The sequence below is a fragment of the Oryctolagus cuniculus genome, chromosome 15 (assembly GCF_964237555.1).
Source record: "Oryctolagus cuniculus chromosome 15, mOryCun1.1, whole genome shotgun sequence".
NCBI lineage: Eukaryota > Metazoa > Chordata > Mammalia > Lagomorpha > Leporidae > Oryctolagus > Oryctolagus cuniculus.
In genome coordinates, this window is record NC_091446.1 from 49,471,124 (window position 1) to 49,543,212 (window position 72,089).

Genomic DNA, 72,089 nt, shown 5'->3' on the forward strand with positions numbered 1-72,089 from the left:
TTGCTAATACTTCTATGTGTCCTTCTTAGATAATTTCCAAATTTCCTGAAGAGACAGTGTAACATAACCACAGGAACTCATACAGTAGACACAGCTGACTATTCAGAAGTGTGTGTTTGATCCAAAACAAGGGTATTTACTGTCTCATCTGCAATCAAGGAAAGCATGCTCCTCAGAAATAAATTAGATGTATCTCAACTGTACTCAGTGGTTGGAAGGTGCTTCAGATGAAAGACTAGACAGAATCTAATATTTCCATGCATCTGGTACATTCAGACAACTAAGTAACAGAAGTCAATCTTCTCATGAAGAGAATGGAGCAGAACTACCAGAGTGGGTTCTAAAAAGCGTGACAGAGACACAGAAAGTCTCTCTGCCTTGGTAACACAACTTACCTGGTTTGAGGCACAGTTTGTATAAAACCTCCCTACCATACTGTGTTCAGGAAATTCTCCACATCTTTACTTGAAATCCACTTCGCTTAAACTGGCATCCAGAATGAACTTCTATCTCCTGTGGCCAAAAAGACTGCTTGGAAATACCAATTATTAGAATAATTCCTACACACAATGTCTACTATTAACTGACAACTCAGAGTGGGTGAAGGGGTGAACTAAAGAGAAAGGTAGATGGACAAAGAGTACACAAAAGGGACTAACCAAGGTATTAAGGACAAACTTTGCCAACAATAATATTTTCATATGAGTTTTGCCTTTGTACTCTGAAATGTTTGCATCTGAGCATATGCACATTTGCATTACAATGGTATATAACATCATAGATTCATCATTTGACATAACATTATTGTACTTGTTGTTAAGCTTAGAGTTAACTTTGCTCACAGCTTGAAATGATTGTTCAAAATGATTTCTTATATATATATTCCTTTCCCTTACAATCCTTATTCTTCAAATTAACAATGACTATTCTATTCAAGGGGAAACTGGGATAGCTATTTGTTCAGGCCTCAAGATAAATGCTAGTTCAATTATGAGAAAAGTTGAGCAAGTAAAGTGAAAAAGGACAGATTCCTTATTTTCATAATGAAAAAGAGAAAATGCAATGATTTTAGGTGAACGAGGTCCAAAGAGAAAATGTTCTGCCTAAGGGAAAACAGATTTTACTAACGTCATTTACTGCAGCATGCTAAATCACAAATAAGAAAGAATAACCAGAGATTCTAGTTTATCAGACAGGTATTTCCAAGGTGGATGATAAACTATGGAAGTCTTTTGAAGTTCTTTGGTTCTATGCTGTTTATGTCTTTGTTAGTTTAATTATATGTGTGTGTTTTATTTTGTTTTGTTTCAGGATATGAAGATAGCTCTTTGTTACCTTGTTAAATGTCTTACATGGTTATAGAAATGTTTAGTTTTGTCAGTTGAGGTAATTATGTTTGTTTATATTTTCTTTAAAAGCTTCTCTTTTATTCAGTCTTCCAAAGTTATTGTCTTTTAATTTTCTTAGCATCTATTGTTAGGCACTGTTTTTTCTCACAGGTCTTGTGCTTTTTCCCTTTTTATACTCCTGAGTAGGTGAGTCAGTGAATTTTATATTTCAGTGTTTCATTAAAAATATTAGGTCTTACATTTATGTATCATTTTTTGTCTTCTAAAGCTTCCCTCCTTCCCTCCCTCCCTCCTTCCCTCCCTTTCTTTCTTCCTCTCTTCCTCCCTTTCTTCCTTCTTCCTTCTTGTTTCTTGTTGTGGAAGGAATGTGATCTTGCTGAGCCACTGGTAAACTGGAGAAAGATTATTGTTTAGAACATCTAGACACTGACTACCTGCCTAACTCCAATTGTGTAAGGATAGGGTTTTGCTTCTGCTCAGTATGGTACAAAAATCAGAATATTCAATATCTGTAAAAATATCAACAAGGAAAAGATCTACACTGATGATAGAATAATTATGTATAAACAAAGAGGATTTCAATTTTTCTCCAAATGATTTTAGAGTTCTATGTGTAGACAGTATATGAAACAGTCTTATTCTTATAGGCAAACCAAGGGCAAGGAAAAGGAAATGTACCATAGTAAGTTGCATGTATCCATATTCCGTATGAGTCATTAACTCAAGCCTTTCATGTAAAATATCTTGGCTAAATATATCACCAACCTATAAAATATACAAATGTACGGTTACTCATATGGTTTTACAATCTGTTAAATATCAAATTAAAACTCTTATTCCTTTTCCAGCATCTGTAATTGAAATTTTAAAATTATATTTATTTATTTGCTTATATATTTATTTATTTCAGAGGCAGAGGAATGTATAGAGATAGAGGAAGGGAGGGAGAGAGAGAGGGAAGAAGGGAAGGAGAGAGAGAAATGGAGGGAGGGAAGGAGGGAGACAGAGAGAGAGAGAGAGAGAGAGAGAGCAAGCGAGCAAGGGAAGGGAAGGGAAAGAAGAACACTAGTTCCTATTCACCACTTCATTCCATACATACCCACAATGGCTGGGGCAGGGCCAAAGCTTGGAGCTTAGAACTCAATCTAAGTCTTCCCTGTGGGTAGTAGGAACCTAATTACATGAGTTATCACTGCTGTCTCCCAAAGTCTGTACTGGCAGGAAGCTTGGGTCAGCTCAGCAGCCAGGATTCATAGCCAAGTATTCTGATATGAGACAAAATCATCTCAATTGCTAGGCTAAACCCTGTTCCCTGTAAACTAATTTTAATTTTTTTCTTTATTAATAATGTGTTTAAAACATTGGTATTTTCTCTATGTACAGCTTTAACTAATACTCTTGGAATCTGATTATGAGCACATCATTACTTTTATTTCCAGATATTTTGCTGTTTTCTTAAGCCAAATGAGAGTTAAGACATAGATACAGCAGATGATAGATATATACAAAGATAGATAATCAACAGACTAGTTTTGGATTTTTGTAACATATTTTAATTATTGGTTTCAAATTGTATTGAAACATGGATAAAAAATAATGCAAACTCTTCATATTAGCCTCTTCAGAAATAGTGTACATTAACTACAAGCATATTAACTCAGTTTTTTAAGGAAAAGCAGAAGCCATGTCCATCATTTTAATGACTCATAATACCAAGTAATTGACGCCTTTCTCCACAGTCTCCCAGAACTCCCACCCCTGCTTTCTGGCACAAGTGGGCAGATAAAACACCATGTAATATTTAGACCTTCCACTGAAAGTCATGAGGAAAATGAATAGCTCTTTGATAAAGCAGGAAAGGAATCAAGTCACTTGTTGTTTAAACAGTAACCAAAATAAAGCTGGAATGGTTATATTAATATCTGATAAGGTCAAGCCAAAAATCAAGGGAGAAAATGATAGGGATAGGAAGGCCATTTAGTTCTGATTAAGGAGAAAATCCATAAATCATATTCTACCAATAACAGATCACCACTAAAACAATAAATTTTAGTCCCATAAAGAAAAACACAACATTGTGGAATATCAAAATTTATCAAATGGTATGTTATAGCTCCAGTGGATAAAAAATTAAGTAAATATATAGAGAAATTAGCTGTTTGCCTAGCTGTTTACCATGATGTACAGGAACTTCCATCTTAATTCTTCACTACTACGCCCATCTCCCACCATTCTTTATCTCTACCTAATTTCATACACATGTCGAGTACTCCAGGTTCCTTGAATAAAGTGTCACTGTGTCCAAATTACTTACCCATCATCTGCCCTGGCATATGCTTTTCCTTCCTTTTGGAATGAACTTATTATCTCCATCTTCCACTTAAGCTAATCCCACATGAAAATCATTCCAATGTTCGGCAGGTAGTATTTTGGGGCTAATAAAATGTGTTACGGGATCAGAGCTGCTTAAGATCTTGGTTACTGTACAGCAGTGGAAATGCTACTTAACCTCTGTTTCAGCGTCCTCATTTTTTCACTAGGAATAGTATAATCTAACACAAGGCCATTATATTGATAATTAAATGAGGTATTTCTCTACAGTAGCAAAACATGCTATTAAGTTGGCAAAATTATTGTTGTTTTGAAAACCCATATTGTAGATCATTTGTTTTAGCTTCTTTTATGATCATCTTGATATACAATTGAAAGATGAAATTAATGATGTCAACATCTGACTTACATTCATGAACTATTTGTGGAGTGTTTGTTAATATTTGTATGATCTTTTCCCTTTCTATTTACAAAGCCCTTGTATACTTTGAATAATAACCATTTACCATTTATTGAAACTTTACTATGTTCACATTTTAAATTTCTGGATTAAAATTTTAAGATACACAAATACAATTATGTTTCCATTTATAATTCCTATTCTTTTATTCCTAGAACCTCCTCCCCCTACCATCAAGAGAAAATTACTCACCTGTTTTCTTACAGGTTATGTCTATTCACTTGTATAATTTCCCTTTTCTTGGCACTTTAATCTATCTGAAATTTATTTTAATGTTCTCTATGAAGCCAGTACTATTTATATAAGATAATATTCCTTTCTGTACTGATTTGTGTACATCAATGGTACAGTTAGTGATTCTCTATCTAAATGAATCCTGTGCAACCCAGTTGAGTCATCTGTTAAGACGCTTTTTCAAATGCATGTATATTTTCTTCTAATTGCTAGTTATTTTATTAATGTCCCCTCTCTTAATTTTCTGTTGTTGTATTTCTCCAACAGAACATGAACTCTGTTACAAAAGAACCATATCAGCCTCTCCCCAAAATCTGTATCAACAATCTAGCAATGGGCCTGGCAGACAGTAAAGATTTCCTATGTATTTATTGAACTAAACTTTCACAATGTGTCATCACCATACACAACAACTTAAAAATAACTGTTCAAAAATTGAAACTGATTCTAATAAATTTTTGGTGGATCCAGCCTTTCTAACAAAAAATAATGTGACATATTTAAAATATATGTAATAACATGAAAAATTTATAACTTAGTGAAGGAAAAATAAGTTATAAAAGTACATGTGTGGGCGGCGCCGCGGCTCACTAGGCTAATCCTCTGCCTTGTGGCGCCGGCACACCGGGTTCTAGTCCCGGTCGGGGCGCCGGATTCTGTCCCAGTTGCCCCTCTTCCAGGCCAGCTCTCTGCTGTGGCCAGGGAGTGCAGTGGAGGATGGCCCAAGTGCTTGGGCCCTGCACCCCATGGGAGACCAGGATAAGTACCTGGCTCCTGGCTTCGGATAGGCGCGGTGCACTGGCTGCAGTGCGCCAGCCGCGGCGGCCATTGGAGGGTGAACCAACGGCAAAGGACGACCTTTCTCTCTGTCTCTGTCTCTCACTGTCCACTCTGCCTGTCAAAAAAAAAAAAAAAAAGTACATGTGTATGAGAAGACCAAGCTCCCATCTTTAGTATATAACAATATATCCTGAGAGTTATGCATTGAAATGTCTAGAAAGATTAACAAATTATTATTATTATTATTTCCTTGTAACCTCTATTTTCTGAATGCTCACAGAAGATACATGTTACTATTGTAAATTGTCATCCTTAAGAAATATAAATTAAATTTTGTTCAAGCAGAAATACTTCTGCTAAGTCCCTGGTTTATCTGATATTATTCCAATTACCAGTGAGAAATATTTTTAAAAACTATTTTGCTCAAAAAATAGGAAAATTAAATTTTTAAATAAAAAATACTCTATTGAAAAGGAATTAGCTAGTTTTCTTGTTCTTGTTTCTTTGTTTTTTTTTTTTAAAGATTTATTTTTTATTTATTTGAAAGTCAGATTTACACAGAAAGGAGAGACAGAGAGAAAGAAAGAGAGAGGTCTTCCATTTGTTGGTTCACTCCCTAGATGGCCACAACGGCTGGAGCTGTGCTGATCTGAAGCCAGGATCCAGGAGCTTCTTCCAGGTCTCCCACATGGGTGCAGGGGCCCAATGACTAGGGCCATCTTCTGCTGCTATCCCAAGCCATAGCGGAGAGCTGGATCGGAAGAGGAGCAGCTGGGACACGATCCGGCACCCATATGGGATGCCGGCGCTTCAGGCCAGGGCATTAGCCCACTATGCCACAGTACCAGCCCCTGTTATTTGTTTTTAAAGCAATTTCATGTTTACTAGACAATAAATCACCATCCTGGAAAAGTATCTCTTATATTACCATTGTAACAATCTCCATATCTGGGTACAAATGGGTTCTTATTTTTATTCATGCATTTCCTCCAATAGATACAAAAAAGTCTTTGTAATAAAATAATTTCAATAGCAAAATGGAAAACGATTTTGGTTGCTTTTTTATGCATCTATATCTATATGTATATATCTATATTTACTCAGCTTTTAATACTATTCAGGAGTTTGAATATCCTTAACTAATGGAGGTGATCTTTTCTATTTCTATTTGTTTATCTACTCCTCTGTAATGTGCTGACAAGAGATACAACAAGGCACCAAATTACAAGAGCAGAATCATAAATATTATGGCTAAAAATCATCTCAGGAATCCTGTTAGCCACCACCTCATTTTGTATATGAGAACACCAATGAGCAGAGAGCTGATGCTAGTCAGAGTCCACCAGGCTAGTTAATGTCTGCCTTACAGGATTGTTGCAATCATAAGTTCCTATTAGCAATAAAAATTATTAATTTGGAATCTACATACCTTGGAAAATTAAGATAAATGCTAAGATCTTTTAAAGATGATTTTGGCAATGTCACCTTTACATGATGTCCTTGCAAAACCAAAAGCAAAGATGCTGTCATCATTCAGCAGTAGAAGGCAAAGGTCATCTCTAGGAGTGCAATGGACTATGACATTCGGTGTGAGATCTAATCATAGCATCTTAGGGAAACTGGGTAGAACTTGGGAGCTGATATGATGACTTCTAAGCTATTCACTCATTGATTCAAATCCAAGGAGCACCTTCCCTAGATGAGTTACCATGAGACCATAAGGGACAGATAGATGGTAACTACAGAAGTTACACTCTCATTACCGGGGTACAGCAGCCTCATAGCCAGGAAATGACCTAAGAATAATTAGTAAAAGTTCATTTATTTTTCCATCACAATTAAAGACATGTCATCTGTAAATACATTTCAAAAGCTCAGAAAATCAGCTTGATTGTCATGTACATTCTGTCTTCTAAGGAAGACATGCCTGTTGAAATTTATCAACTAATTTTCAATAGCCCCTGTCATTCAAGTAGTTTTTCCATCTCCAGTTGATGCATAAAGCCAGGGAATTACCATAGAGATGGAACTGCTTGGTGAAGACTAAGCATGTTTTCTCTTTGAAAGCTTTTCCCAAGGAGTTTCACTGAAACAATCAATTATTCTAAGAGTAAATGTGAATATTGACATTCAGACAATGAATAGCTCTCTGCCTCTGTTCCTTGTTGTCTAGTATAAAAGAATGTCTGAACCCCTCCCTGCCAAAAACAAACAAACAAAAAAAAACGAATAAAAAAAGAAGAAAAGAAGAGCGATTTTTTCAGGAGCCTCAGGAAAGTGACTTAAGTTCCTTATGCTCTGGAAAAGGGAATCAATGAAAATGTTAAAGATGATATTTTAAAAAATCTCATTCTGATACTTTTTCTTTTTGACCATAATAAGGAAGCCTTGAGTTATTCCATACTAAGGGAAATTTTAAAAAGCATTAATAAAGTCATTTTCATGAACATGTATAATTACATTAAATCATCATCCAAACAAACTGACAGAGCCCCAACCAAGAGCAGAATCCTAGCTGCAAGAGATATTTTGTATTTAACAGCAGATAAGGCAGCATCTCACAGTAAGTGAAATGCAGTTTCATCCTGAGGCTCATACAGTAATAAAGCTGTGTATACTGATTAACACACTAATGCATGACATCTCCATTTCTGTGTATCTGTTGGGTACCTGAAATTACCTCACAATCCTTAAACTCTATCAACAGGCACAACTTCATTTAGCCATGTTCCTTGCTACTATTATAAAATAGAGGAGCTACACAATTCTTAGGGGAGTAAATATCAAGCAGCAGGCACTTTTTACTCAAAATGTACTGTGGTAATAAAGCCCTTAGGAAGAAAGCAATTAGGAAAAAATGCAACTTGCCTGTAAAATGATAAATTGAATGAAATTTCAATAGAAAGAGTAAAATGTGCACCTCTGGTTCTGCTTGGCAAGACACTGGGATAAAATGTGATGTTTACTTATTTATGTTAAACCAAAACAACAGCAAAAGCCTGAGCATAAATTTAAGGAAGCACAGAGATAAGACGACAGATGTCTTGGATGCTAAATAGAAAATTCAATTGACATTGGGAATATGCTTTTGAATTTAGCCTTCATGCAAAATATCAAAGTTTCCTTCAGTGCTGGACAGGCTGTTAAATACTCCAGTGCATGATCTTCATTAAGACTGGATTAATACATGTTTCAAAGAAATTCACTGGACTGCAGGAGCTGAGAAGAGCAAACAGAAGAGAAGTAATCCTATTTTATATCTCATCCAAATATGAAGATAAAATCAGAAAACCTGCATAGAGAAAAGTTATGAAATTACTTTCATGGTATATGAACAGCATCATCACTGCCACTCTGTCACAATATTCTTTAAGGGATTTTTGATTCCGGTACTTTAGATGTCAACTTGTGGGGATAATAGCCTATAAAACATATCATGAATTAAACATGAAAAGATCACAGAACCATGAATAGTATAATCAGAAGGTGATTGGGTTCCATATACACACAAATAAAATAAAACAGATAAGAAAATCTTTTCAGAGATAAATAAAATAGCTTCTAAAAGAAATAAATAAAATTTGATAAAAATAAAAGATTGATAAATTTCCTATATGCAATTGATTTTTTTAAATTAATATAAGAAACATGAAAAGTACCTCTAGAGGCAGTGCCTTATCATTTTCAAGGAATATATGTATGTAACACCCTAGGAATTTTACCCCTAGGTTATAAGAGTAAAAAAGATGAACAAGGCAAAGATACTCCACTTTCATGGAACTTACATTGTAGACTGGGGAGGTGGCAGAGCATATGACATTTAAGTTAATGACAAATAAATGTGAGGCCCCGTCCTTTGGGGATTCCCAGCAGAGTTGAAGATGGTAGTGGTGAAACCACTACTCAATATAAGAGGAAGCAAAGACAAGCACTGTAGTCATGGGTGTTCAGAATTGGTTAATCAGCGCCCTATCCTCATATGATGAATCAGTGGTTTCTATAAGTGATAGGTCAAGGCCAATAGGGTCACATTATATTGATGATGTTGTGGTAAAGGTCTCCCCAAGGTTAGAAAGAGAAAATGAATCTTACCCTAGAAGTGAAATATGGTCACTATGCTTGCCTATGAATGCTTCAACAGTAGCTATTATCTGCCCATGTGCAACCATTTCAGGTTCTACTGGCTAGTACAGAGCAATGGTTTTAATCCTTGCCACAAGTACAGCTCAGTACATGTGTGGGGAAAAAAATCATCCGTAACTACATAGGCATGCACAGTATTGTATCAATTCCTGTGGCCACTACAGAATATTAGAATATCCAATTAAATGTATGCATGTAGCCATATAAGGGAGACAAAGAAGCTAAAACCACATATAAAGAAGTACTACTCTTTGTTTTGAGCTCAGTCTTTTTGGATACAAATCCAACTGGGCCTTATGCCAGCATAATAAATTAAGACTGCTTTCTGGCCTTGGTGTCTCATCTCTGTTCATGAATCCTGCTACAACGCCAGTTACATAAAGAACTGAAGGAGAAATCAGTGGGAAAGCATGTCAAACACCTAGGATACCCTAACAATGTCTGTAGCTGTGACAGAGAGCCAGAAACAATCCATTTTTATGGGGCCACAGAAGGAAACGTAGAAAATGCAACACATATAACAAAATTCCACTTTCTGTGCTATAGGGAACTGCTCTGAGAAAAAGGTTTCCACAACACAGCTACAGTGCTTGATTTCTCACCTAACCATTTGCTGCTCTGAAAAGTCTACAGCTAGAACCAACTTCCCTATCATTTACTATCCCGTATCAGTGTAGATTGAGGAAATTTCCAATCCTTCACTTTCATAACTTGTCGATAAATATTTCTTTTGCTGAAAGTCTGATTCAACATTCTTCCTTGGGGTTTGGAGTTTGAATACGTAGATTCATACCTTGAGTGTATTATGTGCTATTAAGGACCTCTGAGTCATTAGTCACACTTAGTTGTAGGGTGGCCACCATCCATAGCTTTGTGATAACCTAAGTAAGGGCAGCAGTTTGCCACCATTCTCCGTAAACTCCCAGGCATTCTGAGTATGCGACTGAGAGTCCATGGAGGAAGGCCATGGGAAAGAAGGAACAACTTCTACTTCTATATAATCTACAGCCTGGCCTTTAGTCGAAGACTTTTTAGCTTTGGAAAGAACTTTAAAAGCCGCTGATGTAGGCACCATTAAAGTGTCTATATAGAAAACACACAGGAAAACATCAGTAACATTGCAGATAACTCATATTAAAAGTTGTTATTTTCTGAAGATATTTCCTGAAATTGTTCCCACCCTCAAATTGACTCCAAAATTTCCTTAAGCAAAGACGTATTTCGGAGGTCATTGATTTTTACTAGAAATTAAGCTCTTTAGTTGGATGTGTTTCCTATATTTTGACACTGTTATATTTTATTTATACTTTTCATAGCTACTTTATTTTGTCCATAATGGCTGGTAAAGAGGATATTTCGGTGTCATATCCATAAAACGGTACTAGAATTGTTATTTTCTTTCAACCCCCATGGCAGAAAGAGTGGCTTCAGTTGCTTTGTGACTAATAAGACATATGCTTAAGTTAACAGATACATAATGGGTGCTTGAATATTTCTGAACTGGCCTTGAGAATGCCAACTGAAGCAAAATAATCTGGCCCAGGTCAGCACGAAGAATTGACTTTATGCCTGCAAGCTGAAAATATTCACTGTGTCTTGTACCAGCCCCCTTTTTCCTGAATTCCCTATAGCTCCCCTTTCTGTCCTTTCAAAAGCTCTCCAACTAATGACTAACTTGAAAATGTGAGATGGCCTTCATAACAGGCAGGTCCACCATCTCCTTGGTTGTCAGCCTCAAATAAACCTGAATTCCTTGCATCAACTCTTGTCCTTTGTCTTTCAACTGGCAAACAGCTCCGACTGTTTTTTGGTTTTTGGGTTTTTTTTTTCCTTTTTCTTTTTCTTTTTCTTTTCTTTTTTGGACAGGCAGAGTTAGACACAGAGAGAGAAAGGTCTTCCTTTTTCCGTTGGTTCACCCCCCAAATGGCAGCTATGGCGGGCAGGCTGTGGCCAGTGCGCTGCGCTGATCCAAAGCCAGGAGCCAGGTGCTTCCTCCTGGTCTCCCATGCATGTGCAGGGCCCAAGCACTTGGGCCATCCTCCAGTGCACTCCCTGGCCACAGCAGAGAGCTGGACTGGAAGAGGAGCAACTAGGACAGAATCCAGCGCCCCAACTGGGACTAGAACCCGGGGTGCCAGGGCCACAGGCAGAGGATTAGCCAAGTGAGCCACTGTGCTGGCCTCTGACTTTGTTTTTAGTAACAATCATACCAGGTAGCAATAATCTACAGGGCTGGAGAGAGAAAGGAAATGTGGCACTAGTTTGGCTCTTGACATCAAAGTGCCATCATTTCTTTTCTTTCTTTCTTTTTTTTTTTTTTTCTTTTTTTGCTGGAACTTGAGAAGTGATTCAGAAATACTCTGTAAGAATTCATACCAAAACACAATGGAAAACTGAGAGGATCACTCATGGCCAGATGAATACTTTTCTCCTCTCCTCTACCCCTGACCATTTAGTTTGTGTTAATTTACATATAATAAGCTCCTATATGCTTTCCTTTTCTCTCCTTTCCTCTTCCTTTCTCTGTTGTCCTTTGCCTATCTTCTCAATATGCACTTTTGTCTAATTTCCTCTCAATGATTAGTCATGTGCAGATAATGAAAGCATTGGCATCAAAGTCAGCAAATCATGGACTCCAATCATATCATTTCACAGTTATGTGCCCATGAGGAACTTACTTAATTTCTCTGATTTTATCCCTTCCGTTCTAAAATAGATAAAAATGCCTATATCAAAGGTTGTTGAGAAAATTAAATAATAGTTTTACATACCTCACTATTATTGAAGTTATGGTAAATGTTTGATATGTGAGATTTTTTTCTTACTTATTATTTTCATCAATAAGTATAATACCATGTATTTCCCAAGCAGTTTCCTTCCTTTCTCATACTATTATAGAAAACTGTTTCTTACCACTTTGCACAAAGGGTAAGAATGTTAAGAAGAATGGGGACAGGAAGAAGTGAAAAGGAAGGTGGTAAGCATACTGCTGAAAGGGGCACTTGCATTGATTTTGCTAGTTCTCACTTTATCTGTAAATTCCTTTTTCCATTTTTTTACTCAAAAACTTAAAGAAGTTGGTCCCATTTTATCATCTACCCCTTTCTGTGTTGGGAAATGAGAGGTCATTTAATCTGAAGTTTTCACAACTGTGTGTTAGTCTGAGTTCTTGAGTAAGTAGATCCTAAGAGGGAATTAGATATTCAAGAGATTTATTAGGGGAGGAGGGAACAGGGTTGGGCAGAAAGATCCCCCAAGGCAGTATGGAGCATAGCATACTTGGAGGGAGAGAGAGGGGGAAAGGGAGGGAGCAGGGTGGAGAGTGAAAGGAGAGTAAATAAATATTGGGTAGGAAGGGCCAAAGATTTTGAGAAAAATCTGAGATTCTGAGAAAAATCTTGGCCAAGTTGATGGGGTTTCACTGAGACAAAACCATCCCTGAGAACAGTCCAGTGTCAAGCAGGAATGGACAGACACCAGTGTCCCTGTTACCCTCAACAGTTGACTATAAGCAATTTAAGGAAGGGATGATGATGGGCAGCCAAGCCAGTGAATCTAGACACCGCAGCTCATAATGGGCAGTGCTGGATTTGAAACTAGAACATATGAACTTAACCCTATACAAATTGGCTTTAAACATTTCTCTGCAGTGGTATCATGAACCTTTTAGGAACACAATTTTCTATAAGATAGGGTTAAAATTCTCAAAATTTGGGAAGTAAACATTTTTATGACAATGAGTAAGGTCTCTAACTGAAATCTCCTATGAATCTAGAGAAAGCTTTAGATCTATAGTGATTTTTCATCTCAGTGACTATATTATGCAACAGAGGAATTTAGGAAACCTTTAGTTTCTCGCTCTTTCTGTCCCTTCCTACCTACTTTATTGAAAGGAAAAAAAAAAAGCTGAGGAATGTTGCTATGAATTTGTTGGGTTCCTAGACAACAATGACAACAGGTAGATTTTTCAAAAAGATTGAGTTAAGAAAGACAGTCTCTTCAAATGCACTTTCTTCCAAGAAGTTAATAATGTTAAAATGTCTCCGGGATTTTGTTTCCTTCTGGAAGAAATCTTTCTCATTTTTGTAAACTCAGAGTAGTCACATGCAGCCTTACCTGCAAGATTTTGAAGATTTAAGATCTGGTGAACTTCAAGAAAGAACTTACAACAATGTTTAGATTAGAAGAAATGGGAAAACAGTGTATTATTTAGTAGAAATCAGTTTAAGGCTCTCCTGCTGGAAGAAGTAATTTAAGATTTAAGTAATTCCAGAGAACTCAGTATCAAGAAGCATTTAAAGGCCTGTCAGATATGACCATGAATTTATTCTGGAACAACTATAGCTACAATATAGACCACATTGCCACACACACACAAAAGAGTTAAAGTGGTATCCTTACAAAGATTACCACCTGATTCAACAATGGGGTGTCAGGAACATGTAGGGACAAATAAAAGAAGAAAAGAATGGAATTTTTGCATGCACAGAAAGTATGCTAAAGGGAAAGTCTAATGATTGGTGGGGTTGCTATAGTAGATTATATGGCTTTTTAAAAATATAGTGTGTATTATTTGCCACTTTCAGAAAAGAGAAAGATGTATTAGATATGAATTCTCTACTCTCAGGATATGAGTGACTTTTTGTGATGAAACTCACAATGACAGATTACTCCTAAATGAGTTTAAGGTGACCTGTCCTACACTTTGGAAAATGAGCATAAATTGACCTTACCTAGACAAAACTGATTTGTTCTTTTCTTTTTGCTCTACCTTGTGCCCTTTATATTTTATTTTCTCCTAGATAAATCTGTGTTTTTTTCCTGTGGTTTATAGCAATGATGTTGTTCAAGACTGAAATGTTTGTTATAATATGTGATTAATGCTTCAGGTAGGGTAAACACTGTTAGGAAATTGGTATATAAATTGGCAATTGCTGCAGCAGGTGTAATGAGTACTCTCAAATCTTATGCACCCTGGGTATCCTCTGAGCAAAACAAGATACATAAGAGAGTCAGAGTTGAGTGAATCCAACTTGAGAAGTGCTTAATGGTGCTAAAGGAATAACTTTAATTCCCTAGGAAGACATCTCACACTGTGGCTACTAAAGATAATCAAATATCTATCCAAACACTTATGCATAGGACCTTGTCAATGAAGAAAAGAGAAAAAATTGATGGTGTACTTATTTTAAGATTTTTATTTTTCTGTACTAACAAATAGATAGAAGATTCCTTAATTCTGACCTTAATATCTATGAGGAAATAGCCCTTGTCCTACTAAACTGGTTTGTATTCTGCAAATTTAGAGGTCATTTTATCATATATTAAATCATGCAAAGCATAATTATTATTAATAATATATTATATATAAATAAAACAGTATGAAGTGATTGTTAAGAGTTCAGTCTCCAAACAAACTACATAGGTTGAAATCAAAGGTTCGGGGCCGGCGCTGTGGCTCAGTGGATTAAAGTCCTGGCCTGAAGTGCCAGCATCCCTTATGGGCGCCAGTTCTAGTCCTGGCTGCTCCTCTTCCAATCCAGCTCTCTGCTATCGCCTGGGAAAGCAGTAGAAGATGGCCCAAGTCCTTGGGCCCCTGCACCCGCGTGGGAGACCTGGAGGAAGCTCCTGGATCCTGGCTTCGGATCGGCGCAGCTCCAGCCGTTGCGGCCATCTGGGGAGTGAACCAGCGGATGGAACACTACTCTCTCTCTGTTTCTCTCTATGTAACTCTGTCTTTCATATAAATAAAATAAAATAAATCTTTAAAAAAATCAAAGGTTCATTTTTTTCTTTCAGGTTTCTTAATTGGTAATTTAAAATTTCTGAGTCTAATTTCTCCACCTTTAATACTTGGAATAATGAAATGACATACTTCAGTGTGTTATGGCTAGTCTATGTGTCACCCTGATCAAACATTATTTTAGATGTTTCTAAGAGAATATTTGCTTAAATGAGTTGAACACCTAAATCAGAAGATGTTGAGTAGTGCAGATTATCCTTCATAATCTTGATAGGCCTCAAGGAGTCTGCTGAAGGCCTTAATAGGAAAATATTCACATTCCTGGACACTGACAGCATATATCTTTTGGAGTTGAACAGCAACTCTTCCCTGAGTCTCCAGTCAGCTGGTCTACCCTGGAGATTTTAGACCTGCCAAACCTCCACAATCCCTTAAAATATATTCCTGAAATCCTATCCTGAAATCCTATCCTCTCCTCCTCTCTCTCTCATCTGTTTCTCATTGCTTCTGTTTTGGTGAAAAACTCTAACAAATAGATAGTCATTCTGAAGATTTAATAAAATGATGCCTTAAAAGTAGCTAGCACATAGGAAGTGATCAACAAGTGCTACCTGTCATTTTAGCCATAATTAATACTCATGTTTTACTATTTTCTAGTGAAAATAGCACTATTATCTGGCAATTTGTGTTCCAGTTAGGGTAGGGAAAGTAAAGAACCTGTAGAGTTGATTGAGCTCTTACAATGTGCCAAGCTCTGCTCCGGGCATTGTCATCCAGATTATGTATTTTTTTCCTGTCATTACCTTATTGAAGACACTATGTTTGTACAGAGGAGGAAACTAAGGTCCAGTAAGTATCATATTCTGAGCTTATCTAATAATAAGCTTAGTCCAGTAAATCAACATTCTGAACTTGTGTACTCCATTTCATCACAATAAAACATTCAAAACATTCAAGTCAAACATAGAAAGAGATTAATTTCTCATTTTGTTTTAATGTTGCTTTTAGATTAACCTCAAAAAGATTTTGGGATAGGTGCTGGCTTTGTGGCATAGTGGGTATAGCCAGTGCCTGCAATGTCAGCATCACATGTGTGTGCAGATTCAAGTCTTGGTTGCTCCATTCCTGACCCAGCTCCCTGCTAATGGCCTGGGAAATCAGCAGATGACCCAAGTGCTTGGGCCCATGCGCGCATGTGGGAGATTCCAAGGAAGCTCCTGGCTCCTGGTTTTGGCCTGGCTCCGTGTTAGCTTTCGGGGCCATCTGGGGAGTGAACCAGTGGATAGAATCAATCAATCTCTCTCTCTCTCTCCTTCTCTCCTTTATCTGCAACTGAATTTCAAAATAAATAAATAGATTTTTTTTAAAAAGGCTCTGGGACAACATAAGTGTCATTGACAGAAAGCCCAGGGTACTAAGGCACCCCTCCCACAAGTCAGGCATGCAGAGACAGTTTCAGGCCAGTTGCTCCCTGAACAGCATTAGGACATAGTCTTGTTCTCCTGATCTCACTTGATCACTCTCTTAGGAAGAGGGAGGGGTTCACTGGGAACTGGACCACGGTCTCTGTGTTTGCATCTGCTCCTAAAAGTTAAATAGCATGTTTATTAATGTCCTCAGATTAAAATCTCCACCTTTTATATTCCCATTTTGGTTGTTGGAGAATAAATGGAAATAACTAAGAATTTCAGCTTGGGGAAAAAGAGAGTGGAAGACACAACTGAAAACTAGAGAAACCATCCCATCTCTAACTCTGGCAGTTGCGGCTTGGCTCTACTCAATTGCTTTTATGCAGCACCAGTTTTCCCAAATCTTTCAACTTTTCAGGAGAAATCAGATGAAATACTTGAACTTGTTAAGTGTTGGGAATGACTATTAGCTTAATAAAAATTCAATGACTGGGCCAATACAGCTGAACATATTAAATTCGTGGGATAGTTTTGACCCAGGAAACCCTGATATTCAAATACTAAATATAATTAACACAATAATTAAAATGATAAGACATATAAAGTCTAGGTTAGTTTCATTTCAAAACCACATTACAGATGAATTCTAAGCACACATCAGTGCTGTGATTTAATGGAGACAGAAGAGAAAGACATCTCTTCGCTATCAACTTTTCTAGTTTCCAGTGAAAAGTTAGATTTTCTACTTTTCAGAGTGCCTGTTGGCCTCATTACTACAGCTCAAACAACTGGTGTAATTACCCGGAAAACTCACAATAATCAGGGCATTCACACAGCATTCAGGAAAGTCATTGGGATTTCAATTTCAAATTAGGCAAATTAATGTATTGGTAAACCAGATAGAGACTATTCACACTTATCAAGCAAAACCATAGAGGCAGTATGCAAATATCTCAATGCTTTTTTAAAAAAAAACAAATGAACATAGCATGTCAGTTACTTTATCTTTGAAAGCACCTTTCAGTTAGCAGAGGAGTCTGACTGTGAAGGTTCAAAGCAAAACAAAACTCGTTATCCTATCAATTATTCTGTAAGCCCCACATTATCTTATTTCTTTATATCTGAGTAGTCACAAAAACTAGAAACAAGGGAGAAATATGTTTTGTTTTCTTTCTTGAGTAAAGGTTGAATTTTAAATAGGCATGCACACACACATACATACACACGCACACCTACCTCCCCACTGCATATTGCTTTATTAACCAATCAGTGCTGATCTTTTGGTGATTTCAGACATACAGTATTAAGTCCTAATAGACACAGAGCTGAATGTTACAAATTAAAAGAAGCCAATCCTTCAGAATGGTATGTTGTAGCTTTTATACTATCTGGTGAGCATTTGAGTAAAATTTTCATTCCAATAAAGATAGTAGAAATTCTAAATCCATAAAAGCTTTCAAGGTAAAATGTAAGCAAAACAAAACACATTGTCAAAACTCTCTTTGTGGGGGCTGGTGCTGTGGCATAGTGGGAAAATTCACCGCCATACGGAGGCCGGTTCAAGTCCCGGCTGCTCCACTTCTGATCCAGCTCTCTGCTATGGCCTGAAAAAGCAGTAGAAGATGGCCCAAGACTTGGAAGAAGCTCCTGGCACCTGGTTTCGGATCAGCACAGCCCCAGCCGTTGCCGCCAATTGGGGAGTGAACCAGTGGATGGAAGACCCCTCTCTGCCTCTCCTTTTCTCTCTGTATAACTCTGACTTTCAAGTAAAATAAATAAATCTTTAAAAAAAAACTCTGTTTGCTAAAACTTCAAGAGAATATTTTCTCTCATAGGAATACTCCCATTCATGATAGTTTTCCCTGAAAAATAATTGAAATTTTCATAAATGACTGTTCTTCAGAGGTCTAGTTTGAGACATACAAGGTTTTTTATATTTTTTTCTGATTTTACATAAAATCCAGATCACTGAACATCAGTCAGTGATGAAAGAGCCTTTAGGGTTTATATCTCCAATCAGGTATCATTTGGATGTACCATTTGAAAGTTAAAAGACACTGCCCTAACCAAAGGTCGATAAGCCGTGGATAAAGTTCTTACCATACATCTTACTATTGCTGTTACTGCACAGAAATGGAATCACTCATTAGGAATTAGATGAAGATCATGATAAACACTTGAGAATCAAACAAGATTGTTTTCCCATGCTGGGTCTTTTAAACTTGATTAAACAGACAGATAACCAGAGAACATCAGATGTCACTAGGACAGAATTGATTTTGATTAGCACTTTCCTGGGGTGTAATAAAGAATGCATTACTGAAGATTTTTACAGAGGATGGTTCTGGTGAAATTTAATGACAAAGCAGAGAGTGGGTAGCTAATTCAATGATAGAAAGAGGTTTTTCTCAAAAACGCAAAATTTATTCTGGGCATTTTTTTCAATAGCTGAGGCCAGCAAGGTCTGGCTGGTTGTGAAATGACAAAACACATACTTGAAGTTACATGTAATTGGAAGGCTTTTATATTTGCCATCACTGAATGACAAGTTCAATTGATTTTTTTTTCCCCTTGAACTAACTAGTGGTTGGACACGATTGTCTTAAATTAGCTGGTAATTCAACCTGGGCCTACATAACACCAAAATAACAGATCAACTCAGGGGGTGGGGGGTGGGAAGCAATAACAACCCAACAGGTTGAGTTGACACAAATTTAGCTGAATGATAGAAAAGTTCACCTTTTAACCCACCATGTCCGTGTCAGACTTAAGCAACCCTCACTCGGCAGAAATTCTGTCAAACCCCAAAATCTGCACACAGAGAAAGCAGCTGACCCTGTTCTCCACTACTGAGTTTTAGCTTCTTCAGTTCTGCCTTTGGGAAATTAATACTATTACATTTGTATTTGCCTTGCCCATTCTAAGCAGTGAGCTTGGCCAGTCCAAGGCAAAATAGTGAAACGAAGTCTGCTTTGGGACGCTAACCCCTAATCAGAGGCTTTGTGTTTCTTCATAAAATGTCTGAAATTCTCAGTATTCCAGCATTCTCTGGATAATGTGAGAGCTTACATGACATATTGTACTCAGATTTGCCCTTCCCAAGTCCTCCTCCATGCTCAAATCTTAGTGTTTCTTTATAATGTAATGAGCTAAAAGTTGCTAATGGGCTATACTCCATATAACTGTGGTACATTAGCATTGGAGACTGGGACAAATTAGTGACTGGAGAGGAGAATCTCAAATCTTATAGGGAAGACAGTTTGGAAATCCTGGGTTCTTTGAGTTCTTCACAAGCCACAAGTTTAAGCTGTTACTTTATGTGAGGCTGATACTAACGGGCTTGCTTACTTTATACTTAAGAAGTTACAGACGTAACTATGTGTGGTATGGTAATGCATTTGTTAGTTAGCAAAAATTAACCATTCAAAGGGGACATTTAGCTGAGTAGTTAAGATACCACATGCTGTTTCACAGTGTCTAGATTCAACACCTGGCTCTGACTCCTGATTCCAGCTTCCACTGAAGAATGCAGAACCTGGAAGGCAATGGTGATGTCTCGAGTAAATGAGTTCCCACCACCCACATGGAAGACTTGGATAACATTTTGACCCTAGTCCATACCCAGTCATTACTGATATAGGGTGGGGGAACCAGCAGATGGGAACTCCCTTTCCTCCTCTCTTTCCTTCTCTCTGCTTCTGTGCAAAGACATGACTCTTTCGCGCAGCTCGCCAGCCATAGCGGCCACTTTGGGGGATGAACCAACGGAAAAAGGAAAACCTTTCTCTCTCTCTCTTTCTCTCTCTCTTTCTCTCACTGTCTAACTCTGCCTATCAAAAAATAAATTAATAAAGGCTGTCGCCGCGGCTCACTAGGCTAATCCTCCGCCTAGCGGCGCCGGCACACCGGGTTCTAGTCCCGGTCAGGGCGCCGGATTCTGTCCCGGTTGCCCCTCTTCCAGGCCAGCTCTCTGCTGTGGCCAGGGAGTGCAGTGGAGGATGGCCCAGGTGCTTGGGCCCTGCACCCCATGGGAGACCAGGAAAAGCACCTGGCTCCTGGCTCCTGCCATCGGATCAGTGCGGTGTGCCGGCCGCAGTGCGCCGGCCGCGGCGGCATTGGAGGGTGAACCGAAGGCAAAGGAAGACCTTTGTCTCTGTCTCTCTCTCTCTCATTGTCCACTCTGCCTGTCAAAAAATAAAAATAAAAAAATTAATAAAAAGAAAAAAGAAAAAAAGACATGACTCTTTAAATACATTTCAAAGAACAAAACCTGTTGAAGTGAAATGGACACTATGAGAAACAGTGACTTGATCAGCTCTTGTCCTGACTGTTGATGTACAATTTAATACTTTATCCCTTTTAGTTTTTTTTGTTGTTGTTGTTCTAGTACTATTGGTTGAACTCTGTAATTAACACACAATTATTCTTAGGTGTTGAAATTTTAACTGAAAAGTGATCCTTGTTAAATATAAGAGTAGGAATAAGAGAGGGAAGAGATGTACAATTTGGGACATGCTCAATCAGACTTGCCCCAAATGGTGGAGTTAGAAACGTGCCAGGGGATTCCAATACAATCCCATCAAGGTTGCATGTACCAATGCCATCTCACTAGTCAAAGTGATCAGTTTCAGTTCAAAATTGATCACACTGATAGGTCTAAGAGTCAAAGGGATCACACAAACAAGACTAGTGTCTGCTAATACTAACTGATAGAATCAAAAAGGGAGAGAACGATCCATCATGGGAAGCGGGATACACAGCAGACTCATAGAATGGCAGATGTCCTAAATAGCACTCCGGCCTCAGAACCAGCCCTTAAGGCATTCGGATCTGGCTAAAGAGCCCATGGAGAGTATTTTAGGCATGGAAAGCCAAGACGCCCTGGGAAAAAAAAGAAGACCTAAATGGAAGATCTCTGCGAGTGAGATCCCAGTGGAAAGAATGGGGCCATCAAAGAAGGAGGTACCTTTCTCTGAAGGGAGGAGAGAACTTCCACTTTGACTATGACCCTGTCGGAATAAGATCAAAGTTGGTGAACTCAAAAGGCTTCAATAGCCTTGGCAACTCATGACTAGAGCCTAGGGAGATTACTGACGCCATAAACAAGAGTGTCAAATTGTTAAGTCAACAACAGGAGTCACTGTGTACTTACTTCTCATGTGGGATCTGTCCTCAATGTGTTGTCCAATGTGAAGTAATGCTATAACTAGTACTTAAACAGTATTTTACACTCTGTGTTTCTGTGTGGGTACAAACTGATGAAATCTTCACTTAATATATACTAAATTGATCTCCTGTATATAAAGAGAATTGAAAATGAATCTTGATGTGAATGGAATGGGAGAGGGAGCGAGAGATGAGAGGGGTGCGAGTGGGAGGGAAATTATGGGGGGCATTGTAATCCATTAACTGTACTTTGGAAATTTATATTTACTAAATAAAAAAATAAAAAATAAAGAGCCTAGGGAGATTACTGACGCCATAAACAAGAGTGTCAATTTATTAAGTCAACAACAGGAGTCACTGTGTACTTACTCCTCATGTAGGATCTCTGTCCTTAATGTGTTGTACAATGTGAAGTAATGCTATAACTAGTACTCAAATAGTACTTTACAGTTAGTGTTTCTGTGTGGGTGCAAACTGTTGAAATCTCTACTTAATATATACTAAATTGATCTCCTGTATATAAAGAGAATTGAAAATGAATCTTGATGTGAATGGAATGGGAGAGGGAGTGGGAGATGGGAGGGTTGCAGATGGGAGGGAAGTTATGGGGGGAAAAAGCCATTGTAATCCATAAACTGTACTTTGGAAATTTATATTTATTAAATAAAAGTGAAAAAAAGAAAAAGAAAAAAAAAGATAAACAGGTATACAAAAACCTTCATTTTACCAGCCATGATTTATCTATAAAAAAATTTGTGGAAGTTACATATTATGAAAAACTATCCTTATATTTCAAACTTTTTACACCCAAATAAGCACATCTAGTAATTTTACTTTCCACAGACTTTTTGAAATACCTTCAGGCTACTCATCAATATTATTTGAGGTCATTGCAGGACCATGTTTTGAGGAGCTTCTAACAACTCAACTTGCAAAGGATCAAGGATCTAAACCTAAGACCTGAAACCATCAAATTGCTGGAGGGTAACGGAAGGGAAACATTGCAAGGCATTGGGATAGCTAAATACTTCTTGGATAAGACACCAGAAACATAGGCAATAAAAGCAAAAATAGACAAACGAATTATATCAAGCTAAGAAGCTTTTGCACTGCAAAGGAAACCCTCAAAAGAGTGAAGAAAAAACCAACAGAATGGTACAAAATATTTGCAAACTATACATCCAATAAAGAATTCATAACCAGACTATATAAGGAGCTCAAGAAACTCAGCAACAACAAATGAAAAAATCCAGTTAACAAACAGGTAAGGCTATGAACAGGCATCTTCCAAAGGATGAAGTACAAACGGCCAATAGTATATGAAAAGATGTTCAGGATCACTAGCCGTCAGGGAAATTAAAATAAAAGCCACAAAGACGTTTCACCTCACCCCAGTTACAATGGCTATCATCCACAAATCAACAAATAAAAATGCTGTCAAGGATGTAGAGACACAATACACAGCTGATAGAAATGTCAACTAGTACAACCATTATGGAAGACAGTATGGAGATTCTTCAAATTTGAAAATAGATCTCCCAAATGACCCAGCCATCATACTCCTGGTAATTTACCCAAAGAGAATGAAATCAGCATATGAAAAAGTTATCTGTACCCCTGTGTTTATTGTAGCTCAATTGACCAATTGCTAAGATATGGAATAAACCCAGACATCCATCAGCTGATGACTGAATAAAGAAAATGTGTATATATACATGAAAGACTACTACTCATTCACAACAAAAAATGAAGTCCTGTCTTTTGCAACTCAAATGAATATCACTATGCTTAGTGAAATAAGCCAGTCCCAAAGAGACAAATATCATGTTTTCTCTGTAAATAATGCAAAATATACCAAAACAAATGTAATATACATGAGTGAAATTGACATCTTGAGATTTTTATTATTGTTTGTAGCTCTTGTCTATACTCCTTAGAAGCAGTGGTTTTGCTACTTACTGTTTATTAAATTCTTTATTTAGTAGAGAACTAACTTTGATTATAAAGTAAATTGAAAATGTCACTGAAAGGAAGGAGGAGAGGATGAGAGCAAGAAAGGGAGGGTGCAAAGTATCATTATATTCTTCAAACTGTAAGTGTGAAATACATTAAATCTGCTCCCTTTTTATAAATGAATAAAGCATGTTTTAAAAAATTCAAGTATAATGTCTGCTTTAAATTTTTCATAGGTAATTTTCATGAGATTGAAGAAATTTTCCTTTATTTCTGGTTTGCTAAACATTTTCATATGAATAAATAATAACATTCACAGAAAAGATAAATATATTTGTCTTTCAATAAATGACAAATCATTCTTCTATGTATTGCTTGAGATATGTATATTTCCTGAGATTTAAGATTGCATCTACACTCAATAATTCTTTTTTAATGACAATAATTGTACATATTTAATGGTTACAGTGTGACATTTCAATACAAAATACAGTATGTACATATCAAATATTGGTAATCAATATTTCTCTTTTGAAATTACTTCATGATGGCAGCCTTGGAGCTCCTTTCTTCTGTTTGTTCATGAAATATGTAATAGGTGATTGTGAACTACAGTCACCTCCCTATGCTATGCGTCATGTTCAGGGAACTCCCTCAGTTCCCAAAGGGCAAGCAAGTGTGATGCTGCAATTTGTGCCCTGGGCACCCAGTTTCCTGAGTTAAGAGACACAAAAAGGAACTTCTTCAGGTAGGGCTACCAGGGCTTGTACATAGGCTGCTGCTGAAGCTGAAACCCCGAAAAGCAGAGAGGAACTTTCCCAGGTCACACAGCAAGAGCAAGTGTGCCTCTGGGGCTTGTGGAAAGCAAACCTGCAGCTGCAGGCTGTAGACGGTCTGCTCTTTGCCCTGTGAAGCACACTGAGGATGAGGGCCTCTGGCAACAATGGGATGCCTTTTACCCCTAAGGAAGAGTAGACTTTAGGGGCGGCAGTGCTGCAACAGCTCAGGTCTTGGGCTTTGCACGGGTGGAGAAGGAAGAAGCAATGTTTGCTCGTTTTTTGAGTAGAGCAGTCATTCTGACCCCCATTATTTTTCTTGATTGGATTTAAAGCCAGTGAGGTTTGTGAGATTCTGTGGTTAGGGCTGTTGGTCTGCAGTAGGGAGGGGGCGTAGGCAGGGTGTTGCTGAGTTCTCTGCCACAAGGTGGAGTTCCTCTGCCAGGGAACCAGGGTGGGAGCTGCAGAGTGCTTTGTTCCTCTCTCTTGGCCACCTTTCAGTCTGCTTTTTAAGGTTCCAGTGTGTCTTATTGATATTTTCCTTCAATCAGTTTCCTGGAAACATCCCTTCCTTTGTTGTTCCAGCTCTTCTCTGTGGCAGAGGCCCATACAGGGCCTCCCTGTTCAGCCATCTTGGAACAGAATATGTTTTAACCATTTGTCAACAATAAGCTTCATTTTCATATATGTATCTGTTACCGGAGGGAAGGGCATGAAGTCGCGGGGTTCTTGTCTTCACACAAGAAAGAATTCAGGCGTGAGACAGAGAGTGGAGTGAGAAGGCTTTATTGGGGACAGGGCATCCGTCAGAAGGGAAGGGACAGAGAGAAAGCACCCAGTCACCCGGACTAGGGGAGGGTGAGGTTTCATGGTTGAATGGAGAGAATACACCTGGGCAGGCCAAACAGGCAGCTCAGCAGAGAGCAGAGAGCTGAGCATGCTGTCTTTGGACTTCCGGGTTTTAAGGGAGTTGCTTTACCCCTTCCCCCTCTTCTCCAGGACAAAGGATGGGTAGCCCTGGCAAAAGGGTTTGTTGGGCAAAAAATAGCAAATTCCTCCCCAGATTTGCTGCCACCCGGGCAGAGCAGAGGGGCTTCCCTTAGGGCATCTGTGAAGGTTTTATTGCCCCAGGTTATCAGGTCAGGAAACCCATTTGGTCCTGAGGAGAGAATTCTTGAAGGTTTTCAGGACGGGACACTGTTGAAGTGCGAGATGCTGGGCTTCGGGGCTTCCAAAGCAGATGCTGGTTTCTTCAGGCACTTCTCACACACACAGAGGCTCATTTTTACCTAACAAAAGTATCACCTGGAGTCAAAAGTATAATTGAGACTGTGCTATGGTTTGAATGTGTTTTGTTCCCCAAAGGTTCATGCGTTGGGAATGTGATCCCAGGGTGACAATACTGGGAGGTAGTAATGACATCTAAGAGGCTTAGTGGGTGATCCATAGGACTTTAGGGTCATGCCTCAAAGAGAATTTTTTGGATCTTGGGTTTTGCCCCCCCCCCCCCCGCCCCAGTTCAAAATGTAACTACTTCTTTGCTCTTTCATGCACTCTTGCCTTTGCTATCCATATCATGAGGTGGTGATACAGCCAAGAAGAGGTCCTTGCCAGGCCCACAGTATGCCATTTGGACTTTGAACTTCCAAAACTGTGATATAAATAAAGCTCTTTTATTCATAATTAGATTTTCTCAGGTATTTTATTATAGTGACATAAAAGTAAGAAAGGTATCAATCCAGGTCTGCTCAGCTTAGAAATACAACCAACTCAAGAGTCCCAATTCATGGAAACATGAAATAATGGCCTGTTAGGTTTAATAAACCAAAACTAAAATTAGTGCTTTTTTCCCACCTGTTCTCAAGTTTTAACAACCCATGCTTTCAATAAATATTTAGTAATTACTGTTGATCAAGCATTGTGCCAGGTACTATAGATACCAAATTAATAAGCTCACTTATTTTCTTCATAGTGCTTATGGCTCATCCTCCCTAATTATCAAGAAATACACCAATAAAACATTTATGAAACCAAGAGAATCTTTAAGATAGTGAATCATACTCTTTGCAAACTGCTGGCAGTTATAAATGAGCATAACTTGTCAATATTTAGTCATTAATTATTATGTGAGTGATTCCTTTACAGTTTTAATAAATATAAGTCATTTAATCTTCACTATGAGACAATATCTTTATTTCTCAGAAGAAAGGAATGAGATAGCAATGAGAGAGCATTTGCCAAAGGCTCTGAAAGGGTCATTGTGCTCCTTTTCACTAGGCTGTCACCTGCTTATCTGTTGGCTTGTTTTAGTCCAACTGGACTAACCTCTGCAGTCTTAGTGATATCACATTTGATCTTACAACAAAAATGAAGAATTTATTTCATTACTGCTAAATGAACTTACTGTGGACTTTCAGTTATCTACATAGAGAAGCCTCTGCTCTGTAGGCCTGGTGGCTAATCTGAATCTCTGCTTGCGGACGTCACATGGAACACAGTATAAACTGGGATTTACTTGTAACAAAGTGAGTTCTGTATTTTAATTTCTACCTGGATACTGGAACTTCAGGGCTATTTCTTCAAACTCTCATATACTTTGCTTTCCCTGTCTCCCTCCTTTCACTGACTGCTGTACACACACACACACACACAGAGTCCTATATCCAAACTTTAAAAAAATAATTTGCAACTAGTTATCTTTACCCTGCAGAGATACATATACTTTACACATGCTCCCAATGTGCCTCACTATGGATTTTGCATGGGATTCTTGTATAAAAAAATCAATGCCAACTATTCCAAAATGATTTTTAAAGAACATTCACACTCTTCTTTCATGTCAGCCTCCTTTATGCAAACTCCATTTACACGGCAGGTAGAAATAGAGAGAGATTTTTGTTGTCACTTTTTAAAACTGCTCAACTTTTTAAAACATGATAACTTTTTATAGGAGCAGGTAAAGTAAAAAATGAAAAAGTAAGTGCACTTTCCAAAACTGTTTAGCACTAGTCTTTCAATAACTCTCCTTGATTCCAACTCCCAACCCCTGGAGTGCTTCAGAGTACATTTCTGGAGTACTAACAACAAAAGTATTTCATGCCAAAAAATAACAATGATACCAAAGCAGAGAACCAATTAAGAACCTTGCCATCTTTTAAAAAATATATTTATTGGATCTGGTGCTCTGGCTTAGTGTATTAAACTGCCACCTGCAGCACCAGCAACCCATATGGACAAGGGTTGAGGTCTCAGCCGCTCCACTTCCAGTCCAGCTCCCCGGTAATGTGCCTGGGAAAGCAGTGGAGGATTGCCACAAAGTCCTTGGGCCCCTGCAACCATGTGGGAGACCCCGAAGAAGCTCCTGGCTCCTGGTTTCAGATCCTGGCTCCTGGCTTCAGTCTGGCCCAGCTGTGGCTGTTTTTCCTACTTGGGAAGTGAACCAGTGGATGGAAGACCTCTCTCACTCTCTCTCTCTGCCTTTCCATTCCCATAATTCAGCTTTTCAAATAAAGAAATAAATTTTTTAAAAGATATGACAACAGCTTAAAAATAATAAAATTAAACATATTTATTTATTTTATTTATTTGAATGGCAGAGAAACAGAGATAGACAATGATGCTCCATTTGCTGGTTTGCTCCCCAGACACCCAGAACAATCAGCGCTGCAAGTTGAATCCAGGAGCCAGGAATTCCCACATGAGTGGCAGGGAACTGATTTCTTGAGACATGGCCTGCTGCCTCCTATCGTGTACATTCCCAGGAAGCTTGAATGGAGAGAAGGGCTGGTTCCCAAGTACTGCAATTAAGAATGCAGGTGTTTCAAGGAGTGGCTTAAAATGCCAGCTCTCCTGTCTTGTAAAGAAACTGTGCTTACCTACCATCTAGCTACCTAACAATAACTACCTCAAGTTTGACTTTGCCAGATTGGACTTTGTGTTGACAAACAGAGTAGTTGGTTTAATTTTTCCATTGTTAGGGCAAACAAAAGTTTATTGAGAAAACTGAAAGCATTGCCAAGCATATGAAGTGGAGGTTTTCTTAGAAAATTTAAACAAACATAGTATTCAGATTTTAAAAAAAAAAAATTTGGTAAAGGTTAACTCCCCTAAGAGCACTACCTCATTACATTTTTTTTTTTTTTTACATTTTTTCTTTAGTAGACGTTGAGGACATGATAGATGCACCATCAGAGGAGTTTCTGCAGCTTTGAGGATGCATTCTCTCCCATCCCTATGTTTACTGACTTCCAGGTTCATCTGACACATATATGACTCTGAAAAGAATAAAATTCACTGTGTGCACAGACATGGTCTAGGACTTGTGAAGACTGTATATTCCTACACAGTTCTAAAATGTCTCTACTTTCACTTCTTCAGTTCCCATTTATTTATTCCAAGCAATGTGAGAGCAACATTCTTCTACTTGTGTTTTCAGGTTTAAGCAATCAACCATTCATTATTATATTAATTATTGAATATTCATTAAAATAACCTGTATAGGAGGCTTTGAATGTAAGCAGACATGTGAAAGAAACTCACAAAATAATTTAACAGCACAGTTATATCCATCTAAAATAATGACTATACAGGTTGGGAAAGGTAGTGAACAGGGAAGAGCTGATAATGGAACCAAGTGTAGCTGGGTGAAGGTAATGGGTTTTGATGTTCCACAGAACAGCCGTGCAACTAACGTCCTCCATAAAGGAAACAGAATGCATGGTATGACTGATTCATGCTGTGTGTATCTGTTGAAATGTTATACTATAGTTGTATTTTAATCCCAAATTTTAAAAAATAAACATTAAATATAAATGCATAAGTAAATAAGCCATTATTGAATATTTTCTTCTGGTTTTCATTAATTCAGTTAATCTTCATTAGCTCCATAATATAAGGGCTACTGAATTTTGTATAGTGCTACCTGCTAACCTTCCATGAAAAGCTTTACAACAATGAAATGTATTGAGTTCCTCTACATTTCTTTTAACTAAGAATGCTTTATCTTTATGCTTCATCTTCACCTATATGTTTCATCTTTATATTTTCAAATTTTATTCTAAAAGGTAACAAATAAAATGCACATAAGTTTAAATATACATATGTAAATATGAAAAATACTTATTTAGAATCACAAAATATTTGACCCTGACAGTTTTGCATACACTTCCATTAAGAGTATTGATATTCCTGCCATGGTATGTTTTAAGTAAGGAATGATTTAAGCAAGATCTCAAAATACAATTTTACATATGGGTGAGGGGGAAGAAAACAATAAATGGAAATGAAAATGCATTGTCCCCTGCATTGATTTGACCACATGCATGGGACTTCACTATCCTACCAGCTATAGTCTCTGATTTGGTCCCTTAGGGTCAATTTTCCACTATAATTTCAAACATTTGAAAGTCATATTCTTTCTCTAAGTTGCAAAATTATTCCTTTCTTGCATCAAGAACTGATTCCGCTGAGTGTTTCCATTTTAGCACAAATTATTGCCAGGTGGCTTTATGAGACAGCAGGAAATATGCTTACCTCTTCAATATCCTTTTAATAAAAAAATTGACTGGAGTCCACCAGGAGCATTTAGTCACAACAAGAAGGAGAGAATTTGACTAACATGTTATTTTCTTAGGAAAGTGTTGAGATGGGGAACTTTCTAAATAAGTTCTGATCTTTTTAAAATTTTTCTCCCTAGAAAGAATGTCAATAATTGACTGTAATAACAAGGCCAAGTTGTCTTTTAATTGATAGAAATTCATACAAAGAATAGGGTAACTCATATTCTTTAAACTCAAGAAACTAAATTACCACTGATACACTAGTGTTTTTCTAGCTTATTAATTTTTGAAGGAAATGGATATTTAAAAGCTCTATTTTATTTATTTGAAAGGCACAGAGGGAGAGAGAGAGAGAGAGAGAGAGTAGGAAGACAGAGGGAGAGATTTTCCATTTGCTGGTTCATTCTTCAAGTAGCTAAAACATTCTGGACTGGATCAGAATGAAGAGAGGAGCCAGGAGCTTAATCCAGGTCTCTTATGTGGGTGCAGGGTTCCAAGGCCTTGGTCATCCTCCCATTTTTATTTATTAGCAGGGAGCTGGAATGAAAGTGGAGCCGCTGGGACTAGAACTGGTGCCCACATGGGATGCTGGCATTGCAGGCGGTGCCTTAATCTGCTAAATGCCATAACACCAGCCCCTGGAAATAAAATCTTCAACCTCACTATATTGATGATATTCCATTCTATGCTTCTTATAAAATTCTTTTAAATAAGCAATTTTTAAATCAGGACTATGTGACCTTTTAAAAACCGTATTTATTTAAGATGCACCTTGAAGACCACCATTCTGCCAATCCATCCCATCATTACATAAGTGAGGAATAAGAACCAGAGAAGTTGTACCAGCAAAATCTCAGTAAGAGAAGTAGATCTGTAGGAGTCACATGTTAAAGGAATCTATGGGTTGAACTGCTGAAATCCGAAGCCTCGGTATCTGTGGACATAAACTTATTTGAAAGAAAAGTCTGCATAGATGTAATTAAGTTAAAGACTTAGCAATGGCCCTGCACCCCATGGGAGACCAGGATAAGTACCTGGCTCCTGCCTTCGGATCAGCGAGGCCATTGAAGGGTGAACCAACGGCAAAGGAAGACCTTTCTCTCTGTCTCTCTCTCTCACTGTCCACTCTGCCTGTCAAAAAAACAAAAACAAACAAAAAAAAAAAAGAAAAGAATTTTATGTAGTTGACAGTTTTGGAGGCTGAAAGTCCAACATCTCTTGCTCCCTCTGTTTGATCTCTAGTGAGAGCACAACCAGGTCTCTTGAGGTCAGTATTAATCCCTTCTAAGGGTGATGCCTCCTTAATCAAATTATCTCCCATTAAGCTCCACCTCTTAAAGGCTTCACCACACTGAGACAAAACGTTCAGCACATGAATCTTTGGGGGACATACTCATACTACATTCAAACCACAGCACTTCCTGAGTTCCGTAACAGGTGTCAATGAAGAGACATACAGTAATTTAAAAAGGTCATGTGAAAATGGAGGCAGAGGTTGCAATAATGCAATACGGAACCAAGGACTTCCTAGAGTCATTGGAAGTTACAAGCACCAAGAAATGGCTCTCCCTGGGAGAATTCATAGGGAGTATATGGCTCTGTCAATTTTTGCATTTCATATTTTTGATTTGCAGAATTATGACAGTATACATTTCTGTCATTTTAAGAAAGTGATTTTGTAATTTTGTACAGATGCCATAGGAAATTAAGACAGAATAGGCCATCAAAAAGAGTAAGATAGAACTGTTAGGAATGAATTAATTGCACTGCACAGATGAAATTTCATTTTCTTCCAGGAAACATCAGTTCTTTTAAGCCTGTGTTAATTTAGTTAAATCAGGCCCAACAATATTACCCAAGGTAAATTCCTTTACAAAGTTAATTGATTATGAATGATAATCACATCTACAAAATAAATGCACAGAACCACCTAAATTCATGTTTGACTGAATAACTGAAGATTACAAATAGCCTAGTCAAGTTATCATACAAAATTGACCATCATAGATCAGATAGCCAGCATGGAACAACAGATGGGCACCATCTAATAATTACTTTTAAGTATGAAAGGCAAAGAAAATAACATATAAAATCCTCTGGCAAGTCTTTCTTAGAAACATGGTATCAATAACAAGAGAAATCCAGAAATTTCATCTGGGGATGAACTATGTCCATCGAGACCTCAGCTGATGCTATCTGATGTCTCCAAAACCATATCACCTCGCTAACAGGTGTGGTACTATAGAACAGACTGACCTTAAGAGTGTTGTCATTATGTTAACCAGTCAGGCCAGGTAAAACCATACCCATCAAACAGTCTTCACTGAGAGAACCCCCTCATTTCCTCTCCTCTATGAAATCCTCTCATCACTTGGTTAATGCCAGGAACTTGGTTCCCAAGGATCTGGGAGCCATCCAATTTGGGAGGGTTGGCATCTAACTTTGATAAGCACCAATTAGCAGACAGAGATGTCCTAAAAACATCGATTAATCTCTCTTATATCCACTCGTACTTTCCCAGTAGCTCACCCCTATGATTAAAAAAAAAAAAAAAAAACCTCTCTCACTCTTTGTTTCAGTGGAGTTGAGGTCAACTCTATCCATCCTCTTTAACTCCACATTTTTTCTGTGAATGTTCCCATAGTCAGAATTTCTCAATCATATACAGACATGAGGCACGCTGCATACGAGTCAGGAATATGCTGAAATACAAATGTCCCCAGTGAATCTAGATGGAGGTGCTGCACCCAGAACCACAGCCCAGTCATTTCTGGGTATAGAGTGTTTTCCATTTAGCCCCTATCCATTTACATCCATATCACCTTCTATGTCAATTCCTATGAGAAAGAGATAGAAAATCACAAAATGGATGATAGAAAGCATTCAATTCCTTAACTCTTACAAATAGGAGTTCTCCAAATCTTAACCTATATTCTGGGGTTAATAATGAAACAAACCAACAAACATTCATTTGGGCCTGAGGGGCAAGCAGAGCAGGTTGCATAATGTGATTCAGAAAAGAAGTATTGGACTCTCCAAACGCAGACTTCCTTCATCACCAGCCAATTATGTGCCTGACGTCAATGTGATGCTTCTCTCAGGACCTGAAAACTTTCCCTACAATAATTTAATTTTCTTCTGCTTCATGATCTACAGTCTTCTAAACATTTCTTAATCTCATTTGTGGGAAATAGACATTTAAGTGTATTTTCTAAATTTTGACCACTGTTATCCACCTTCAGTCCTGAATTCTAAAGATCCTGAGGACATTTTTAGGTGATATTTCCTCCAGCGATGTGTAGTTAAAAATTTAAAAAAATAAAAACAATAAGCAATCTTTCCTGCTCGTGACAACTCCATTTCATTTGGGATTCGATTTCTCTTTCCATACACTTGTTCTACAATCAAGCTGATGCTTGAATCTGAAAAATATCACAGACACACAGGAGTTGACAAATGGTCTATCACAATCTGCCTTTTGAGGAGCCCCTGCCTCCCTCTCCTGCAGTTCAGTTGGCAACCACAAGCAGGGCACCAGCTATGAGCTGGCACAGTGCTCAGCCCAGAGCACAGTCACAACAGTTGTTCCTTGCAGACAATTAACTTGAAGATTCAACTACAAATAGATAAGTGGTGCCTTCAGATGTATGGGATGCTGTGAGAAGGTGGCCAACCTGGCCTGAGGATCAGAAACAGCTTCTCTTAGTGATGTGGCTGAAGTTGATGTGGGCATGAATTGCTCAACTGGATGTCCTATCATCCCAGGCATCCAGGCCCTGCATTTGCTGGTCTCCAGAGGACATCCTCAACTTGATGTCTCATCCAAGTTTTTCTTCCTCAGGAAGCACTTCATTTGCCATAGTTATCCTGTAGCCCACTGACACTCCCATTGTAACAAACATTTGTCCTTGTCTCACATTGTCTTGGGGCCTCTGTAACACTCACAGTCACATCATCTGAAATCAACATTCTAGCTCCACATACACAAGCTTTTTGAGTACTAAAAGTTATACTTCTGGAGCGGACAATCTGCCACATCAGGCACAAGCTGCCACTTGGAATGCCCAAACCCCATATGAGAGTTCTGGGGATCAAATTCTAACTCCGCTTTTGGTGCAACTTGCTGCTAATGCACCTGGAAGGCAGAAAATGATGGCCCAAGTACTTGGCTGAGTTCTTGCCATCCACATGGGAGATCTATGTGGAATTCCTGGTTCCTAGCTTCAGCCTGGTCAGTCCCCAGTTGTTGTTGTGAGCATTTGGGGAAAGAACTGGCAGAAGAAAGAATTCTCTCTCTCTCTCTCCTCTCTCTTTTTCTTTTCCCCTTTCCCCTTCTTCCCTTCCTCTCTGCTTCTCTCTCTGTTGCTCTGCCTTTCAAACAAATGAAATTAATAAACTTTAAAAACTAGTCATATTTTTCTGATCTTCATATTCCTCACATATAAATAGGATAATCCATATATATCTGACCACTTACCTGGAGAAAAGTGAATAATGGAGCATTGTTATTTTTTCTATATTTTGAATTAAAGAGTAAAAATATCAACTTCTGTTAGGATTATATGCCCCTCAAACTTCTGTCTTCCACATTTACACTTAATCATAATATGGTGAACTGCTAATGTAAATATGCATAGAGACATTGTAGAAATATTTAAATCATTCAATCCCTCTGATAATTCTATGATTAGTATTATATTCCAATTTCACCAATGAAAATTAAGGCAGGAAGGAATTAACTGCCTTGCCAAAAGTCATGGGCAGTCATATGCCTGACCAAGCACATCAGGCTGGCTTCCCTTTGTTTTTCAACTCTCTGCTTCTAGATCCTTCTCCTCATTGTGTCCTTCATACAGTTTTCTGTGGTCTGCATTAAAAGCAGCCAGGTCCATTTTTGTTTATAGCATTATAACAGAGCAGTCTTTTACATGCTGCAATCACAGAAAATTTGAGACATACAGAGTTACAGAATATGACAGTGCTCCATTCCATAGTCACCGCTGGAAAACAAATTTCACTGAGTGGTCGAGAAGAACTAGATAAAATGAAATTCTCCTGAGAAAAGTGTTTGATGTCCTTTGAAACAATATCAACCTTTATTTATAGACAATAGCATGTGCATCCATCTAGCCTCCTGACTCACTGCCTCTATTCCCTGTCTGGATTAGTTTCTGAGAAGCAAATAAAAACAAATATGAGAAACCCTGGAACTTTTTTATTTATCCTTAATGTTTTGGCTGATGATGATCACCACTGATTCTCAAGATAACAATGAGGTATCTGATTGTTTTTCAAGGTTAAAACTCATGGGAGACTTTCTTGGCAATAGAAAGGGAATTAGAATCCTAGAGAATGTATGTCCAAGCCACTCTGAAGAAACTAATTTTCAAAAGAAAACTCAATGTCTCACCAGTTGAAGGCACACCTAAGCATGTTTTATATAAAGTGATATAATAAAAATCATCAAAACAATGATGCCCCCAAACCAAAACACACCCATTCAAATAAAGCGTTCACCTCAAGGTGCTAAATGCTTGTTGAAAACATAAAACACTTTTTGCTAAGCAGCTCTAGCATCTCTCCTGCAGAACGGAGCTGGCATGAGCTGATGGGCTATAAGATCATTGCCACATATTGGTACTTTTAGAGATTCCTTAAGTTATTGCTACCTGAGATTTGCAACACTCCCTTTTTCCCAAAAAGTTTATTTCTGCACAACTCACATAATCTTTCATAGGATAAAACTTACCAGTTATAAATATAATTTGAAAGTGGTACTGGTTCTAACTACAGTTTCAGATCAGCAGCTTTCAAAATGTACTGAGAAGTGAAACCATCAGTTATTGGAAGATTTTGAAAAACAGTAGGCATTCTGTTGTTCTAATAAGGGTTTTATTCCTAAGAGTATAGTATGGTAAGGTAGTTTCTGGAGTCCCAGCTATTGTATCACATTATTTCCAACAGATAACAGGAAATATGAGTTGATACAAGAACACATGACCCCATCTAATTGTAAAACAGGAGTATAAATATATGGTCTTTATTTTAGCAGCTAAAAACTGGGGGGGTATAATTATTACGGAAGAAAAAGGAGAGAGGGAATTTGATGTCTTCATGAAGCATGTATAAATAAATAAAGATGTGAGGAGTGCTAAACAGATATAATAAAAATTAATGAATTTGGATTATATCTTTCTCGGAAGTCATGCAACTCTAAAATCAAACCAGCTCCCTGACAACACTCCCAAGTCAGGGAACTGCTAGTTCTTCTTTACCATAAGATAATTCTAAACACTGTTAAGAGTGAAATTGTGGCACCCGGATGCTCCAAGGAAAACACAAAAAGATCTTTGAAGATCCATGACAATCTTCTGAGAACAGTAACCACATCTTAGTTTTAGGATTTCAGAATTTTAGATCTAACAATTCAATTTTACAAACTGTAAAAAGAAGTATACATGACTATTTGAGAATGAAATTAAGCAAATGATGACACCATTCTATCATGTCAAAATGGAGGTCAAGTGATTCAATATCAGAATCAAAACCAAGGAAATGGTCATTAATGAGTCACTTAGTTTAAAACAGAAGTCAGAAAAATTTTTCTGTAAAGAGATCATAAACGTTTTAGTCTTTCAAAGTCACATCCAGTTTCTGTTTAGTCTACATAATTCCACTGTTGTAGCTCCAAAGTAGCCAGAGACGTTATGTCAACACATGAGTGTATGGTTGTGTCCTCAACATAAAGTAATTATATTTAATATAAATGCCATTCCATGAAATATTCTTCCTTAGATTTTTTTTATCCTTTAAAAATATTAAAAACATATTAGCTCTATGAAAAAATAGGCCTTGGGAAAATGGACAGTGAGCTTATCTTACTGACTTTTGCTACTTCACCATAAAAACAACATACTCTGTAGGCTGAGTTTAAGATTCTCAGTAATATAGACTCAGTATTGCTCTACAAAATTCGTGTTGAAACTTAATCCTTCCTGATACTAAGGTTAGAGGCAGAGCTCTAGGTGAGTAGGCCAGTAGGTCTCTGCCCTTATGGATATGATTTGGCTATTATTAAAGGGATAAGGGGGATTGAATAGATCCTTTTTGGCCCTTTAAATCTCTTCCATTATTTGAGAATACCCTGTTTGTCCCTTCCAAAAGACGTAAGAAGGTGCCATATTGGAAGCTGTGTCAGCCCTCACCAAACAGTAAAACTGATGGCACCTTGATCTTGGGTATCCAGTTTCCATAATTATAAGAAAATAAATTTCTATTCTTTTTATATTTTCTAGTAACATACATTTTGTTATAGCACTACAAATAAATTAAGACAAGTATGCATTTTTAGTCTTGTCATCCACAGATTGTCTACAGATAAGTGTTCATACAACAAAAAAATTATTCATTTTAAATACTCTCTCGCTTTCCCAACTGTGGCTCTGAATATATTACTTACTAAAGCTGAAACTTGTTCTGGGAACATTACAGCCTGTTGAAATTTATCCTTTCCTTTGCAATTGCAAAATCACTATCAAGAAGAGAGAACAAGTGCTCAAGTAAAACTAAAGCCTCCCTATCAAAGTGAAGATATACTAACTCAAAATACATGAAGAAATCTAATGGGGAATAAACTGGCCATGAATGTTAACATAAGATGATATTTTGATGAAGATTGAAATGCATATGTTTAGAATGGGCAGATATAAATTAAGAGCATTGTTAAAAACAAAATTAATTTGGAAACCTGAAATGCTCTTTCTGAGACTGAGAGATGAAGCAGACAATGAATAAGAAGGAGAATAACTAAAACTTGATTAGCTTAAAAATTATCTTGATCTTTTCAATATGAACAAAACTAAATTAAAATACATATAATAAGAAAGTGAATATTGAGGCAAATGGTTGGCCTAGTGAGTAAGATCTCCACTTTACCGTTTATGGTTTGAGGCTTAGGTTATATTACCATAACTTATCGGGTTTACTACTTCTTGGAAAGCAGTAAATATATACTTCATTTTTTCTGCCAATGAAATGTTTTCATGAAACTTATTTTCCCTTGGCAATAATAATCATCAGAATTTCAGGATTTTGCTGCCATTTTTATTGTTCCTCTTCCTCTTCATTCTGTTCTTTTTCTTTCTTCTTTTCCCTCCCCTGCTGTTTCCCTTACTTCCCTTTGGATCATCTTCATTTTAATTCTATTGTCCTACACAGCATACTGTACTCAATAATCCTTCAAAAAGACTGTAGAGAAATGGAATTAAAAGACAAGTTCATTTTGGTGTGAAAGAAATTTGAATTCTATACACAGGACAAGGTTCAAAAATTTATGGAAAATGTGTATTACAAAAATAAATTAAAAACCTGGGGTGTTTGTCACAGAAGTTGAGATTCCACTTAGGATGTCTATCCCCCACATAAATGCCTGGTTCAAATTCTGAGTCCACTTTTGATACCAGATTCCCACTAATGCAGACCCAGGAAGGCATCAGGTGATGCCTGAAGTACATGAGTCCCACCACCACCTGGAAGACCAAGATTGATTTTCAGGTTTCTGATTTAAACCCAGACGAGACTCGGCTATTGCATGCATTTGGGAAGTGAAGGGAAAAATAGTAGCTCTATCTCTGTCTCCTCACTTTTCAAATAATAATAATTTTTAAAACAACATGCAAATAATTCAAAAAAACATTCTCCAAAATAAACATATTTTAATTCAATCTTTCTGCAAACTTTTTGAGTTATCCTCATGTATGTTATATGTGTCTATTTGTCTTAAAATAAAGGGAAATTATGCTTTTCAGTACAACAATTCTGCATGATTTCACAAAGTAGTGCCTCTAATGTGCTGGCCTGAATTCTAGGTTAAATTATGAATTAAACATAGCTTGTTTAGAAAACGGATTTATAACAGTGCCATACATACTCAATGTGAAAAAAATCAACTTATGGCTTCAGGATCTTAATAGTTCACTAGTTTAATTATGCCTCATGGCTGAAAAATATATTAATAAACTACTACAGAAAATTAATATAACCTTTAAACACTGATTTTTTTAAACTTTACTTAGGCTAAACAGATGGTTAATCCATAATACAGTGTTGTCCTTGCTTCCTAAATTTCTTTAATCTTCATAGTTTATTAATAAACTACTAATTTGTTTTCCTGAGTTAGATTAATAGATGTTACCTTTTTACCAAATGTTAAAAAAATAAAATGTGTAATCAAAATGTTACATTTTTGCATCTTTTAAAATGTAAATATTTATTTTGTCTTTTCCATGTTATTGACCTTCTTAAAAAAACAGAAACTCAAATGTTTAGAATTCAGTTGTCTAAAAATAAATGCTTTATGTCCTGAACACATCCTTGATCTTTTGTGTTGCTAAGGAACACATGAGAAAAATCTGAAACGCATGCATCTATTTCTACATTTTCATAGTACCCATTGGGAAGGAAGTAGAAAATGTTCTCAAATTGGGTAAATACATTTCTATTTAAGTCTTTCTATGGCATGCTTTTCCACACACTCTATTCCTTCTTATTTTCAACTTTCCGTGAAATCTGACTATACTTTTTTTTTTTAATATGCTAGGCATAGTGTTGATAAATGTTGCCTAGAAGATCCTTTATATTTCTATTCTTTGTGGTACTTAGAATGTAAAAGTTAATATTGTATTCCTAAACTTAAGTGCCTGACAGTCATGCTTTAAACAAAACTATTCTGCTAAAATTGTGCCATTTCGTGATGTAGTGATGGACCAAGACAAATTGCCACAAATGGTAAAAAAAACAAAAACAGCAAAAACAAACAAAAAACTCACATAAAAGTTAAGCTGCTCCCAGCTATCATACCACTGTAGAACATTTCCATCTTCTTTATACACGTAAGAATATTATTTTTTCTTAAGAAATGCCTGTTATTAAAAGAAAATGGGCCGGCACTACGGCTCACTAGGCTAATCCTCCGCCTTGCGGCGCCGGCACACCAGGTTCTAGTCCTGGTCAGGGCGCCGGATTCTGTCCCGGTTGCCCTTCTTCCAGGCCAGCTCTCTGCTGTGGCCAGGGAGTGCAGTGGAGGATGGCCCAAGTCCTCCGGCCCTGCACCCCATGGGGGACCTGGAGAAGCACCTGGCTCCTGGCTTTGGATCAGCGCGGTGCGCCAGCCGCGGTGGCCATTGGAGGGTGAACCAACGGCAAAAGGAAGACCTTTCTCTCTGTCTCTCTCTCTCACTGTCCACTCTGCCTGTCAAAAAAAAAAAAAAAAAAAAAAAAGAAAGAAAAAAAATGAAATTCATTTAACAAAGTTCAAAAATCATAGTAAAAAGCAGAAGCATCTATAACTTTGGAAGCAAAATAATTCCATTCATTTGCTCATAATCCTAACAGATTTTAATTTCAGTTTATTTTATAAAGTTATTTCTAAATAGGTAACATATGAATAACATGTATGCAAAGTCAAATTTCATCAAGACAAAAAAACTGCTACAAACATTTTATTTCTTTCTCAGGGCAGCACTGTAGCATAGCAGGAAAAACTGCTGCCTGCCATGCCGTCATCCCATATCAGGACTGGTTTGTGTCCCAGCTGCTCCACTTCCAATTTCACTCCCTGCTAATTGCCTAAGAAAGGCAGTGAAAGATGGCCCAAGTGTTTGGACCTCTGCCAACCACTTGGACAACCTGGAAGAAGTTCTTGGTTCCTGGCCTAGGCCTGGCCCAGTGCTGGCCATTGTGGCCATTTAGGGAGTAAATCAGTGGATGGAAGACTCCTTCTCTCTCTCTCTTTCTCTCTCTCTCTCTCTCTCTCTCCTTCTCTGCATCTCCCTCTCTTTAACTCTTTCAAATAAATAAATCTTTTAAAAATAAAAATCATAATTCTCTCTCCCTTCCACTATACATACACACACACACACACATTGTGCAATGCCCATACTGATTTTGGTTAAAGTTAATGTTTGCTAGAATTACACTTAGGATCCAACCTAAAAGCCAGAGTCAAACTTTGAATGTGTTTAACTGTATCCAAAGTCTCACTACAAAGAGGCCAAATTAAAATTTAAGCTCACTTTTTGCTTTTCCATTTTCTATGATTGATAAAGTGGTTGAAATTGTGGCTTAGTAAAAAGAAACAATTTATAGAATTTTGGAAGACAATTCCAAAGTATATATCTGAGGAAGGACCCATATCAATATATACATATATATGAAAAACTTATATATATAATCATATGAAAAACTCTTATAATAGAAAGAACCCCTATAAGTCAATAAGAGACACAAAGCCTAATGGAAAAATGGACAAAACACTGCAACAGACACTTCAGAATAAAGCATCTCCAAATGGTCAATAAGCATATGAAACTGTGTCCTGCATCATTACTTCCCAGTGATGGAAAATGAAGCTGAATATATTACATAGCAAAATACACACATAAATGGCTATAATTAAAAATATTGACAATATCAATTCTGTTAAAGATAGAGAGAGACTGGAATTGTCATAGATTAACAATGAGACTCTAGAATAACACAAACACTATGAAAATGCCAAAGGAGTAAATAAAATTAATTATCTGCCTGATGTTTTAGTCAGCAATTTCACTTTTTGGTATATATACATCTTCAAGAGAAATGAAGGCATATTCTATATACACAGGCACACACACATACACACAATCTTTGTAAATAAATTTTCCTAAAATTTTTCCCATGATAGCCCCAAATGAAGAACAATAAATATTCACTAACAACAGGCACTAGAATAAACATTCATCTGAAGAGACCTTCAAAGCAAGAGAAAAGGCATGATATGTATACACATGAAAATACAGGTGAATTTCAACATCATAAGACTGAATAAAGAAGTCTACACACAAAATGGCAGATATCATATGATTCAATTTACGAGAAGCTACAAGTTGATGACATGATTCACAGTAGGGGTTACTTCTGGGAAATGATTGGTAAAGAACACACAAGAATCATCTGGGGTAATGGGTATGTTCTATATTGGTGGTGATTTTCTGGCACACAGATAAGCCAAAAATCAGTTTTGCTTATCAATATTTATGCAGTTTACAGTATGTAAAATATACTTTAATAAAATAATCTTGTGGAAATTACTATAAATATTCCTATAGGTAATAAATAAGTCTTACATGCTGTTATCATGGAGACTATCTACCTTAGCTACCCTGCTTGTCCTGCAGCCCACTCTGCACTAATGCCGGCTGGCAGAGCTACTACGGGGGTAAAACAGGAGGCAGGGTTTAGCCTTAAATTTTGGGTGGAATAGACGTAACTTTTACTTTGGAATTACAATCTATGGTATTTCAGAGAAACCAGAAGAATTTCAAGTATTGAGGAAGACACAGGCTTTCATTAACTGGGAGAACAAGCACACCTGTCCTACACAAAAAATCAGTAAGGAGAGTGCCTTGACCCTTGAGAGATCCTGGAGTACACGTGGCAGCCTCTGGTCTTCCAGTTCAGGACCAGTTTGGGCCTGGGATGCCCAGTCCGTTCCCATCTGCTATTCAAATATCAAATGCACCATTTACTGGAGAGGTTGGTGGGAAAATGTTGCAAAGAGGACAGACTAAAGTAGGGCCAGGAACACAGCAGGAGCTGCCTCCCCTTTCTAGCAAGGTGATTGGTCTAAAGTCTGTTCTTACCACAAAGTCAAAAAGTCTTGAGAGCACATCAGCACCAGAGGGAGCGGTCTCTACTATTCGCACGGTGCATAAAGCCATTGCTCTTCCTGCTGAGAGTGACCCACTCCAGAAAACAACCATCTGTTCCTCACAGGTGATTGTGCATAAGGGACAAATGCAAGAGATGCCTAATTAAGCCACACCAGAATAAGGTGGAAAGGCTTCAGGCCACTCTGGCCACAGGCCCTTGGTATGGGTTACCAAGGCTCAAGACACCTGAGATTATGGGAAATGTTCTGTTTTTCACTCTCATTGGAGCCCAGTTACCTGATTCACTTAATAAATTTAGTAGAAGTCCACTGAGATGCCTTTCATCGGAAAGGGATCAGACTTTCCCAAGTGTTAAAAACAATGAAACCAAGGTAATAGTCTTCTTTACCACCCCCACTTGCCTAAGTTTAAAAAAAGTCACAGTAAATGCAAGTGTTCAGTAAACTCAATAGATCTTACTCTTTTTCTCATATGATTTGCACAATTAGGTAATCCATCAGTAGCTTAGAAACCTTTGTGCATGGAAGTAGTATTTATTCCAGTAATGTGTAGTGTGAGTGTCATTTTCCTAAAACTTTTGAAACTATTTCCAGGCTGACAGTGAGAACTGAAATGCTCAAACTCAGATGTAGGATGAAAAGGAATTTTTTTTTCACTGCACAAAATGACCAGTTGTGTATCCAAATGATTTTTCCATTGTGTTTTGCCCTCTGGAGCAGCACAATGATAAATCAGTTTTATTTTCAAAGATAAATATCAGATTGCACAAAGATGAAATCTGTCCAAAAAACAGAAATTGACAATTTTGTGGCCATCTCCTAGGGTTCCCGGAAGGGCAAGGGAGTGACTCTGTAGCATACACTTTGCTATCCCAGCATTGTGCTGATACCTGAAGTCTTGCTGGAAGAACAGCGAGGCAGGGATGCTGAAAGAAAGATGCCAGAAGATTCAGTGGTTCAGAAGGACAGTTCCACTACTGCTTGGTGGCTTCTCTTGCCACCAGAAAGTAGGCTCTGTACTTTTACCATCTTGCCTCAACTTCTTGATAGCATTGCTTCTCTCTGTGTATACTGAATGTGTAGAAAGAAAATTCAAATCTTCAGGGAAATCCCTAAACCCAAAATCTCTGGTGGTTCTGTCATATATGTGATTTGGGGTACGTTTGACAACAAATGGTTAGACACCTCTCAACTTCATCGTAAAACTTTTATAGAAAATTCACATGGACTCAAAATCCAAATGTGATGTCAGATAATTCCTCTGAGAGTGAAGGATTGTTGAGCAGTCTGGAAATTTTAGAACTTGGGTGATATGTGAAATTGTAGGCACTCTTCATTAGTCAGGCTCTTCAGGGCTGTGTTACAAAGTTGGATCACTTAATGCTAGCTTGACAATGGCACTTAAGTGTATGGAAGAGTATGAGGAAACATTAGCATTTACTACATTTTATAATTTAATATTTTATTACAATGATGGGTTAATCAAACTTTTATATTTTAGTTGAATACATCATCAAAATTAAGGTAGCATATTATTTTGTACTACTTGTTTTGCAAGAAGATATTCATTTTACAATAGTTTTTTTGCTTGCAGAAAGTTTTTCAAGATAACAAAGAAGGTCCCAATACACCCCACCCTCAGCTTCCTCCAATATAACATCTTATAATAGTTTGGAATATTTCTTAAAATTTATGAATTATTATTAACATGTTATTGTTATTGAAAGGCCATATTTTATTCAGATACCTCAGTTTTTACCTAATGTTCTTCTTGTGTGCTGGTATCAAATCCCAGTTACACATTACAGTTAGCTTTTACTCTCCTTAAACTCTTCTTGGTATGATGTTTATTCAGACTTTTTTTTGAAGTCCCTGATCATGCTGATGAGCAAAAGTCACTTGGTAGAATGTTTGAATAGTGAGTTTTTCTCATTATTATATTGAGGTTGTAGATTTGGGGAAGGAAGACCACAGGACTAGAGTGGCATTCTCATTACATCCTATGAAGAGTACATGTTGTATCAACTGTTCAGCACTATAATGAAATACCAAAGGCAGGCTACTTTGTAAAAGAAAAAAGAGAACAGAAGAGAAGAGAAGAAAGAGAGAGAGAAAGAAAGCAAGTGAGAGAGCAATTTATTTTGGCACGAGCTTCGGGATATTCAAAGTCAAAATATCATAATTTTGGTTTTGGAAAAGGCCCTCCTTGGCTGTATCATATTGTGGTAGGAGTATACATGCCTCTGCTCTCTCTATCTGCTGGCTTTCTACCTCTCCTTCGCTTTATAAAACCAACAGGATTAAAAAATAGGGTCCAGGCCTAATGCCCTAAGCTAATCCATTTTTTTTTTTTTTTTTTTTACAGGCAAAGTGGATAGTGAGAGAGAGAGACAGAGAGAAAGAAGGTCTTCCTTTGCTGTTGGTTCACCCTCCAATGGCCACCATGGCTGGCGCACTGCACTGATCCGAAGGCAGGAGCCAGGTGCTTCTCCTGGTCTCCCCTGGGGTGCAGGGCCCAAGCACTTGGACCATACTCCACTGCCTTCCTGGGCACACAGCAGAGAGCTGGCCTGGAAGAGGGGCAACCGGGACAGAATCCGGCGCCCCGACCGGGACTAGAACCCGGTGTGCCGGCGCCGCTAGGTGGAGGATTAGCCTATTGAGCCGCGGTGCCAGCCCCAATTGCTTTTTAAACACCATAGTTCCACTAATTTCTACTCTATTAACATGTGAATTAACATTCACCAGGTGGGAAGGAAGAATCACATTCAAAACACAGCAGTTATTAACATTCACTACCACCTAGCTGGTGTTGTATTTGTGGAGTTTATTTTTATTTATTTTTTACTGTAACATTATTTCCTGGATCCTACCCAAATGTTTTCTGATGTACAGATTGTTAACACACACACTAAGAGGGCATGATAAATGTTATTACCTCTTAGAAATTTCTGGGGAGAAGACAGCAGGTGAATCACGCAAGACTGAAATGGCTTGAGAGAGCAAAGAAAAGACATTGGCTGGGCTTATTTATGTATTTATGTAGTGGTTGAGAATAGGACCAGTCAGAATGATCCCATACTTTGGTAAGGGCTTTCAAGAATTGAACCATTTGTTTCCGTTGAAGAAGGGAGTATCCCGGATGTATTTATTTTCTTGCCCACATGCAGAACACTCAGGAAGATGGTTGTGTGTGTGTGTGGGGGGGGGGGGTGTTATGCTTAAAAGCCATCGAAAGTCAAGCACTAAAAAAAAATGTCAGACTTACTAAATCCCCTTTGCCTTCAGACTTATTAAATCCTCTTTTCCTTCTGTACTATTTGGAAAGATAAAGTTACATTAAGCACACATTTCAGAGATAAAGGTTTATTCTTTCTTTTTGGGGGGTTGGTATATCTACATAAACAATCTGGAATTCTTTTGCACAGATTAATGCATTTGTTTATCCAAACATTTATATCAGCTCAGACTCATGGAATTTTATCAATCGATCACCTATACTTATTTCATTCTTCAGGTTATAATCCAAAGCATTGATTATTTATTTTGTTTTTAAATTGTTGCAGCTTTAGCCATTAGGAGGTCTTTCAATTGGTTACCATGTTTTTTTTAGATACCTCCATAAGCTTTCTTTTTTTAAGCATTTCTATTGTTTGTGGAACTATAATTTTCCTCTAGTTTTATTAAACTATGGAAATAGATTCCAAGAAATAAGTGACTCCGATCCTGGGTTTTTTGGGTCACTTGCAAATAGAAGTTGGCAAGAGGGTAGCATGCAACTCTGCCAAGGTTTGTTGGAGGTTGAAGTGCAAGCATAAGGGAGGCTGCATGGCAGGAGGAGATTCCACTCAATGAGGAGACATGGGCAGGGGTTTTTATCGAGTTGGGAGATGGTGGTCTCTGCTTAGCACACTCCATTTTGAGATGCACCTAGCCTGGAATTCTGTCTCAGCACCACCTGGCATAGCACCCTTAGATCTGTACCTAGTTCAGGTGCTTTGCCCCAGCACAAAGGGAGATGCTCACAACGGCAGTGTTGTTCACTACCATCACTCAAGGAAGACAGAATACTGGTCGCATTTAGCTGTTCTGAGCAGGCAAGCAGACTGGGGAATTCCCACACAGGGCAGTAGGAGTTCTTCTGCAGACAGGACCTGGACACCACTTGCTCCTGATTGCTTTGGAGATGGAGCGGGACACACAGATTGGGGGATGGCTCCATGGCAAGTCATGAGGTGCTTCATTAACTGAGTCCTGTTTATGTTCTGTCTCATAAGCATTATTTATTTGCTCTTTATTCCTTTTGACTGAGGGTGAAAATAGTTTTACAGGACTTCTTTAGTAGAAAAAAAGAAATCCTTGCTTTAAATTTGAAATTATTAATAATAAAATGATGACAATGGAAATGATTCAGAGGAAATGAGGACCACAAGATTTCTCCCTGGTTACTTGGACACATAACCACTCATACACTGAACTGGATTTTATAGTCATAATTGAGGGTGAAGCGCAAAATCACACTGTTAGTATTTGCAGGAACATACTGGTTCATAAAACAACAATACACTCAAAGGGTAAGTGCCATTTACAAGAAAACAAAGAAATTACTTTAAAGCAAAATAAATCTTTGAAAGAGTAACGACTCAAAAAGAAGACTGAAGCAGAAGTTCAATATTTCAAAAATAAGCCCAATGACTCATAGGTCTTTAATTCAGCAGCAACTTTATGCTGAAATCTCAGTGAAACGCTATATAAAATATGTTTTGTAGGGAATTTAGCATAAAACATGACAAAGAAGATAGCTCAAGTTCAACTTTACAGTGATGCCATAGACCAATATATCAGGTATTGGTTAATGAAATGATAGATTAATACACAGAACAAATAAAGTTTAGAATCTTTCATGACAACCTGAGGAAAGCAGATATTGTTACTATGAAAATTTGTTCAGTGTATATTGTATGTTTTATTTTAAGATGGCAGTGGCATAACATATTTTATGCAGCGTATTTGACACAAAACTACCAGCTCTGAAATGTATTGAAATTTGAAGAAATACAGTTTTAATGAACATGATTTAGTGTTTCAGGTTTGGTGAAGAACAAGTTTTGATTTCACAACTGCATTGCAGGAAAACATTTTGTATTACTTATCTCTATCACCATCACCATATCAGGGTAAATATCTATCTATCTTATCCGTCCATCTATATTGCTATACAGTATATGTTTCTAATATATTTTATGGATAACATTTAAGTCATTTTATACAAAATTATAAATAATTTTGAAGAACCTTAAAAATCAAACCAAGATGGAATGACTTAAGCTAACACTATTAAAAACAAGAAGTCACCTTTGCCCCAAATAAAGTTAAAGTTTAAAAATTATAGCCCTAAACTTTTTCCCCAAAGCTAAAATTAGGTGCAGCTATAAAATAAGGGACCCTATGCTTAGCTAGCTGTGACACTTGTGCCTGGCTGTTCTAAGACCTAACCCAGTTTGTATGCCTCCTAATACTCAGATAACGGTGTGGGAAGCGGGACGCTGCTCTCCCTCCAGGGGAACGGAGGGAGCGAGATGTCGTCCCCCTCAGGGTGAACAAGATGACGCTGACAGGGAAAGGAACTGCTGAAGAAGTAAACAACAAAATGGCGACGAGGTGCATGCCTCCCATGTGATCCCGTAGCTGACTGGATAGAGGACGCATGCCTTTCACATGATCAGCTCACGGATTGGACTGCTGTGTGCATGCCTCCCATGTGATCCTGTAGCTGATTGGATAGAAGACGCATGCCCTTCACATGATCAGCTCACGGATTGGACTGCTGTGTGCATGGACACTATAGAGCTTTTGATTGGTCGCTGCGGGTATATAAACAGTGTGGCTTTGTGCTGGGGGCGCTCTCTGGACTCCCGAGTTCAGGAGGCCTGTCTGCGCAGATGCCGAATAAATCCTCTTGCTTTTGCATCAGCTGGTCTGGACTCTGAGTCTTTGGGGTGTGCCTCTTGATGTGTTAGCATCCTCACTCAGAGGGTCTAACAATTTACAGAAGTTAAAATAAAGGGATAATAAGTAGCAAATTTCTTAGAAAGATTAAAAAGAATTTAAATTTATGTGTATTTTGGTACATACTCCTTTTTCTTTTTCTTTTTTTTTTTTTTTTCAGGCAGAGTGGACAGAGAGAGACAGAGAGAAAGGTCTTCCTTTGCCATTGGTTCACCCTCCAATGGCTGATCTGAAGCTGTGAGCCAGGTGCTTCTCCTGGTCTCCCATGGGGTGCAGGGCCCAAGCACTTGGACCATACTCCACTGCACTCCCTGGCCACAGCAGAGAGCTGGCCTGGAAGAGGGGCAACCGGGACAGAATCCGGTGCCCCGACCGGGACTAGAACCCGGTGTGCTGGCACCGCTAGGTGGAGGATTAGCCTATTGAGCCGTGGCGCCAGCCTGGTACATACTCCTTAAAGGACAAAATACTACACACTCTTTCAGTAAAATTGGATGGTCTTGGTTCTTTTCATAAAATGTTGCTTGATAAAATCCCTCCTGTTGAATGACTACAAGGGAATGTCACATATACTTCTATTTTTTCAAAGTATGCTGCTCTTTCAGATACTCTTGAATTTGAGAAAATCCATCATCTAAAACTTCTGAGGTTTAATTAAACTATCAGTTTCACCATTGCCATTAGGGAACTGAACGCTTCTGTCTCTTTGCTGTCTCTTCTGATTCTTATAATTGAAACACACGTTCCTCTGTCAATTTTCCTTTCTTTGTAATTCTAAGTGTAAAATGAAAGCCAGAAGACTACAGAGATTGTATCTCCCGTCTCACAGCTTCCTAAAAGACTATATATTCTTTGGACAAAACAATGAGATATCGCAGGATGATAGTTTATATCACTATCACATCATATTTCCAGATGATTCTATCATTTTTCATTTTCTTATCATTTTAATAGTGCTTTAGCCTAGGTGGAAAGGTTATTGGTGTGTAGTCATCCATAATTCCCAAGATGACAAATGAACAAGGTTTAAAGATATAGGGAAAATAAAATTATTAAAATCCCTTAAATAGCTTAGATTTATAGAAGTCTCTGTTAGATATATACAGTAATTGCAAGGTAGAATGATTTTTTTCATTATATTTTCTAGAAAAAACTACATATATCTTTGTTCTTTGGAAGACCTCTTAGAGAAATATAAATGTCATAAATATGGATTCTTACAAAAAGAATGACTTAAAAAAGAAACTGAAACAAACAAACTCAGGTCTAATTGTCTCTGATAAAATTCTAAAGCTTGAAGCTTGTCCTAAAATGTAAATCAGCACACTTCTTCCTTTGCGTAAAAAAATTTACCAAGAAAATAAGTAAGATGAACCCATGTACTATGTGATGTAGTAGAGGTCAGTTAAAAGCCTAACATTATTCTTTTTTAATATATGGAAGTTGATTATGAACAATGGTGATTGTATGTTCAGTGATTATTACTGGGGAAAATTCTTTCAAGAAAGTTTGAATAAGCAAACTATTGAGGGCTAAAGAGGTGAGTTGCATTTCTATACATGCTTATTTGTCTAGTCTCTTTAAGATATTTTATAATACTATACTTTCATAAAAGGAAGCAAAATACCATTGAAAGGCAAGTAAAAGATAAAAAGGCAAAATGCTATGAAAAGTGGCTATAGTAAGAGTAGCGTTAACAATTAATAAAGTAGACAATGAACTTGATATAATACAATCCATCTGCAAAAACATATTTCAAAACATTTGACAGAATTACTATAGCATTTTAAATTCCATTTTCCTTGAAAAGAAGCATCATACAAGAGATGGATATGTATCTAAAATCAAATTCTTTCATCAAAGAATACAAGAAACTAAATAACAAATTTGAAAAGAATATTTACTTAATTTGAACAAAATTTTAAATGAATACATTAAGATGCTAAGACTGCCTTTAATATCTCTATTCAACTTCTTCTTGGGATACTTCTGAAGAATTTCATTCTCTGCTATAGTAAAAAGCAAATATCATCAAATTCATATATGCTTTATCACTGAAAATATCATTATTAACGATCTATACTAGACCGAAAAATTGACAAGCAAGAAGCAAGTTCAAATGTAAAATCACAAATTTACATATTTTTCCATCATGTTTAAGGTGGTAAGGAATATTTAATATGAGGTTTCTCCATTTCACCCATAATTTTTCATTGAGCTGCACTTGTAGAATAACAAAAACAAGCTGAGTTTAACATGAACTTTCTTTATTGATCACTGATACACATACATACTGCCAGCATGCATAGATTGTAAAGTCTTTTCTTTTTTCCTATTGTCAGCATGATGACCCCCACTCACAGTGATCCATCTACTGGTACTCACATCCTTGTGTCATCTTCTCACTTTGTACACAGTATGGGCTTTTGGGAGCCCTTCTAATCAACAGATGAGAGCTGAAGGAATGAAATTTCACTTCCAAGATTTTGAAACAAACCGGTGTGGTTTCCTTCTCCTGCTTCCTCCTTTTCTTTCTTATTTGATGGCTCTGAGAGAAGCCAGCTGCCATGTTACAAGGTATCCTATGGAAAAGTCCTGCAAGGAAGTGACCTCTGAGGCCAACAGCCCAAGAGCCTGAATCATGTAAACAAGCTTGGGAGGAAAACCTGCCCAAAGTGGAGTCCCGAAGGGCTGGAAGACTGGGGCCCCACTTGATTGCCGTCATCTGGACACATGGACACTCTGAGGTAATAAAGCCTTGTTGTTTTAAGTAGCCAAATTTGGGGGGAATTTGTAGAGCCATAGAAAGAATTAACGCAAGGAATCTGACCACACATTATGAAAGCCAGTTTCATCAAAGGTGCACTAAACTCTCTGTCAGGGTGTAAAATTTAGCAACAGGAAGGTCTTTGCTCCTCACAGTACATGCATACTTCTTTGCATCCAAAGAAAGATCAGAGAGGGCTCTGGAAAAACACACCAATACCACATATTGATCATATATTCTCTTTGATTACTTGGAAGCAGTCCAAAGAGTCTGAGGCACAGAACAGCTGGCTTTCGTTTGCTGCCTACATTATACCATTTTGCTGGGGTTGATGGGTGGGTTTGTGATGGTGCCTTCTTGTTTCAGAGTCTGAGGCTAATAGAAAATTTAGTAATGCTAATTCAGTCTTTGTATGTGATTTTGGGACTTTGTGCATGATGATTTTTGCATTGCACTAGACATTTTAATAACTCTCTTGATGGATATGTCTATGGCCAGTGCCTCTATCTGTTCACCTTCATCCTGGCCCTATGCAGCAAGTCTTTCCTTGTTTTAATGAAGCAACTACCCTGCCTCCTGCACAACTCAACAGAAAAAGCAATGAAGGATTTTGTTTGTAGGCCATGCTCACTGAAGGCCTCCCAAATCTGCAATGTTGTTTCTTTTTTATAAAGAAAAGCGCCTCCCAAGGAGGTCATTTAAGTGTAAGCAGAGAGCTGGACAGGAAGTGGAGCAGCTGGGTCTTGAACCCATGGCCATATGGGATGCCGGCGCTTCAGCCCAGGGCGTTAGCCCGCTGCGCCACAGCGCCGACCCTTGGTTGATTGATTAACTGGGATCTCCCAGGCGTGATGCTCTGGGACCCTTGCCGACAAGTTCCCCACCGCCGTCTCCAGGTCCAGAGCTACATGATGCCCTTTGCAGTGTGGGAGAATAATAGCCGCCTTGGAGAGCTGATAGAGCCCCTCCTACAGTCTCACCCCGGGAGGGAAGCCCAGGCCTCGCTGGGCCATTGGCACTCTAGCTAAAAAAGTGCAATGGCTCCTAAAGGCTGAGTCACTGGTAGCAGGTTGTCTGGACGCAAAATGTTGCCCCTCAGGGGGCCTCTGACTTGCATTAGGCAGAAAGGCCTCCGCCCTCTGCTGCCACGTCCAACGGCCCAGGAGAGGAGCTCAGCTTCTGCGCATCCTGAGCTGGCGGGGATCCATGTCCTGGGCTCCTGTGCAGAGCTTTCCAAGGCTCGCCTGGAATGGCAGCTTCGGAAACCCTCCCGCTGGGCGAGCTGTTTCTGGGCATCTTAGGTCAACCCCTCCACAGCGCAAGCTTTCCCAAAGATGGTGCGTTCAGGGAGCGAAGTCTCCAGGAGGAGAGGGGTTCACGCCTCTGCAGTCTGCAGAACTCTGGCCCCCCATCTTGTTCAGGCAGACCCAGAGGCTCTGCAGCTTCTGCTTATCCCTATGATTCCTACCCTGAGGCACCTGTGCGCTGTTCTGGGTACCAGAAGACCCGGGAGAATGCAGCATAATTGGCGGGTAGGAGAGCCAGATGAGTACAGGCTCCACCAATCCAGGGATATAGAATGAGGTGTCCGGATGCAAACCAACCACACACACTGGCCAACCAAGAAAACAAATGAATAAACTAACGCAGGAATAACAATGAAATGTATCGCCTTGAATATGCTCGGCAGGGTCAGCTCGCTCTGTGCAGGTCAGGACAACTCTGCCTTTCAATTCGTTCATTCATTTTAACATGGCAAATAGACGTTTATGCTGTGTTGGCTGTGACTTATAATTGCTTTGTTTCTCTCATAACCTCCTCTCCTCTTTAGGTTCTTCCTCTTAAAAGGAAAGACATACTGGCTATTGTTACCTACAAAGTATCATGTATTTTGTGCAGAATCCTTCCAAGGATGAATATATTCCGTGCAAAATCCATGATTTTTTTTAGCCATTGGCCACGAAGTTATATTTTCTAGAAAGCAACTTGACTAGGAAAATATGATCAGTTAAGAAGATTCATCTCTGTAAAGTGAAACTAAGTAAGAAAAAAACAAAAACCATGACTAATGCATAGATGGGCCATTGAAGAGTGAATTATCACCCACATCAGCCTATTGGTGATATGGATGGAGAATCTCTGTGAAAGTCCACCAACCCTTCCCACCTGCAAGAGAGACAAAGAAAAGAAAGGAAGTAGCAGTCCTTTTATTCCAGCTTAAGTGCATGAAATATATTGAGGATTCTCATTGCACCACACTATGTCAAGTTTGTCTTTTACATTGTTCCAGAAAGAAGATGCTATCATGACTTTATTGTGAAATGTTTCTTTCCAGTTTTAAAAAGTGAGGACAGTAAAATTCAGGTCATGCATCTGAAATTGTCTTCACACTAAGGCAGTGCACTAACATCTAAGATTACATGTAGTTTGATGTTATGAAATGCTTGATTCACTTTGGACCCTTTTCCTGTCAAGGTAAGATGATCAGATCTGCTCTATCAGCCTCTACTGCTAAATACACAAAGCCACAGTTTCCTTATACTATTCTTGTTCATCTCCATTCTTTATTTTCTTCTTAAAATAGAAAAGACCTCATTACATTTGAGTGATCATGACTATCTAACCCATCTTCTTTCATAATTTATATATGGAAAAGGGGGTATGCGGCATGAAAAGACAGTTAAGATAAATTATAAGAATATTTCTATAACCTTCTCTTTTGGGAAAAATAAGACATTAACTTCCATGGCTTTAATAAATACAAATAATGAAATTTAAAAGTTAGAAAATTTTTCTTGTTACTACTTTATCATTTTGTACAAAAATTCATCTATAAAAAGTTTTGTATTTTATACAAATGGGAAAGATCGTAATCATATTCTGAATTTATCAGTTAATCTGTAAGCAGAGTAATGAGCCCTGTTATTTGTATTCCTTTAGAGAAAGAAACACACACAAACACACACACACACAGTGGGGAGAGGCAGGAGGGAGACACAGAGAGAGGCAGAGAAGTATGAAAATATAAATTTCTTCTAGTTTAAGTTAAAAATATTTCATATAAGAAAAATTGAAATAGTAATACTAACAAAGTATACCAAATTTTTCTTATTCCTTTATCAAATAATTACTAGATAATTAACCAAATTTGGAATATGTTAGAGACTTGAGGAATCTCTCAATAATATACCTTTTATTCTTCTAACATTTTTCTCATTCTAATTTTTAATCAAATTAGATATACTGAGACTAATTGTATTTTTCATTCTGAATATTTGTTCTCAAATTTACATGTTTATTGAAGTTTTCAACATGACAAAATCACATATTTTTATAATGTTTTATAAAGTGAACTTTTCTGAATGTGACTTTGATTCCTTGCTATATCAGCAAACTGACATATTGGGATTTTACTCTCCCTATACAGTTTTCTCTCTTTTGTAAGCAAGAGCAGGTCCTTTTCAAGATAGATTTTATTAAGATTTTAAAATTAAGTTCAGTTAAAGCTCATATTAAAGTATTGAAGAACTATTTCAAATATTCTATTATATTTTACAGTTATCCAATAAATATTCAGGCAAGAGAATTATTTCAAGTTACACTTAATCTCATTTTTATAGACTTTCATGAAGTTCAAGAAAAGACAGTATAAATAATGAAAGAATCAAGAACAGAATATATTCTTATGTAGTTAGACATGAATCAAGGTTTAAATGTTAGTTGCTTTTTCTCTTTTTCCTGTTCCATTGGAGTCTCCACAGTGCATTCTATTGGTATAGAATTATGGCCGGAATATTTTTATTTTCAAATATTTCCTTCATTTCAAGCTGAATTCAAGTAACCTCAAGAAAAATGGTACCTACTTCTTAAATTCTTAAATTCAGTAGTACTAGTCTGAAGCCATGCCATATAAGATGAAGACCACTTTACTATTTCTATGAATTTATCTTTTATTTTAACTGATTTTGAGTGCTAATTCATGTCTTCAAAAATGTATTTGACTCATGAAGGATTAAGAAAGGGATAAGTCAGTGAAGGAGGAGTAGGGCATCTATAGAGTGAAATATTTATTGACTGATTAAATAGAAGGGAGAAGAGCTCATGTGTATTTTTATCAAAGAAAGAATTAGGGAAATAAAAAATAAAACTATAATGACATACCACTAAATATCCTCAATTAAAATAGTTATACTTAAAAAGAAGGAAAACAGGGCCGGTGCCGCGGCTCACTAGGCTAATCCTCCGCCTTGCGGCGCCGGCACACCGGGTTCTAGTCCCGGTTGGGGTGCCAGATTCCGTCCCAGTTGCCCCTCTTCCAGGCCAGCTCTCTGCTGTGGCCAGGGAGTGCAGTGCAGGATGGCCCAAGTGCTTGGGCCCTGCACCCCATGGGAGACCAGGAGAAGCACCTGACTCCTGCCATTGGATCAGCGCGGTGCGCCGGCCGCAGCGGCCATTGGAGGGTGAACCAACGGCAAAGGAAGACCTTTCTCTCTGTCTCTCTCTCTCACTGTCCACACTCTGCATGTCAAAAAAAAAAAAAAAAAAAAAGGAAGGAAAACAGCAATCATGAAATAGTCTGTGAATTAAGTGAACTTTCATATACTAATCATGAAAATCTAAATCAATGTAAGATTTTCAGATTTGGCTGTATTACTATAACCCAGTAGTTCCAGTTATGCTGTGCATATGCAACCAAATGTGTGTGGAAGATCCTCTTTTCTCTCAAATTCCTGCTGCAAACCCAGTCAAATGATCCTCACCATTTGTGTAGAATAAGGACACATCTGAAACTTTGAGGTTTGGGGGTTGGAGGTGTAAATTAAAAGTAAGGAGCCTGCTTTAGCAACCCCAAACAGGAAACTGCAAATATGCAGCAAGAGTAGAACAGAAAAGGAAATTATAGGGTTCTCAGAACATGTATTACTATACCACAGAAAATGAATAAGCAGCTGTATGCCACAGTGTAGTGAGAGTCTGGCACCATGGGAATCACAGAATGTGAGACAGGCAGATACTCTGTTCTCCACACTGTGATGCCATAGCACCCTAGGCACTGAAGTTTAGTCCCTAAAATTAAGCTTGAATCTAACACAGCTTTAACTACCAGATTAAATTATTGGCTCAATAATGAAAATTTGGCTTTTAAAATGATTCAGTTTCTCTAATCATTACCATTGGAAGGAAGGAAGGAAGGAAGGAAGGAAGGAAGGAAGGAAGGGAAAGCAAAGGAGGGAGGGAGGGAGGGAAGGAAAAAAGCTGGAAGGGAGGGAGGGAATAAAGATTATCATTGCAGTGAACTTTTCTGGGAAGCCTTGGACATATCCAGTTCTGTCCCCTCTCTCATGCTTTACTTAGCTCAGTGAATCACTTTGCCCCTAGTATACTCCTGTAACCTGGGAGGGCTGCCTTTAGGAGTGTCTCAGCTGGTGTTCAAGGGGGAGTAGATAAGAATCCATCCATCCCAGGCAGCTTCTGTGAGCTTTGAGGGACTGGACCCCAACGAGTTCTAGCCTCTGTTGTCATTTGATGCCTACCTGTAACAAATCTGCTCCACGTAACTCTTTGTAATGATGAATGATCTGCTTTACCAGACTGAGATAGTGTCAATGCCCTAGCAACGAAGCTGCTTCGTAGTGACTGAATTAAAGAGAATGACTGCACTCCCCAAATCTAAGATGGTGAACATAATGGCACATGAGTAATGACTATTTGTAAATTTACCTCAAATCTGAAATAATACACATTCTGAGAAAACAATAGCTTGAATAAAGTATTTGCTCTCAAATCCCTGCTGCAAACCAAACACTCAAATGAGCCTCACAATTTGTGAAGAAGAACAAGGATGCATCTGAGACCTTGAGGATTTGGGGTAGGAGGTGTAGCTTCAAAACAGTTTCTTATGACAAGTCTAACAATTCAGAATTTTGGAAGAGCTTCTTTCAGTGGAACCACACTTATCTCTTCAGGCTTTCCATTGCTGAGGCTTTGTCAATGTTGAAGGTTTTGCCTTGGGGTTTTTCTTTGGAGTCTTTTTGTATTTGGTTTGCTTGTTAATATTTATATTAACAATATTTATATTCTCTTCCTCTCCTCCTCCCCCTCTCCCTCCCTCGCCTTAGTTCTTGATTTTGCACTTTTAATTTGCTCTATATACTGCTTTCCTGTACATATGAATTCTTTCACATGTGAAGGGTAAATCTATAATAAGCCTAGCCAGAAACCCCACATCCCACAACATTGCTTTCTATAGTGCTTGCACAATAGCTGGAAGCTAGAATCAGTATCAGAACTGAGACTCAAACTTAAGACACTCCTATATGGAATGCAAGCATGTCAACCAATATTTTTACTGCTCTGCCAAACACCAGCCCTGCAAATACATTTCTGGCATTTATCCTAATGGGATTTAATTGTTTCAAAATATTTTTCAAAAATGAACACTAGCAATACTAAAAATCCATTCAACTAAATGAATAATTGTAATAAATACATATTTAGAGGCATAAAAATGTCTTGAAATTACAGAAGATACAGAAAGGAGTATGAAGTAAGACACATAAACTACCCATGGAAAAAAGTAGAAAGGAAAATGCTAACAATACTAATTTAAAAGAAATATTGTGGTCAGAACTGGCCTTATGCACATGCATACTTAAAAGTCACATTTGAGGCTTACTATGAGCATACTCAATGCCACTCTACATTAGCCACAATTTCTCAAAAAACTTCTCTTTAATGTACTCAGTTGGCAGCCCATCAAATCATAAAATATTTACTATATGTTGAACATCGGTAGGTTGTCCCTTTAAAAAGTATCACTTTTCTATGAATTTATTGTCAACTATACAAAGCTTTGTGATTGAAACTGTGCATCTGTTTTTCAGAAGCATTGTTCAGTGGGTGAATTTTGGTATTGTGTTAGAATGCTATAGGAATTCTACTTTAGAGTTTGCATTCTGCTTTTATGTTTTGCCAAGTTGATAATGGAGAAACACTGATAAAAGATCTATTTGTCTCCTTTGTTTCTAAGTTTTTTCCATGAAATATTACTCTTATTTCAATCTGAGACTGTTAGCACTTACAGTTAGGGCCTTCAAATACATTTAAGATGTGTAATTTTGAAGAATAAACATCTTGGTTGCAATTCAATTGCTGTACCAATAGTGATCAGAAAGATAATTGTGCTACAATGAAACTCTTAAGGACCATACAGTTTTATTTTACAGATTTCTGTATGCTTCAATCACTTCAAGAACATGAAGTTAAGGCATCTTATTAAACATGGAATATTATGTATTTAAATATTTACACATTGCAATGCTTTATTTCTCAAAAGTAAATTTTTAAATACAAATTATACATAATCACACTCTTTGGAATTTCTCTAAATTGAAAACCAAGATAATTTTAAAAGTCAAATTTAAAATTACCTGTGAAATGTTGAAAATAAATAAAGCCATAGAGAGAAAAAGAAACAAAAAATTATAAAATAAACATTTGGACAAGGGAGACTGCAAAATAAATCTAACTAAATATCAGCCTGTTAACAGTACCAATGAAACAGAACACATAATTAGCTATTTAAAATAAAAAATGCAGAAGAATCACTTACTTGAAATATATAATAATGAATGCAATTATAGAATCACATAGTCTGGTCTGCTAATAATGGATTCAAGTAGTGGAAGTAACCACCAAATCACCCGTATAGTAATATACAAAAGGGTGCTTCAAATAGGTCTTGGAAAAATGCAATTAAAAGTTAGGCACAGTTTATATGAGCTTTGTGAAGACCCTATATAGATATATGGTTGTGTATGCATATGTGGTCATATTTTAGACTAGTTTATTAGGCTTGTAAGAGTACTAAATGATAAATGAACTTTTGCTATTTTTAAATAAGAACATAATTTTAATATATTGGTTAATGCACAGCTTTATGTATTGTTAGGATTAAACAATGAAGAGTAGCTTTCATTTATCCACATGGGTATGTTCCAAGATTGGTGATAGATGCCTGAAACTGTGGGCACTATCGAATGCTATATATGCACTATATTTTAATCCTCTTACTTTAAGAATTTTTGTATTTTCTTTTAAAGGAATCATTTCTCTTTGGCATATCTGGAGCCAAAAATCACTACTCTTGCACATCAGGACTATTAGTAGATAATTTAAGAGTTACATGAACACATTTGAGCAGTGAGATAACATGACATCAATCTGATAATAGAGGTGACTACTAAGTGATTTGCAGGTGGGTTGTTTACACATCACAGATATGCTAGATAAAAGGTGATTCATGTCCCTAGGACAGATTGGGGCCATTTTAGATTTCATCATGTTATGCAATTTAAAATTGAGGAATTGTTTAATTCTGGATTTTTCAATTTAATGTTTTCAGCCTGCTGTTGATCTAGGAAACTGAAACCCCAGAAAGTGAAACTAAGATAAAAGGTTAGGGTAGAGGGGACACTACTGCACTGCTCCAGAATCATGCCCTAAGTTCAGAACTACCACTTACCCTACTGGATCACTCTTCCTGTCCCATATGACTTTATCCCAGGTAGATTACCCTTGTCTGTTCTTACTGAGCACATCATTGAATACTAGGCAGCCAAAAAAAAGGGGGCTATCTACTGGCTGTGCGGTAAGGGTGGATTTAAATAATATTATTTTTGTGAAAGGAGCCTAGCACAGAATAGCGTATACTATACAACTCCAAAACTAGTTTGAGATGATAAAGAACAATTGTTCCCTCTGAGGAGCGTAGAGCTCTGGGAAGTGGCACATAGAAACTTTCTGGAGTGAGAAGAATGTTCTTCATCTTGCTTGGCCCCTTGGTTATCCCAGTTTGTATATTTGTCGTATCTATTCAAACTGTATGCTTTATAAATCTGTGCAAAATATTTAGTCCATGTAAATTATACCTCAATAAATAAAAAAAAAATATTGGTGAAGAAAGGAGCATGGAACAACAGTCACACCAAATATAGTTAATTTGGGGCTTCCGAATTTGAAACAATCTATTGGTGGGTTGGTTTCTTTAGTTTAATGCAAGATGTTATAATTTGGGGAGAAGAAATGTACAGAGGCACCATCCGATTATCAAAAAGGTGTATAAACCTCCAACAAATACAGAACTCTACATTTATAATTGAAGACTAATTTTCTCGGAGAAACATAGTATCTTTCATTCTAAATATCACATTTTGCTCTTTAGTGCTGTTTCCCGAAGAAGCATTAGTGCCAATGCTGTGCTAGAAAAAAATATTTTGTTATACAAATTTGTGTTTAAACAAAAAAATGGTTATCTGAATGAAAATCCACATGAAAAACAAAGAAGAATGGATAAAAGCAGTGCTGATAAAGAATAAGCTTGAAAACTTAGCATTTAGGGGCCAGTGTTGTGGTATAGTGGGTAAAGCTGCTGCCTGCAATGCCAGCTTTCCATATGGGCACCAGTTCAAGTCCCAGCTGTTCTGCTTCAAATCCAGCTCCCTGCCAATCTGTCTGGGAAGGCAGTGGGGGATGGCCCAAGTCCTTGGGCCCCTACACCCATGTGGCAGGCCTGGAGGAAGCTCCTGTCTCCTTGCTTCAGTTTGGCCTAGTCCTGGCCATTGTGGCCATCTGGGGAGTGAACCAGCAGATGGAATATTTTCTCTCTGTTTTTCTCTCTCTATCTTTCTAATTCTGCCTTTCAAATAAAATCAAATAACTCTTTAAAAACTTCAAATTTAGTTTTATGATATAGAGATGCAATTATAGCTGTCACAGAAAATTAAGCCATCAATTTCTTTTTTTTTAAAGATCTATTTATTTACTTGAAAGTCAGAGTTACACAGAGAGAGATGGAGAGGCAGAGATAGAGAGGTCTTCCATCTGCTTGTCCACTCTCCAACTGGCCACAAGGGCTGGAGCTGCACCAATCCAAAGCCAGTAGCCAGGAGCTTCTTCCAGGCCTCCCACGTGGGTGCAGGGGCCCAAGGACCTAGGCCTTCCACTACTGCTACCCAGGCCACAGCAGAGAGCAGGATTAGAAGTGGAGCAGCCAGTACTTAAACCGGCACCCACATGGGATGCAGGTCCTGCAGGTGCCAGCCTTACCCGCAAAGCCACAGCGACGGCCCCAAGCTGCCAGTTTCAACAACCGTTTACTGTATCTGAAGGCCAGTTTGCTTCTGAGCTGCTCTGTTTCAGATCCAGTTCTCTGCTAATGTGCCTGGGAAAGCAGCAAATGATGGCCCAAGTGCTTGGGTCCCTGCCACCCACTTGGCAAATGTAGATGGAATTACTGGCTTCTAAATTTTACTTGACCCAGCCCTGGCTGTGAATGAATCAACTGCTGAAAGATCTTTCTCTCTCTCTCTTTTTCTCTCTCATTAACTCTGTTATTCTGCCCTCTGAATAAACAAAAAAATCTTTAAAAAGAGAAACACAACTCTTTCTATGTTGATTGTGTATCCCGAAGCCTTACTGCATTTGTTTATTATTTCAAAGAGGGTTCCCCGCACAGTCCCCCTCCCCGAAGCACCTTGAGTTTGCTATATATGGGGACATACCATCTGCAAATAGAGGTAAATTTACTTCTTCCTTCCAGATTGGAAATCTTTTATTTCCTTGCCTTGCCTTTTTATTCTGGTTAAACTTCCTATAGTTTGTTGAATAAAAATGGTGAGTACAGACATCATTACTCTGTTCCTGATCTTTGAGGAAAATATTTGAGGTTTTCACAGTTTACTAAAATGTTTCTTATGGTCTTGTCATAGGTAGTTATTGTGTTGAATACATTACTTCCATAACTCGAATTTTTATCATGGAAGGGAATTGAATTTTGGAAAATACATTTTCTGTTTCTGTTGAGGTGTTTTATGTGATTTTTATTTTTTATTTTGATAAAGTGATACGCTAATTCATAACTAGGAAACTAATCCACTTTAAAGTAGTATCAAAAAGAATAAAATGTGTGGGGTAAATTTAATCCAGGATTTGAAAGATTTGTCCACGGAAAAGTGAAATACATTTATGAAAGAAATTAAAGGTACGAATAAATGACAAGATAGCTCATGCTCATGGATTGGAAGACAACATTGTTTTTTTTTTTTAACTTTTATTTAGTAAATATAAATTTCCAAAGTACAGTTTATGGATTACAATGACTATCCCCCCCATAACTTCCCTCCCACTCGCACCCCTCCCATCTTCTGCTCCCTCTCCCATTCCATTCACATCAAGATTCATTTTCAATTATCTTTATATACAGGAGATCAATTCAGTATATATTAAGTAAAGATTTCATCAGTTTGCACCCACACAGAAACACAGAGTGTAAAATACTGTTTCAATACTAGTTATAGCGTTACTTCACATTGGACAACACATTAAGGACAGATCCCACATGAGGAGTAAGTACACAGTGACTCCTGTTGTTGACTTAATAATTTGACACACTTGTGTATGGCGTCAGTAATCTCCCTAAGCTCTAGTCATGAGTTGCCAAGGCTTGTCTAATCCTCCAGTGGCTCCGGCACCCCAGGTTCTAGTCCCGGTTGGGGCGCCGGATTCTGTCCCGGTTGATCCTCTTCCAGTCCAACTCTGTTGTGGCCCGGGGGGCAGAGGAGAATGGCCCAAGTGCTTGGGCCCTGCACCCACATGGGAGACCAGGAGGAAGCACCTGGCTCTTGGCTTTGGATAGGCTCAGCGCACTGGCTACAACGGCCATTTGGGGGGTGAACCAACGGAAGGAAGACCTTTCTCTCTGTCTCTCTCTCTCACTGTCTAACTCTACCTGTCAAAAAAAAAAAAAAAAATACCAAGATGATTAAATTCCAAGTATCTGCTATATAACATGGTACCTAGTTAATAACACAGTGTGGTATACTTCTTAATGAGTGTTCTTGTTCTAAAACTAAAGCAGAGACACAGGAAACTTTGAGAGGTGGTAGATATGTTAGTTTCTGTGATTGTGGTAATTATAACACAACAATATGAATATATCCAAACTTACCAAACTACATACATTAAATTGATACAGTACTTTTATGTATTGATTATACCTCAATAATTCTGTGGAAAAGCATTTAAATGTCTTAAATCGTGGGAATATGTATTTGGGAGTCTGCTATTTATGATAATGACAATTATATTTTGTCTCTGGGGAGGCACTCAGAATTAAGAAAATCTGTCTTTCAAAGTTTTGAAAACACCCAGAGAATATAGTTTGTATTTGGAAGCGCTCTGAGGTCCGAGCTAGTAACATTTCACTTAAAGCGGGAGCTGATTTTCACCAGCATATTTTCATGACAACTTAAAATGCACTCAGGTGAACATGAAAATATAAAGACCCAAATGGTAGTTTTCCATATGGAAATGTGGGAAAAGGTGAAGATATTAAGAGAAAATTCCAAAGTAAAATTAGAAATATGATTAATACTAAATTTTTTGATACACCTGCATTTAATAAATGATCAGAAAAAATGGAAATCAGAATTCTAGAGTGTGAAGGAATGCTAACATTTAAGAATGAAAGTCAGTTAAGACAAAAACCTAAAAAATCTAGTCCTGAGCATGCAAATGCCACATGCTATTTCTTGCTGGTATAATGAAGGAAACACACATAATTGGCTCCCTTGAGGATTCTGTGAATATGCCTGTATCATTAACAAGACACACGACTTCAAGTAAAAATAAATTTATTAGATAAAATATGCATCCTTAAGATATCCCTACACTGTCAATATGCCTTAATTTTGTTAGCTCTATATTTGTTTTCACATAATGATGAGCATAACAACAAAGTATAAAAAGCTGTGAAGGACTCAATAGCTCAGAATCTTTAATCCCTGGAGGAACCAATTTTCAACATGAGTGTTCTTGTATGACATTGTTGAAATTTCCAAGAATCATTTAATCAAACTAGGTAAATAACATGACACAGTTATCATAATATAATAACACTTATTTATAACACAGCAGGGCTGGTAAAACCTTGGACTTGCTCTCATTTATTTCAAGAGCAGTAAGCAGCCTTTAAGAGTAAATGAATAATTCATAAATTAATTCAAAACACAATTATTAAGTGCCTAACAAGTTCTACTACTTCTCAGTCTGTAATGAGTACAAAGATAAATAAAACACTACTTTTTCCAGTTAGTGAGAGGGCAGTCATGCAAATAATTGCAAACAATATGATGGGTGTTATGATATAGTTATGTTTTATGTGCTATTAGAATGAAATGGTCTTTGCTTATTGGGAGAGTTCTAAAAAAGTGTGATTGGAATTATGATGATGGTAGAAATATAGACTAAAATTAGGTCATAAAAATTTTTATTCATTCTATAAAATATCCAGTATCAAGTTTCCTAAGAAAGTGTATGTCATAATCACATTTCTATTTTATGAGTTCTTTAAAGTCTGTTTTGAATGTTATATTTTTATAGGGAGAAAATGTGAGCAAGGAGCACAAATAAAACGTTAGCATACAAGTCCAGAAAATACAAGATCTGAGCAAAAGCAGTTGTAAATACAATGCAGACGTTCAAGACAAAGAAAGATTCAAGAAAATTGTTAAGGGGTTGGCATTACTGCAGAGAGGCTGGATTTGAGCTCCAATTGGAAACCCTGCTGTTCTATTTCCAACCCAACTCCCTGCAAATGCACCTGGGAAAGCAGATGTCCCAAGACCTGGATCCTTGCCACCTACATGGGAGATAAGAATGGAGTTCCTAACTCTTGACTTTGGCCTGTTCCAGCCCTGACTGTAGCAACAATTTGGGGAGCGAACCAACAGATAGATGAAGATCTCTGTCTCACTCTCTCTCTCCCTCCCCTTCTCTCTCTTTTTGTCTCCCTTTCTCTCTCTGTCACTTTGCCTTTCAAATAATTAAATAAAACTTTAAAGAAAAAAACAGATGGAGGTAGACTCTGTAGAATTTGTTTAAAAAATATATAATATGGAGGTTACACAGGTTTGAGAATTTAATATTGGCCTGGAGCATTTTATCTTAACTGAACAGTAATGGTAGGAGGATAAGAAATATAGTTATCAGGATATAATTAAAGGAAAGGTATGTCCAATTATTACATAGTATTCTCAGGGCTTTCAGATACAAATATCCAGAAAAAATTAAACATGCACATTCCAGAGTATGTATTTAAGATGTAAGCATTTATTTTTTAGGCCATACTGTCTTCCTACTTGTCTAATAATTACAAGTGGTACTGAGCCATGCCAAATGTGAACACGGCTTGTCACTTTCTTGGAATCTCTCACCTAAGCCAAAGAAGAGACTTTCATGAGACTTTAAGTAACTGATATTTAAGGGAATGTACATGATCAAATTTGTTAGGATTTTTCAATTACAGAATGTCTGACATTTGTTCCTAAATCTTGAAATCTTCATGTATACACCAATATTTTTGTTTGCATTTTTGTTAAAACATAATTTATAAGATTATCAGACTACTTTATCTTGTGGAAAGGTAAAGTTGTTATTTTAGAGGTAGGGACATTCTGCTGTAGCACGAATGCTTTCAAAAAATGTTTCAAATTTTGCAAACAGTTAACATTTTCTTTCTTATTGACGACAGAGACTCTTAGTGACAGGACAGAACCAGATTTTGGTGGTATAACCCACATAAAAATGTGGCACCCTAGAGATTGACTAAGCCTGACCTTTCCCCTCCTCATAAATGCAGTACAAATTGTTGTCATTATTTTTCCGTTTTCATCACAAAATTCCACAATTTATTTAAAACGGCTCTAAGAATCTTGCCCACAATTCAATTTTTTAAAAGATTTATTTATTTGAGAGGCAGAGTTATAGTCAGAGAGAGGGAGACAGATAGAGAGGTCTTCTATCCAGTGGTTCACTCTCAAAATGCCCACATGGGCCAGAGCTGGGCCAATCCAAAGCCAGGAGTCAGGTCATTCTTCCTGGTCTCTCACTTGGGTGCAGGGGCCCAGGCACTTGGGCCATCCTCCACTGGTTTCCCAGGCTATTAGCAGAGAGCTGGATTAGAAGAGGAGCAGCCGGGAAACGAACTGGAGCCCTGATGGATGCTGGTGCTGCAGGTGGAGGCTTAACCTACTACGCAATAGTGCCAGCCCCCCACAATTCAATTTTTACCTTTTACAAACTGAATGTCTTCTTTTTCCCCCAAACTTGCTCCACTCAATGTTCCTAATTTTTAAAAGAATTGTATTAGTAGAAAACACATGGGGATTGAACAACATGCTCCTGAATGAACACTGGGTCATAGAGGAAATCATAAGATAGTTTAAAAGATTTCTGTAAATGAATGAAGATGACAATACAACATATCAAACCTTATGTGAGGCCAGTGCTGCGGCTCACTAGGCTAATCCTCGGCCTGTGGCTCCGGCACCCTGGGTTCTAGTCCCGATTGGGGTACTGGATTCTGTCCTGGCTGCTCCTCTTCCAGTCCAGCTCTCTGCTGTGGCCCGGGAGTGCAGTGGAGGATGGCCCAAGTGCTTGGGCCCTGCACCCGCATGGGAGACCAGGAGGAAGCACCTGGCTCCTGGCTTTGGATTGGCCCAGTGTGCTGGCCACAGCACACTGGCAGTAGCGGCCATTTGAGGGGTGAACCAATGGAAAAAGGAAGACCTTTCTCTCTGTCTCTCTCTCTCTCACTATCTAACTCTGCCTGTCCAAAAAAAAAAAAAAAAAAAAAAAAAATCATGTGATGCAACAAAAGCAATGTGAAGAAGAAAGTTTATAGCAATTCCTGCCTACATCAAGAAATTGAAATGGCACCAAATAAATGAGCTATCAGTTTATCTCAGGGACCTAGAGAAACAACAACAAACCAAACCCTAAATTGGTAGGAGGAAAGAAATAATTAAAATTAGAGAATAAAAAAATTGAAACCCCCCAAAAATACAAATGAAAAGTGAAATGAAGAGCTGTTGTTTGGAAAAAGAAAAGCAAAACTGATACACCATTGGAAAAACTAAACAACAACAACAACAAAAAGATGGAGAAGTCCCAAATGATTAGAATCAGAAATGAAAAAGGAAATGCAACAACAGATACCACAGAAAGAATCATCAGGAATTAATACATAGAGTTGTATGACAACAAATCGGAAAATCTAGAAGAAATGAATAGATTCTGAGACATATACAGTCTACTAAAATTGAGTCATGAAGACCTAAAACCTAAATAGACTGATAATCAACATAGAGATTGAATCAGTAATAGAGACCCCAGCTCCAACAATGAAAAGGCCATGACTGGATAGCTTCATTACTGAATTCTATCAGACAATTAAAAGAAAAAAAATTCCACTTCTTCTCAAGCTATTAAAAACAACTGAATGGCAGAGAATCCTCCCAAACTCCTCCTATGAAGCCAGCATCACCCTAATCCCTAAAAAGGGAAAACACACAGAGAAAAAGAAATATAGACCAATATACCTGGTGAACATAGATGCCAAAATCCTCAATAAAATACTAGCTAGTTGAATCCACCAACACATCAGAAAGGTAATTCACCTGGACCAAGTGGGATTTATCATGGTATTCAGGGATGGTTCAACATTTGCTAATCAATCAATGTGATACATCACATTAACAAGCTGAAAAACAAAAAGCTTATGATTATCTCAATAGATGCAGAGAAAACATTTGATCAAACACAACATCCTTTCATGATGAAAACCCTTAAGCAAATTGGTTATGCAGGGAACATTCTTCAAGACAATCAAGGCAATTTCTGACAAAACCATAGGCAGCATCTTACTGAATGGGGAAAAGTAGGAAGCATTCCCACTAACATCCAGAACCAGGTAAAGATACTCACTCTTACCATTAATATTCTTTACTGTCCTGAGATTTTCGACAGAAACATTAGTCAAGAAAAAGAAATCAAAGGGATACAAATTGGAAAAGAGGAATTCAAATTATCTCTATTTGCAGATGACATGAACCTATACGTAGGGGAATCAAAAATTACACTGAGACACTATTGGAACTCATAAAAGTTTAGTAAAGTGGCAGGATATAAAATTAACTCATGAAAATCAATAGTCTTTGTATACACAGACAATGTCATGGATGACAAAGAATAAATTTAACCAAATATGTCAAAGATTCCTATGATGAAAATTATAAAACGTTATAGAAAAAAATTGAAGAAGACACTTAACAAAGTCAGAGGCATCACAATATCTGATTTCAAAACATACTACAGAGCTGGTGCCACAGCTTACTTGGCTAATACTCCCTCTGTGGCACCGGCATCCTAGGTTCTAGTCCTAGTTGGGGCGCCGGATTCTATCCTGGTTGCTCCTCTTCTAGTCCCAGTTGGGGCACCGGATTCTGTCCTGGTTGCTCCTCTTCCAGTCTAGCTCTCTGCTGTGGCCTGGGAAGGCAGTGGAGATTGGCCCAAGTGCTTGGGCCCTGCACCCACATGGGAGATTAGGAGGAGGCACCTGATTACTGGCTTCAGATCAGTGCAGAGCTCCAGCCGTAGGGGCCATTTGGGGGGGGGGGGTGAACCAACAGAAAAGGAAGAGCTTTCTCTCTGTCTCTCTCTCTCTAACTCTGCCTGTCCAAAAAAAAAAAAAAAACATACTACAGGGCAGTTATCATCAAAACAGCCTGGTACTGGTAAAAAAAAAAATATGTAGACCAGTAAAACAGGATATATACTCCAGAATTGAATCCACATAACTACAATAAACTTATCTTTGACAAAGGAGATAAAATCAATCTCTGGAGCAAAGACAGTCTCTTCAACAATGGTGTGGGAAAACAGGATCTCTGTACACAGAAGTATGAAACAAGACTCTTACCTTAGCACCTTATGCAAAATACCCACTCAAAATGGATAAATAACCTAAATCTATTACCTGATACAATGAAACTACTAGAGAAAATTGAACAAACTATGCAAGACATTGGCATAGGCAAAGACTTCTTGGAAAAGACCCCAGAAGCATAGGTAATCAACGCCAAAATTGACATCTGGGATTAAATCAAGTTGAGAAGCTTCTGCACTATAAAAGAAACACTTAGCAAAGTGAAGAGACAACCAACAGCATGGGGTAAATTATTTGCAAACTAGGCTACTAGTAAGGATTAATATCCAAAATCTATAAAGAGATCAGGAAACTCAACAACAACAAAACAAACAATCCAGTTAAGAAATCTTCTAAGGACTTGAATAGGTATTTTTCAACAGAGGTAATTCAAATGGCCAACAGACATATGAAAAAAAATATTTAGGATCCCTAACCATCAGGGCAATTCAAATCACAACCACACTGAGGTTTCACCTCACACCAGTTAGAATGGCTCTCAGAGAGAAATCAACAAACAACAAATGCTGTCAAGGATATGGGGAAAAGGTACCCTAATATACTGTTGATGGGAATGTAAACTGGTAAAGCCACTATAGAAGACAGTGCGGAGATACCTCAAAGGTCTGAATACAGACCTACCTATGACCCAGCCATCCCACTCCTGAGAATTTACCCAAGGGAAATGAAATCAGTAAACAAAAGAAGTATCTGCACCTCCATGTGTATTGCAGCTCAATTCACAATAGCTAAGACATGGAATCAACCCATATGCCCATCTGTGAAGACTGCGTACAGAAATTATGGGACAGTACACCACAGAATACTACACAGCAGTATCTGATCTGCGATAACTAATAGATCACCTAAAATGTAATGTATTAGAGTGAAATTGACCAAAAAATTAATTATTAGAAAAAAAGTATATTCTATATTTTCTATATTCAATTAGTATATATGTATGTGTTTTACTATGCATTCTTTTTCTCATTCTTCTTTGTATCATATATCAGAATTTTAAAGCAGAGAATGCTCTAATAGATGGACACCATCTTCCCTAAAAGTCGCCATTCAGAACAGATAATTACGCTTCCTTCTATCACAGATCTTTGGAGGCAGTGATGATGGCCTCCCATGTGGGAGACCTAGATTAAATTCCTGGTTCATGACTCTGGCCCAGCCCAGCTCATCTCCAGGCACTGTATGTATCTAAAGAGTAAACCAGCAGAAGGGTGATTTGCCCTGTCTGCCTCCGTCTCTCTGTCTCTTATGTAAAAAAAAAAATTTCTAAAGACTAAAATATTCACTTAATTAATGACCAGGTTAATATTACACAGAAGTACTCACCAACTGTGATACTCTCACTATCTATAACCCTACCTGCCAAATAAATAAATAAAAAATACATTTGCCTCAAATTTTTCTATTAAAAAATGAATCAAAAATATGAAATCAGGTGATCTCCCAAATGTTTCACTGTTTTGCGTTTGAGTCTTTTCCTCCTAGATGGACAGTCCATGCTATTCCAATCAAGATATTGCGTCTCTAGACCCTTTTTGGATCAACAAACACCAGTTTACTCCTGGCAGCTGCATGTGATAAGAAATCCACATATTGAAAAGTATCTACTTTTGTCTACACACAAATATCACATTTGATTGTATATTTCCTTAAGAGTTAAAATGAGAAAAGTGGTCCAGAAAATTTGACACCAAAGAAATGCAGGCATACGTGATGCACATTACTCTAGAGGTAATTACTTTACTGAAAAGTTTGCTTTTTGGATGACTGCTCATTACTCTGTTATTTCACAAGTTGTTATCTGACCAACACATTTATTGCTCCACCGAAAGTGAGCAATCAATTCTGACAGCTTAAAAAAGTTTTTCTTCTATTATATGCCAGAAACTCAGCAAAATATGCATTGCTTTTCCCACATTGCAATGACCTCTATAAACTCAAAATAGCAATCTTCCATTTTAATGACAACTGAGCTGTCTAAATCACACATATTTGATGTAAAATTTTAGACTCAAAACAGGAAACCGAAGATGTGGGTTAAAGAAATGTCTGGGATGGAATAATTAGTTTTAAAAATCAGATACAGTTTACACATTATGATGATTATAATTTATCACATATATGCATACTAACTCATCATTAGCAAGTCTTCTGTTAAAAAAGAAGAAGGCCAGGGGCCAGCAGGGTGACTCAGCAGGTTAAGCTGCTTGCTTCACCAACATTCCATATCAGAGTGTCAGTCTGAGTCTCAGCTGCTCTGCTGCTAACAAGCTCCCATTCATGTGCTGGGAAAATGGCTAAAGACGATCTATGTACTGTTGCCCCTGACATCCACTACTCATGTTTGGAGACCCAGATGGAGTTCTAGGCTCCTGTCTTTGGTATGGCTATTCCCAGGCCATTATTACAGATATTTGAAAAATGGAACCAGCAGATGGAAGATATCCACCCCCAAGGAGGGCAGATTGAGGTATGAAAGGAAGTGTGTTTATCTTCTTAGAATTGTATCTGAAACACATAAATGCGTGAAATATGTTCTCTTTATATTAATAAAAATAAAATATGTTTTTAAAAAGAGGATCAGTAGGAATAGCTTCTTTATAATTCTAAATTTGTTAATATCTCTAGAATTACTAATTTTGGAAAGAGCTTCACAAAGAAATAATTTAGCATAAATTTAGATGTTAAGAGGTAGACATTTGTCCTGCTCCTTAAAATTCTACATCACACACATCAGATTGCTTGGATTTGCTACAGACAGAGTTTCCCGCTAATGTTGGAAATTCATGGTGATGGCTAAAGTAGTTGGGTTCCTGTCACTGCGTGGAAAACCCAGATTGCATTCCTGGGTCCTAGC